Source organism: Pyrgilauda ruficollis, unplaced genomic scaffold (genome assembly GCF_017590135.1).
Source record: "Pyrgilauda ruficollis isolate IOZ18807 unplaced genomic scaffold, ASM1759013v1 scaffold12, whole genome shotgun sequence".
NCBI lineage: Eukaryota > Metazoa > Chordata > Aves > Passeriformes > Passeridae > Pyrgilauda > Pyrgilauda ruficollis.
In genome coordinates, this window is record NW_024510321.1 from 17,942,668 (window position 1) to 18,005,783 (window position 63,116).

The following is a 63,116-nucleotide window of genomic DNA, read 5'->3' on the forward strand; positions in this document are numbered from 1 at the left end:
AATACTGCCTCATTTTGCATCCCACTAGCCTGTGAAAGTTTGCACCCCATAAAGTGTGCACCCTACAGGCATTCTGGCAAAATTCTGATGTTTACTTTGATAAAACTTTCTCCATGGTAGTTTAAAGAGGTCAAAAATCTTAGAGCACAGGGACAAGAAAAGGAACTCTGGTGGAAGTTTTTCATCAGTTTTTGCATATGGACTTTGAAAATTTTCATTTCCCATACCTCCAGGAGAGGCTGGTGTGGCATACCTTCCCCAGTATTACATCTGCAGCAAAATTGCTGCTGTTACAGGTAGTGAAAACCCTGGACACCCACATGAAGTTGTGGGATTTTGCTTCTATTACTCTGACTCAAATGTAGATGAACGACTGGGTCTGAAAATGTATGCAGGGAACTGGAGTAGAACAAAGCCACAACAGTGAGGGAGAACGGTGGAACCCCAAGGCCAGCAGACACAGCTAGAGCAAAGCCACGCAAAGAAGGGAGCCTGAAAAGGATACTGAGACTTGAGCAAAGTGGAAGAAATGAGGGCTGCTCCACTAAGCAGCAGAATCCAATTACTCACTAAGCTATGATCTATATGTAAGGATGGCTGCAGTCAAGCATTCTGGTACTCCCCAATACCGGAATGTTTGAACATGCAGCCTCAATTTTCCAACTTTCCTTCCTTCCTTGTTCAGGAGCAAGACAAATATATCTTGTGGTTCTGCTGTATAAAACATCTCAGAATATACAAATCTACCAGAGTGTAACAAGGACAATTACAACAGAGAAAAGGAAACTGGTTCTGTTCTGAAGAAAGACCAGTGGTTGGTGAGGGACTGGTACTGATAATCTGTTGAGAGAGGCTGAACAAGAGTAAAACATACTGAAGTCAGCTTTACCTCAGTGTTTGTGTGTTTGAGCAGATTGCATCACAGCCCATAAAGCGGGAAAGCAAACCAGAGGACTGGGAAGATGTGCTCCAGGATCTGCCATTTGGCAAGGCACAGCCTGACATTTTAAAAGTGGCGAGGAACAAAAGCTGCTGGGGTTTGTGTTGAGTCAGCATTGTTCCTCTGGCAGTCTCTGCTCCCAGGCAGGAAGTTACACTCACAGTGTGCAGATTCACCACCTTTCTTCTAAAGTCCAAACTTTTTCAGAGAAAAGGGGAAATGAGAATTAAACACAAGTGTATCAAGAAACACAGCAATGTGAAGAGACAAAACCTCACACACTATTGAATATTGCCATCAAGTCATTCCTCAGGTGCTCACAGAAATGGATGGGTGAGGCCATCTGGATTCAACTGGATGCTTCCCTATATTCATTTTTAAAAACCTACTTATATTAAAATATGAAAGTAATTTTGTGATCATTTAGCCTGTTATAACTTGATATAAGATTTCAATCCAGAATCCCCGCACAGAGGACAATCACAGTTTCCAAGCTATAAATATTTATTTCTTTCAAAAAAAACCCACTCTAAACTTCAGTAGGAACATTCTAACCCAAAAGAAAAAAAGGGAACAACCTTTCTATTTTTCTATTTTCATGCTACATAATGAAAGATTTTTTCCTTTCATTTTTCTAAACCTCCTGATCTAATGTAAGAAATCTTGGCAGCATCAGAGGATTATAGATATAAACTATTAAGGATATATAAAATCATTTATTTGCTCTTCTATTCATATTCTCTTGTTCATACTATTCATCATCTTGTTTTTCAAGACATTATGTTCCTTGTTTTTACAGCAAGTATATTTCAGAAAAGCAAGAACCCAATCCCTCTGTGAATATATATATATATATATGCAAAATACATCCTAAGACCTCCCCTAAGTAGTATCATTTACTTGGGAGATAAAGTAAGAGATCACAAGAGCAACAGTTTGATTCTAAGGCACCTGACCAGCCCCAATATGAACAGCAGTCAGTAGGAGAAAAAGGTTGAAAGATTTGGTGAAGGATCAGAATACATAAAATATAAAATTAGAGTGTGCCCATATGAACATGACTCATTTTCAGTAAGACATATTTCTTTTTTCCAGTCAAATAGAGAAGTATATTTTATTTATCTCTGTTCCTAGGTAAAAGCTTTCCATTTGATCTTATATTAATTAGATATTGTTTAAGGTGTTCAAGTTTGTTTGTTATTCTACCTTTTATTCAAAAATTTCTGTTATGGTTTGTATATAAAGTATCAGTGCTCATCTTCTGCTTATAACATGGAACTGTAATGATTTCCTGTGCTGTAAATGCTAGTGTTTCTATATCCATCCTTTTAATGGGAAATTTTCTTCAATTCCATTGTCTTGAAATAGGAAATACTGTAAGCCATGCAGCTTAAATTTCCCCCTCTTCTGAAAATCTTTCAAGTCTTTTAAACTTACACTCTTTCTAAAATGAGCAGGTTAAGCAGCTCCATCTTCAGAGTAGGGATTCCTTTTTGAAACCTTCTCTATTTCTTCTATACCTGTTTGGACAGGAGAGCAGAACTGACACAGAAGCACCTACATCTACTACCAGCTATTAATGAGCATGGCATTTTTGATTCTCCTCAACTCAGAGAAGATGCTGGATTTCAGGAAAAATAAATGGAATAATGAGCTCAGAACTATCCAGGTTCCAGTAGCTGGATTCCCTCCTTGATGCTTTTCAGTGATGTACTTTATAAGCATGGCAAAGAACCAGAAATGAAATATCCCCTCTATTTTTGTCTTCTTTGCAACCTTTGCATATGTGCATGGGAATTAAGGTGATCTGAAAGAATGACTCAGTGTACAGATACCACTTTAAGATTGTGCAGGGCCCAGAAGAGGACTGAGCTTCTTTTAGGTGAGACTGCACATGTTTGTTGCTTGCTCAACAGCCAACACAGTGAGGCTGGGATTCCAGTCTTTCATTGTCTGTTTCACATAAATTTCTACCTGGCACCACTCCTCCATATAACTGCAACAACATGACCCTTAATATCATTAATCACTCAGGAGCCATATCAGATGGCATAAAAAACCATTAGAGGTACCAACCCTTGAAAAAACATGCTTAATCAACTGTGCATTAAAAATGGAAACACCAGTAGGAACAGAGCAAGGAAAATAGCAGGAGAAAGAGAGCAGAGCCAAAGAAAAGGAGTTCCCAGACATTTTCCCATCTTACCTACATATGTATGTAATTTAAGACTTTTACTAAATCCCTCAACTCACATTTTTGTTCGGTCTTTAAGCAGATTATCCTGGGACAGATTCAGGAAAATATGGTTAATACAATACTTGATCACAACTTTTGCTGGAATGTCTCCCCTGTGGTATCATCTCCTTTTTCACTTTATCATGTTACAGTGTCTTATATAGATGAGACTATAAAATGCAAACCTATTTTAAAAATCAAAGGTAGTTGGTTTTTGGTTTTGTTTTTTTTTTGTTTTTTTTTTTTTTTTATTTCACAGAGCAAAATCTGACACCTCCAAATCAATTCTTGCAAATCTCTGTAAGCAAGTGAGGAATCACACACGATTTACATTTTAGAGGATCTACAAAAATTAAGAATATAAACTCTTTGGGGAATAAAAGATGTCCATAAATAGTAGCTGATTTAACCATTTTAGAAAGCAAATAAAATTAGTAGTAACTACTATATTGGTAAAGCTAAATTGTTCTTTACTTGCATCACACATTCCACAAACCTATGCTACTTATTGAGAAGCTGTAGAGAGCAGTACCAACACGTGATCACCATAACAGCAGTGCAGAAACCTTCTGCTCCCAGAAACCTTCAGAACATGCACAGGCAATCTTCCTCCCTCTCCTCAGTAACTGCTCCCTGACAAGAAGGAAGTTTTGCCATGACCTTCATCACCTCTCACCACCAAACCCACTTGTGGCCAGCCAAAACTGGCAGCTAATATCAACCACACTCTTCCACTCCAGAGGTCTGTCTCCAGATTTCACCTGATTAAATCCTAGAATACATAAACTGCAAGTACTACATTCTTGGTTTTCTGTGTTGTATGAAGTTGTGAGAACTGAAATATTATAAAGGTCTTTTTGCCCACATGGCTCAAAGGGGAAATGTGCCCAAATACTGATTTATTCTCTAGTGACTATGCCTGTACTTAAGTCCACGGGAATACCTGAAAGACGGTATAATTAGAAGATGTTTACTGAATAGCTTTGAGTATCTGCTCAATAGCATGGTTTCAAATAAATCTGATGCAGAAACATCAAATCTTGCATGTGTTCTTCAAGGGGCTCTTAGATTTTACTTTATTTTATCCATTTCTACTGTTCCATTTAATAATTAGTCAACATTATCACTTTTCTTAAGACCCACATTCACCAATGTGATCAGAAAATCCTGACACCTGAAATATTTTACTTTATATAATGGCTACAAAATAAAATAACTGCAGTGTATGACATTATACACACACAGAAACAGGCTGGTACAGTAATTGCACATGAGAAAATACCTTTGGCTTCATTCTAATTGCATAATTTTAATAAAACAAGGCACATTTTATTTTATTACATTACATTTTATATTACATATTACATTACATTTCCTTTTGTTACATTACAGTGCTGCATGTTCATTCTGCTCTATGTTGGTCACAAGATCCTTTGTGTCACTAATTCCAGGAACTGCATCACCATTAAAATACAAATTATTCTCAAAGCTGTCATTTGTTGGCAAGCAATTCTTTCTTCTTTTGTAGAAGAGATATCCTGCAAGGCCACTTCCAACTAGGATGATGATACCAACAATAACTATAACTCCTGTTTTGCTGTGGTTTAGGGTAGAAGTCTTCTCATCTTTTGTCATTGCTGAAAACAAACAGGAAGAAATCAAGAGAATGCTACAGAAGTCTTCATCTGATTACTGGAAGCAAGTTCTTTAGAATGCATGATCTTTTAAGAAAAAGGGGTTCATTTGTTTCAATGTAATGAGAAGGAGAGGTAGCAACATAAAATAACTTGATTTTAAATCACTAATATTTCATGCCATATCACAAATTATTATTTTTTTTAAATCTGCATTTGAAGATGCACCCAAATAGACTACTAGGAAACAGTGTCATCCTAGGAAACAGGTACAGTACTTGGGTGTAACAGAAAATTTAAGAGACATAACACAAAATAGAATATTTCTGGTTTATGATCTTATGCAGGACTATTTTATTTCTACTTGAAAGACAATATTCTTACCCATTGTAGGGATTTCAGCTGGTGCCATTTCAGATGCTAGTGGCATTTCAGTTGCTGGAACTTGAAAACATTTTAAAAAATTATATTTTTGTACTATTATTTATTTCTACATTATTTATTTTTATATTTTGGAACATAGTGAAGATCATGCTCAGACAAATATATGGTAATACAAACCACTAAATACTGAAAACACCTGGGTTTAGTTCATACAAAATTTTATACACCAAAGGCATAGCACAATGGTCTAGTGTATTCTGGTCTCATATGCAGCTATTTACATAAACTAGCAAAAATAGAATATCAAAAAGCTCCATGAAGACTGATCCGTATATCAGAGTGAAACCAAAAGAAAATCTACATAGTATCTTGAGCACAGACATGGTCAAACATAATCCTCAATATAATTAAAAATTCTTCCAGTACTTGTCATACAAACATAGAAACTGTAATAAATTTTGTTTCCCAATAGACATTGATGTCTTACCTGCATAGACACTTGAAATCACTCAGGAACTTCACAGTGCCCTAGCAGGTATCACATCTGAACTAAAGGGTTTGTAACTCACTTGAATTTTAACATCAGGGCCATTAAATCTGGCTTGCTGGGTAAATGGGCAATCATTTAAGATGAAGGTCTTTATTTTGCCATGTGGATATAAAATCAGTTTATTATTAAATCTTGAACCAATATATCGTGTTTCATTGTGAAAAAGGTAAACTCAGGAATTTAAATTATTTTTACCACTCCCCACTTACATCTTTTTCATAGTGCTGCCCAGTGACAGAAGAGAGGGTGTGGGCACCACGGTGCAACACAAGGATGTTCCCTCTGAATATTAGGAAACACTTTTTCATTGTGAGCGTGACTGAGCACTGCCACAGGCTGCCCAGGGAGGTTGTGAATTTCAATCCTTGGATTGTCAGTAGCCCTTATAAGAAGTCCCTCTCCAGATGTCTCATGAGCCCCCTTTAGGTGCTGTAAGGCCTCCCTAGAGTCTTGTCTTTGCCAGACTGAGCATCTCCTCACTTGTGAAATAAAGTTAGATACATTGTGGAATAGACCTGATACAGAACTCTCAAATTACTATGGTAAAAATTAGCTCAACAATTGAAACAGAAAACAACATCTATTCTATGGAAAGACCTCCATCAGGTTATTTTGTTTCAGTCTCTTCAGAAAACAGCAAACATAGACAGCAATAGCCAGTGCAACACAGTAAAGCCATGCTTCTAATTCTCCATTTATTGGTCTGTAGCTATAACAGTTTGTTTAAATTCTGCACATGGAGCATTGTCACAGTTCTGAAAAACTATGCCAAGAAAAGCTGCATTTCTATGACAATGTAGGACTAGATTGTGTCCTGATTTGGACACAATCCAGTGTCTGATTTGTGACTATATAATCCTTGCATTGAAACTGGAATTAGGTTGAATATTTGGCACTCCAGTTTAGTAGACTAGACTGGCTAAAGCTAATCCGAGAAAAAAAGTAACTAGCTTTCAGCTCTTTGGTCAGTATCAAAACAGGTGAATGCCAGTAGCAGCACAAATAATTGAACTGAATGGTCAAAAAGGAGCAGTGATTATTTATTTTAACACTTGGTACCCACATCTATGAATTTTTCTCAATGACAATACGAAAAGATTGATAAATGGACCCTGAAAGGGTGGATATACTGAGATGTTGCAGTACTTCCTGTAAAAGACACAGTCATCATTACAAACATTTGAGTAAGTAAGAATAATTTTGCATGAGAACAAATTTACAGAAAGGATAGTAGAATTTCTCTCGTTTCCAGTATTGCAGAGGAAGTTAGTATATTGCAGCTACACATTTCAACCTTCTTAGGAAGCATAAGTAAGAGATTTTGATATTGCAATATATGCTGAAAGAAATTTTTATGATGACTTTTAGGAATACATATGCACTAGATGTCCCTACTTCAAATGTGCACATTCAGTTATTTTAGGACACCTTCAGTTTAGCACATTCAAACTATGCTATTTGCTTTGCTTTTCATTCATTCATTCATTCATCTTTTCACAACAGGAGGCCACAGAGACAAAAGATCCCAGTCTGTTAAATAATTCATGCTTTATAAATACTCAATTCATAGAAACACCACCTCACACTCAGAAAACACGCGCACATGAGACTGGCAGAGGGAAATAAACAATGGCTACTCTACAAGCAGATCAGAGGGGATACCCTGAGGAATATGTTTGCGTATAGATGAGACAGATTTGTGTGTATAAGGCATGGTCCTCACATTGTGATTTCTAAAAAATTTTTGATAGAAAACACGCAAACTTGTCAAGTGTATATGCTAGGTACAGCTATGATATGAACACAGTCTTTTAAATGCAGCTCTTAAGGGATTTTATTATTGTCCAGAACTACATTCTGAAAAGAGAAATATTCCATCATTCTATCTTTTTTTGGCATGGAAATGTGCATCCTTTTTCATTTATAAAACCTCAGAACATCCAGCTGAAATGCATTGTGTGTAACAACCATCTACTAATACTATCCTACAGAGAACATAATCCATACATAAAACAAATTCATAAATGCAGCACTTACTTTTTGGCTTTTTGCAAATATATCCTTTGTAGGAAGAGCAATAGAAATTATTCCAATACCCAGAGTCTGCATACATTTCAACGCAGTGCTCATTTTGCTGAGGAGAAGGTTCTCCTACATTCCAGTTGACAAAATTCACTGCACTGCCGTCTAGCCACAACCATAGTCCTAATTGAAAAACATTGAATAAGGAAAAAAAAAAGATAGTCTTAATTTTCAGACTTTCACGTGCTCCATATTTATTGCCTTCCTGAGAAACTTACTTGCCATCACTTTTGGAGACAGACCACTAAACAATTTACTTCTGACAAAACAAGTTGCTCCTAAGTTTTATGCAAATGATATAATATCAGTTTTTGGAAAATGGCAGACAAATCTGGTTTAAGGTGTTGCAAAGGCAAGAGAGTTCCAAGAAGAATCTCCCACAAGTGACAGCAATGGTGCAATGTCAATTATTTATTCAATTTATAGAAATAAGTGATGTTAAAATATAACTTCACCAGAATGCTCTTTATTTCAGCAATTTGTAGGAAGGTTTTGTGTTACTCTTTTCAAATCCCCCACTGAAGACTTTCTAGGTCCAATTTTGTTTAATTTGTTTTTGAGTTTCTACTCATTTCCACAAGCTTTACACAGACAATTTTCCTTTTTATAGATCTCCTTCCAGAATCTTGTGATCACTGTTGCTCAGCTATGCTTGGGACTTTCTACTTCTTCCTTCCGGTTCCTTTTTTTTTTCTTTCTTTTAATAGTGCTATTTATTTAGAATAAATGTACTCCTTGTGACTGTAAGTTGTACTCAAGCAAATTCTTAGACTCAGCATGAAAACTATTTTGATTTTTATAAGAATCTACATATTTTGCATTTGTTTGGGGTTTTTATTTATAATTGCTGACGCCCTTTGTGTGAGGACATGGCAAATGAATACAATCTGGATACACACATAAAGGTATGACATTTAGCTATGCAGTTATGCTGAAATTGCTATAATCACTATCTAGAATGATAATGAAGAGCTGAAGAACTCTGAAGATCACTGTGACAAGTGTGCTGTTCCACACTGCTCTAGAACCACTTTTAAGAAACATTTTTTGTGTCAGCTGACCACATGAGTAAACCCCAGCTTTCCTCTATGTGTCATGCATATAAATGACTTCCCTTGAATTCTTTCCTTTACCAAAAATTTTCACTATTTCTGGTCAAGATTCAAGCCATATAATTGAAAAGTTGTCTTTTCCCTAAGAAGTTTGTCATTCAAGTGCTTGGGTAGGTAGTTGTAAAAATAATCTTCCAAAACTCAAGGAAACCCCACCTCAAGTCACCTGAACTATTTTGCAACCCTGCCACTGACAGTTATACTGGTAATTTTTACCTGAACAGTACAAGACTGTACTTTAAAGTCTATGATAAGGACAGAAATATCTAATTTAATATTAATTGCATTAATGCAAAAGCAATAATCATCAAATATCGGATTTAATTAAAGTAGCCTCTTGCCTATTCTGTCTTGCTTTAACTTCTTTGTTACAGAATTGTTATGTGAAATTTTCAACACTCATGTCAAAAAGCTTGCAGTCATTATTCACTAAAAAAAAGACATTAAAAGTAGAGAAAGTACCATCCACATTTCTGTACATTCCTGTCCAAAATGTTGATGTCTTGCCTTCAAGTGGTTCAAGGCTGTAGGTCAGAAAGCTGGCTTCAGCTGAGTCTTCAACTGAGACCAAAGAGGCACCTGGAAAACACAGGGAAAGGAAAATCTCTCAGAGATGTTTCACAGTGGAAAACATTTGCGTTGTCCTGTCAACAAACTGCTTCAACAAAATGCTTCAACCTGAGTATCAGAAAAGAGAGGGGGAAATCTTCTCACCCAGTACCAGGTGCCTACATTTGCCATGGGTTTCACTGGTAGGTTCTTATTGACCGCATGACAATATACACTTCCAATGAAGATAAAGCTATAATAAATTCTGCTGGAGAGTGAATGAGATCTCTGCATAATCTGATGGGAGACCAGACACCTATGCCACATCACCACCAATGCCATAAACAACAGTGCTATGGACATATGAAGTTCAGCATAATCAATCTTCATCCCTTTCCCAAAGAAGGAAGTTGAGAGAATGGAACTGCACAACAGCCCTAGTTTACTCATATAATATCCAGACTAAACAGCTTTCACTCCAGTGGTATAAAACTGCAATAATCAAGGGAGAAATTAGATCAAGAATACAAAACATACAAATTCCATTAAACTTTAGTGACTGCAGAGGATGAAGCTGTTTATCTCCTATTAGGGTCAAAGTACAAGATTTCCATTTTCATCATCTTCACTCCAGGCCACACAGCTCCTCTCACGCCTGGTCCCACATGCATGAGACAGCGTGGGCCATAGGTTTTCCATTACCTCTCAAACTAAGGCAATAATTGGATAAAACTGTCTCGTCCAACACTTGGACCATCCTTGAAATCACAAAAACACATAACACATGTTCAGCTTTCCACAGTTAGGAAAACAAGTAGGTTTTGTTACTTGATACTTTTGATACTTGTTTTAGGAAAAGTAGGATACTCACCTAGTCGAAGGCATTCTAAAGATGCCTGGGCCCAGTTTCTTGAAGAAGAAGATTCAATGTAGTAGCAATGACCTCGGAAAGGGATCCAAGATCTGTGTCCTTCTGACTCAGGACACTTTCCTGGTAGCTGAGGGGGCTCAGTGGGAGCTTGAACTGATTAAAAATAGTTAAAAAAACCCCATGTGACTACTTTCTTACATTCACTGCCTTTTGATTTTTGCAGTTTTTGACAAGTTTATTCAATAGGAGAATAAATAGCAGAGTAGCGTGAGTCTTAGCTTCCCAAAATTTGTCTAACATAATTGATGTAAAGTGATAGCTGTTCACAGTCACACTAGCTCTTTCTTACTATGTGTTTACCCTAACTTTAAAGTAGCCCAATTCAACCTAAGTAAATTCTAATGATTTTGTCTATTTAGCTCTGGAAATAAACCCCAGCATCTCTAATGAGATATTTATTAAATTGAAATGGTCAGATTTCAGGTTCTTACCATCAGACTTTTTGCAAACAGAGAAGTAGCTTTCATTGCAGAATCCTGTCTTCCAGACTCCAGTAATGTCAAGATAGACACAGCCTAGTTTTTGCTTTGGCTCCCCTTCAGCCCATTTTGTGTACTTCATTCTCCAGTTATCAATCCATTCATAACGCCCATTGGTCTAAGGAAAAAAAACATCAGCTGGAATGATTAAACTCTAGAAATCTACTCTGTCTACACAGTACTTTGTGCTAAAAGGATTGGGGCTTTTCTTAGAAACCAATAAAAAATACAAATGGATTAAACTTTGAAATTTTTGTTGTAACAGATATTTATTGAGAAATACAGCAGTGCAACAAGTACTTTTCAGCAAAAGGAATGCAAAGTGACATTGAGATAATGTTAAACTTAATAATACCTTTAATTTGGGACTAATAACAATTTTATTTAAAATAAATTGAAATTTATTGGGAGTGAAATTCTGATGACTAATTTTTGCACTAGTTCATTCCCCAGAAGTTTCAAGACATGTAGAATATTTTAACTTGAAATACATTTTAATCCATAATAATTTCCCACCAAAGCTGGTTAACTCAGTGATTTATCCTGCTGATTAATTTTAGAATCATCTTTTGATTTTTGGGAAGTGGCATGCTATGTTCTTGTATTTGGGGATTTTTTCATTTGCTCAGCCAAACAGAGTGTGTGGGACAAGTATCTGTGCCAAGAAGAAAATTACATTGTACTTAAATATGCAGAAAGTATTAAAATACCAAACTGAGCTGAGAAGCGGGAGACAAATAAAATTAAACCAGGTAAACTAATTAATTATTTTGCTAACTAGCCTCAAAAATGTTAAAATATTCATAGTAATATCACCTTTTTATACTTCTCAAAATTAGGTATCATTATTAAAGTAGATGTTTTCTTCTGTAAATTCTAAAATATTAGGATTTTATATCACTTATATATCACACTTATACCTGAAATATATAAAGACATATTCCAAGATGCTAGACTAAAATGCCTTATTTGGAAGTGCACAGAGAGGAATATCATGGAAAAAGTGTGAAAAGCACATGCAATATATACAATTTAATCAGTGTAACAGAAGAGGAGGGATTCCTCTGACAACACAAAGTATTTAGGTCCAAGATGTAAGCAAATAAGCTAAAATAAAGAGAGATTATAAGACTTTTCAGTTCTTGTCCATAAGAAAAGGAACATCATATTCAATTAGTTTAATGGCACAAAGTATTTAGGTCCGAGATGTAAGCAAATAAGCTAAAGTAAAGACAGATGACAGTTCTTGTCCATAAGAAAAGGAACATCATATTCAATTAGTTTAATGTTCTTACCATATTACTGTTAAGACCAATCCACACAGGCACCCCATACTTTAATATCTTCAGCCACAGGAACGAATGACTGTAGGTGTCTAAGACACTGGAAAGGTCAAATTGATTTTGTTTGCAGTTTTTCTGTGCTTCCTCCCACGTCATTTTGGTGTGGATGAACAAGTAACTACTATTCCCATAACGGATAGCGTTGGATGGGGATGAAGTTGTAGAAGGCAGAAATTCAGCCTCTGTAAAATAAACAATGAAAAAAGACCCATATACTTGTTCAAATGGGAGCATGATTTCACTGTGGTTGCAAATAGAACTAAAAGAAAGTCTTCTTTCTTTATTTCATATTCCCTGGTTTATAATCAGCATGGGTAAGATGCACTATGCTTTAAGCCAGCAACAGCAGTAAAATTCAATTACAAAGCTGTAGAAAGGAAAAAAAGCTGCTTAGAGCAACTTCTGATAAAGAGTAAAGGAGCATTCTATACAATCATCAAGAGTAGTATTACTGAAATTACTTAGGATTAGGTCATAATTTTTTTCATAAAATCTTTTTTCATCAAATGAAATGGTTTGCAGCAACTGTTTGGTTTCCCAAAGATTTTTTTTTTCCAAGAAACAAAATGGTCACAACAGACCAGTCCTTAAAAATTACTCAGATACTTAAACAGATGATAGATTTAAACATTTTAAATCTGTTTTTGGAGGCAATTTTTGTCAAGTTCAGTGCAGATGGCTTACAGTCTCATTACAGACAGTTTATGCTACATGTACATGCTAGTATTTTCCATTAAATGTTTTGAAAGCCAATGTACTCAGAAAATTAAAAAAACTATGGAACAAATGTCATATCAAGGGTCATACTAGACACAAAGATGCAGATACAAATGCCAGCTCAGGAAAACAGCAACACAGCATTTGCTGGGAAGGGTCAGATGAGAGCAGTGACTAACTGGACTTCTGACACATTTGACTATTTGACTCTTCCTGCCTGAAAAATAATTTGTGTATTTATTAAAATGTTTGGTTTTAACTAAAAAGAGAAGTACCTGCATTAATTTGGCATATATATCCTCTGTTGTTATCACAACTCTGATCAGCCCACTTTCCTGCTTCCTTAACAGATTTGTTTTTCATGGCAACACAATCAGCCTCGAGGCAAAGAGATACAACATCAGTTAAAAATAGCTCCAGTAAGTAAATATGAAACTTTTGACCCCCATTTGCATCTTCAGACACAAGTAAGACTGTAATTTTAGTCTCCTATCACACAAGCGATGTGGAAGTTCTGTTCCTCTCACACTTCACAAGTTTCTTTGTTACTTTCTATTGCACCACTTGAGGTAAGAGGACCAGAGAAATTTCAGTGTCCTCAATCCCCAGGCATACAGCATGGAGGGGAGTCACAGACAATTTAAAGAGAAATTAGATCAATTATTGTAGAAAAGGCTGGAAAACTTTGCCCCAGAAATAAAACAGAACCCTTAAAAGTGCAATGCAACAATTTATTGTTTCAGGCTGTAATAGTACACACAGCAAAGTTAGAACAGCTCCTGCCCAAAGGCAGCCACTGCTCTGTCAGTACCAGCCTTAGTATGACATTTCAACTTCTCTGACATGGACACAATAACCAGAAATTAGATTAGCACATATTAAATAAACAGGGATTTGTGCAAAAGCCGGTAGGGTTACAAGTGGCTTTGTGCAATGAAACATCCATATTTATTTTATTGTTTACTTGTTTGGGTTTCTTTTTGTTCATAAGAAGAACTTCAGATAATTACTTAATTTTTTGGGTGAAAACAATTTGGATTTAAATCTTTCAAACTGAACAGTTTGTACTAATTTTTACTAACTATGAAAATGTTTTTTGCTAAGATCAAGTAAACTTAAAAATATATAAAATTTAAGTAAAAGGGACTTTAGAAGTTGTCACATAAGCCTTCATAAAGTCCTATTACTTCGCATAAAAAGAGACAAACTTTTCTTTTTTTGAGAAGTAGCATTTTTTAAGTATTTTCCTTTAGAACTCCCAATTCTACCTAATTTTCTTCCTCCTTTAGAGACAAGAAGCTCACAGATGCTACTTTCAAAGACACAGAAAAGGATATTGTACATAAAAATAAAATTTCTACATTAAAAATGTTATTCAAGAGAAGTAGAGTTAGCACTATGAAGTGCTGTAGTTCCAGAGTACACACACATGACCAGAGAGAAAGGAACTCTGTCACCTATCAGATCAGTTTGTTTCACAGAGAAATAAAGCGATTTTCTAGTGGTTCGGGGTTTTTTCCATGTAAAAATTGAATGGCTGTCTTTTTATAGACTCATGTCCTCTCTGTAACTGTGACTGGCAGAATTTACTTGTCTTCTTACATGTAAGACACCTGCTTCAGGGGAATGTTTGTAAATGCCCTCTTGCAAACTGCATGCCAACTGGGAAACTTGCCAAGTTCCGGCACAGCTGTCACCAGAGGACCAGGAGGATGTTCTCATTGTTGTGCTTTTGGGAAAGTGCCATGGGGCAGGAGAACCACTGCCCCCTTTACACAGCCCATGAGAGGGTTGCACACAAAAGTTGTGTAGTCCTCACAAACTGAAAACTGAAACAAGGCTTTGTATGAGCACTCCACGGATCCTGTCACCGGCTGATACAGCAACGGCACAAGGGCTCAAAAGCATTCACTCCACCTGCATTTATATCAAAGTAGTAACTCAAGCAGTGACATACCTAAAATCACCACAAATGCATGAATTCAATCTTAGGCAAGGTGGGTATTGATCTTTTTCCCTAGTATAACAAGTGACAGGACAAGAGGAAATGGCCCAAAGCTGACACAAGAAGATTGGATATTAGGAAAAATTTCATCATGAAAAGAGCTTTCAGGTGTTGGAATAGGCTGCCCAGGGGAAAGTGTTTAAGTCACTATCCCTGGAGGTATTTATAAGATACGTAGATAACAGCACTTAGGGTTATGGTTTAGTGCTGGCCTTGGCAGTTCTGTATTAACAGTTGAACTGAACAATCTCAGAAGACTTTTCCAACCTAAATGATCATATGTGTCATGGTTTGACCCGGAAGTGAGGTTTTGGGAATTCTATAAAATCAAATTTCAGTGAACAATTTGTGATTGCTATTTACCTTGCCACTATATGCATACAAACCCAAATGTCCTGATGGGAAACCTTTGGCCCAGTTTGTAAAGTAAACCCCTGTTCCATCTGTCCAGAGGAACCTCATTTCATGATTTATATCATTTAATCCAATCCATGTCTCAGTGGCAAAATCTTTTAAATGGAAGGTGAGGAAAGCTAGAATAAAAAAATGCAAAGAAAAAGATAAATAATTTTAATATAGGGCAGTTGAAACACTTGGCCTCACTGAGACTGGTGATATTAAATCCTTTTTCTGAAATACAGAACACTCCATTGCTGATAACACAAGCAGGTGAGATGAAAAGGGGATGAATGTTGAGTTTGATGAATGGGTAGCTTCGGGCAAAACACTTTATCTATGTATCTAAGCTGGTACTGGAATGAACCCCAAGACCATAACAGAAACTGTTTTTATAATGTCCCAAGACATTTTTCAATCCTAGTTCAAGACATTAACAGCTGTGGGGATCACACACATTTTTGATTATCCCACAGCAGTGGTTGCCCCCCAGTGACACAACAGCACCACCAAGCTCCTGCTATTTGTGTATCTGCATAAGCAGTGCTGCTCCAGAACCATGAGAGTGTTTCTTCCCTCCCTGGACAGCTGAGCAACAGCCTGCACTGCCTTGGCAGGGAGCAAAATGCACAAGAAACATGCTTCAAATGAGACTTAACAGAACTATTAAACACAAGCAAATCAATTATCACTGCTTTGCACAGTCCAGGTGAGCGCTGATGTACCTTAGCTAAAGGTGGCTAGCTCACAAATAGAGCAGGCTAGGTCGGCTGATATTCATCCATTATGAATTATATTCAATCTACTAATCCGTGATACATCGAATGTGGTGATAAAATGAATATGCCATGACTTTTGCCAAGTGCTGCTGTCATGGTTATGAAAGTTTTTTCCTCTGAAAAGAATAGACTAATTTCTGCCTGCTCTTTTAATCATTCACCTTCCTTCAGCATTTTTAAATGTATGCAGCTTACTCCTCCAGAAATGAAACCTGTAGATTTTTTTTGCCAAACATTAGCATTGTTGTCCTGCCAAAAACTGTAACAGGAACTTGAGCCTTTATGTCTGCACTTCCTGCAAAGATAACAGTTTTGTGCTAATAGCTCCATTCCTCGTTTCTCTTTTACCTAGAATTCAAGTCCTGTGCATGAAATAACCATTGCAGAAATTATGTAGAATAAGAATATAACTGTTTGAAAAATGAAAGTTTGATTCTTCAGCTCTTCACAAGTGGAAAACATAATTAATACTAAGTTTAAATTAAAACTATTTAATTGCTCAGACTTCAATGCATTGCTTTACAATGGTTGAGTTTTCAATGTGCTCTCTTGAGTTCACAGACAGTAAATTTTTGCAGCATTTGTTTTTCATCATGTTCACATGTAGAATAAAACAATATGCCTAAAAAAAGGGTCTATCTATCAAAGTCAATCTAACATCTATCAAGGTCTTCCCCTGTTTTTAGTTTGGTCGTGTGCCTTGTTTTTCCAAGCATGGGGCAGCTTTCCCCCTCTCATCTCCCTGAGGCATGGATGCAGCTCTTGGGTTCATTGCAATAAGCTCCTCTAGTGAAAAGAGTGGCACTTCTGTGTGGAGAGCTCTGGCTATGTGTGTGAGCACTCAAGCCTGTTTCAAGTTGTCCACAGGCAGGTTCTCATCCTAAAGGTGTTATACTTGATTTAAAAGGAAAGCCATGCAGCAAGTTAATGCCACCTAATGAAACCACATTGTTTGGAATGGAAATTGCAGGGTCCAGCTGGCATCATGTGCACGCAAAAAAACACTACTTTGGCTGCCAGGACAATATATGCATATATATATATCTCTGAGCCAACACTAAAATTTGGTAAATTCAAGACTTCATTGTAGATTTCTAAAAATTATATGTTTTAGAACAAAAATCAACTATGCAATCATTATTCAAATCTGTTTGTATTCAGACAAAAACCAAAAACCCCAGCCAGCCCTTAAGGATTAAATTCATCTCATCTAGTTGCTACAAAATTGTGCACAGTACCTTGCACTTGTTCATTAGGGATCGAGGCCAGGTTTCCTCCTAAATTCATGCAAGCTGTTCGTGCAGCATGCCAAGTAACACGTTCCTCTTCTGTAGATCCAAATATTTTGTAACACTAAAATATGAAAAAATTCTCTATATGTTATCTTCACTCCAATATCCCTGAATTGATAATCACTGTTTTGAACAAAGCAGGATGGGAAAAAGGCAGTAAAATAATGCATTTATCTGAAAAAATGCATTCAACTTTCAATGAGCTTTTGTGTTTGTTCTAGTTCTATAAAAAATTAGAAGTCTCACTAAAGTGTTTTACTCAACAACTAGATTTGATCTGAAATCCCTAGAAAATTAGCAAATCCTGACTTTTCTATAAACAGCTAACAGTGCTAAGTTATGTATGACTGATCTTAGTCTGCCTGATTATTAATTTTATTCTACAACACATACCATGTTAGTAAAGTTAAGGAAGACAAAATGTAGTCAGTAAAAAGGATTATGGTTTGCTTACAAAACACCAAGATCAAGGCATCAATACTTTAGGAATTCTGACTAAATATGTATCAAAACATTTGAGAAGCTGACTACAGAATTGTCTTTCATCAACTGTGACTGAATTTGCTTCATTAGAAGCATCAGAAAAGCACATTTCCTGCAAAACAATGGATGGGCAAACAAAGAAAAGCATGAATGTATCATAGCTCTCTGCATAAAAATAACAACATTCTATTTTAATAAGAAACAGCATGAATTAAAAATTCCCTTGTTTTCTATTTAATGCTTTGCCAAACATCCAGCAAAGACCACATTTGTTATGGTACCTTGTTACGAAAAGAAAGCCAAGCTGGACGACATCCTCTTGGACTTGAAAATGTTGTTGGAGGAACAGTTGTATTAACGGAACTGTTGTGCCTTTCACATATGTAGGGATTTGGATAGCCACAGTTTATATCATTCCAAAATCCTGGGTGTAAGATAAATGGGGAACTGTATGACACCACATCTCAAGTTTGTTAATGGAAATCCGTTTCAGTCATTCTCACATACAGTTCTTTTAGTTGAAAGATAAGATCAAAGCTGTCTCTCAGTTTATTATCATTCAATATCAGTGTCTAGGAAAAATATGTCACTTTATACATACCATAATTACAGAATGTTAACAGCTTTGTAGAACCAGGTGCTAGAAATTTCATACTGACACATTAGGTCAATTTTAATAAAAAATATAAACAAGCAATTACAACCATAGACCTCTGGCCACAGATCTCTATCAGATCTTCCCCATGTTAGGCTTCAGATAAGCACAAGAGTACAAAACTAGTAAGTCCTGTAAGTAATATTATGGTCTACTTCGATTACTTTTTATAAAAGAGAAAAAAGAAGAAACAGGAGGAAGAGGTGCTTCTCAGAATAAAAAAAAATGTTGTGATGTAAACACACAAATAATGAAATTCATGAAATAATATACAAAACTCACCTAAATTTTTATACATAACAACACAGTTTTCATCATTATTTGCAAAGTTAGGTTCATGTGGTGCCCATGCCAAATAATTCACTGGAGTGCCATCCATCCAGCTTAAGAAAAACAATCCAACAAAATGCTTCTTTAACATAAAATAGAACTTCTTCTATGTTAAAAAAATAACTTTTCAATAAGCTTAATGTAGCTGCTCATAGTAAAATGCACAAGGTTTTTTGACCAAATTGTCTCTTTACTAGTTACACTAAGCTTACTCTCTGCTCAAAGACATAGAAGGTAAAATACAAGCATTGAATAAGCTGAACATCCATGTAGATTAGGCAATGAAGAACAAAATTGTAACCAGGAAAATTATTAGGAAGCATCTTTCTAGTGGTCTGCAAGTGACAGAGGTGCCCAGGCTCATCCTTCAGACACATGCATAAGGTACATAAAAGTATATTCATCTTAGGGTCCCTACAAAACCAGCAAGGCAGAAACACCTCGTTTTTAGAGGCTCACTTAACATCCTAATTATCCTCTGGATGTCCCTCACTATTACTGTGGACTATAAGGAGAACTGAGAACTACTAGGCATCTATCCAGGCACTTCAAACACAGACTGAACTGAATCCAGGCCTAAATAAACATAACCTGTCAAAATCAATATGGTGCTGCATACTGACATTCAGAAAGGCCTGCAGAAAACCTGCTTGACCTCACAGTGCAACAGCTATCATTGTTCTAGAAAAAGAAAATAGGTTTCATTTGTTCTTTTATTGGAGTCTGTTCTCAACAGTTAAGTATGGGGTAGAAGAACATTTTTACCTACAAAAAGTCTTATATATTTACAGTTAGAACATCTACTTATATTTTCAGTATAAATCACATAATAAAGGAAACTAGAATTCCTGAATAAAAATTCAAAATACATTAGCTGCAGTGTAATTTTTTGTCTAGCTTTGAGCAAATTCTATTTGGGAAACATGCAGTATTTCTTCTGGATTATCTAAAGCTAAATTAAGATGTAATTAAACCACTAGGGAATACAATAATTTTTTAATTATGACTCAAAACTGGGTATGACCTACCTCGTACGTTGGTCAATACTCAGTTGTAAACCAATGAAATATGCATCCTCTTTGCCATTTTTCAATATCTACAATGCAAAAATTAAAATTGTACAAATGCCCTCTATTGTCACATAAACCTATTATGTTACTGATGAGTAATATACCTCTAACTGACAGAGGATATGAACTGGATATATTCTCTAGCTGAGACATTTAAGGTAAAGCAGCTCACAGCTGACAGCCCACAGTCAAACTTCATCATTGGCCAAAAAACGTGGTCACTGTATCAACACTTCCCACATTTTATTTGAGAGCCACTGAAATCAGCACCTATTGCACAGTCTCTGCAATGGACTTTGTCTGATGGATTTCTTGCAAAGACAAGCCCCTTACTACATTTTGGATATAAATTGATACATGTCCTTGTGTCCTCTCACTGTCACTCTTCAGCTAGCTCAGGAAATGTTCTGTGTAGTTCAAATATAACTTTTAAGCACATCCCTGATTAAAAATAAGTTGACCTCAGCCAGCTTAAAATTAAACAATTCCAATTATATAGGAAATAGGATTTCAAAGGTCTTTTTCCTGGCATAATCCATGTCCCAGTTTCTTCTCTCTCCATAATTATATTCTCACAAGAAGGAGGCAAAGAAGCAAATTTGAGGACCAAAAAGAGTATGCTAGGTAGACTATAGCCCAGATAAACATGGAAGATCTAAATCCAATGTTCTGAGTGTTGCATGTAAGTCAATCGCTGCTTTGATCCACCACTTAAGATATCCTACACAATCATAACTCATCAGTGCAATACTTTTTGCTAAAATGAAGTCACAGATCCCCTAAAAGTCAACATTAGATTATTCTTTATACTAATCTGGTTTAGTGTAACAGCAACTACACTATTAAAACTTAAAGGGAGAACACCATGGTGAAAAGGATCTGTGCCCATGCTCACTTGTTTTGGATGGTTTATTCCATAGTATTAATGATTTTTCTTACATATCGCCAGAGGAACTTTCTTTCACTTTCGCTCTCAATGACAGAAAGGTCTCCAAAGTTCTTTTTGCAGAATTCACGACCCTTTTCCATAGGAACAGCCTCCGTGCTGAAATAGTACTGTTTGTCTTCATGTATAATCCATCCATCCTCAGTAGTCCTGTATTCTGTAAGATAATTGCCAAGCTGACTATTCTGCTCCTGAGATACAAGAGTCCTCCTTAATAAAATTTTAATGCTTTTGACCACAAACACACACAAAGAACAATAGCAGTAACACCTACCGGGTGTAGGAGATTCTGTTGGTTCAGGCTTCACAGTTGCCCCTGTGAGAAAAAAAAAAATACTTATTTTGATTGTGTGCTTTCTGTCTGAAGAGAATATATTTTCTGTGACTGACAGGCATGTTTTAGTACTGACATTGACTTTCACGGTTAGCAATGGATTTAACATCAAAATGTAGAAGGAACTAAATAACCTAAATCTCCTAATTTTGGTATAATATTCAATTTTAAATATGTAGTCTTGTTCCCTGAGGCTATTCCTTACATGCAAAGTGTTCTAAATACCTGTAACTCTACCTGAATCAAGTAAATTTTTTACTCATTGAAAGCAGTAAACCTTATGTCCCAAAGCATTAGCTCTGTTAAGACAGTTGTCCTGGGTCTCCATCTCTCTCTCTTCCCCTGGCCACAAATACTTGAACTCTGACTTAAGCCAGAGGCAGCAGGAATGCAGGCTGGGTTATCATCTGATGGGGTGCCCTAACTACTACAGGGTGAGGTTCTTTCCATCGTCCTCTGGTTGAGAGTAACTTCTATCCTGATCTTACTAATTTCCCTAGATAAAATCTCACTGGAAAAGGTCTCAAGAAATTAAGTGGTCCTTAATGAAAAGAAAAACTTTAGGTTAAAGAATTCCCATTTGTTTTTGCAATGGCATCATGGAGATGGGGTCTTGGATGCCATAATTAGTATCTCAGGAAAGGAATTTTTATTATACAGAAAAACTCTGTCAGTTTAGGCTTACCAATTAGTTTCGTACTAAAATGTAATCTTACTAGTAATGACATTTATTAAGAAATCTATGCCTAAGAAATTATCTTACCAGTAAAAGGCAGAGCTGATATTTATTGTCAATAATCTAATGCAAGATCTTTATTTTGCTTCTCTCCGTCCTGCTATAAGAATGCAGTAAAACACTTAAATGTGCTGCACTTTCTAAAAAGCTCAAATTTAGATAGATGCACTGCCAGTGAAACTTAAGTGTTCCCTAAATTATAAATATTGTCTTGATATTTTCAGTAAATAAAAAGCATCCAAACATATATTTCATGGGAATTTAGCAAGTAATCAACATGTGAATATAGAAATAAAGTATCTTGAATCCAAGCTCCATCCTCAAACTACACATTCTTATCAAACAAAACAGCACCTGAGGCAAATGAAGGATGGAAAAATTCTTATAAAGAGATTTTCAAATTTTTTATTTCTTAAAATGAAGGTAAAAGTCAGCCAAGGATATCTTCTTATTACACTAATACACAGGAGTGAGGAATACCTTTTCTTATTTGGCAAATCCATCCATACATATAATCACAGTGCCTGTCATTCCAAAGCATGCTGGAATCACCACTGATCTCTGTACAAAGTTCAACTCCTTGATAATTGTTTGGTTCTCCAAAGCCCCAGTTTTCATACCTCACCTATGACAGAAGAAGTTTTGGGAAGATTCTGTTATATGGAAATAAATTAAGGGAGAGGGGGAGGAGACAGCATCAAAGCACAGACCTACAAATTGTTCCTATTATCAGGTTAAAAACTTAGGAGGAAACGAGAATCCTCCCTTGCAAATGCTGACATTTCAAACTTTTCTCAGATTGCAAATGGATGGCAGTTTAGGTAACAGTTGTTTTTGTACACACTTGGAAGAATATAAACATTTTTGATGGGACCTAAATTCTTTAAAATACATTTAATTACAATGCTGGAGCATGCTACATCTTTATATAAAAGTCATTAAGTATACAATATGAGTAGAATAGGATTTTATTTAGATGCAATAAAAATGTTGGCATTTGCCTCAAAAGCATTACTGCTATTCCAATTTTCCTATATAAAATCCAGTTTCAGGTTTCTGTACTGTAAATCCCCATCAATATATCTTGACCAACCTTGCATCAAGCAGACCTACACCTCCAAAATAATTTTCATTTCTACAGTTTTATACCTTAGTTTAAAGTGCAGTAAGTCCAACTGGCACTAAAAATTGTCTTCATTCCATGGAATGTAAGCCATTGCAGATAACGTGCAAAGAAAAGAACAACTACAGTAGGACCATTTTCCACAAAAAATCCTCACATTCATCAGAATATCCTTTTAGTCTGCATGTATTTAGTTTCCTTATTGATTCAATGTGTATCTTCTTATCAAAATTCAGCATGTTTTAGCCAAAAATATCAAGCCATGAAGTTGCTATTCATTAACTTGTCTAAAGAGTGCACAATACTAAGGGTTATGATTAAGCATAAAAACACACAGAAACACACACACTACACATAAATAAGAAGCATAGGCAATGCAAAATGACAGTTGTGGAAAATTAAATTACTCACTGGAGATCCATCACTCCAAGCAAAGCCATCATCAGGATTCAAGTAGTATAATCCCATCCAGAAATTCTGGTGGTAATAGCCATTGTTTCTAAAAAAAAAAAAAAAAATGTACCAATACTAATAATGGCATTACAATATTTTTAACAATCTATCATTTACTACAGTTAAGAGTTCTCTAATGATAACTTAATGCTGTTAAAAACAATAAAAACCAAGGTGGAAATAAATTTAAAAGCAGCTGCTTCTAGTTATTGTCTTTATGCATTAACTCAGACTGAAATACAGATCAAGAAAATTACCAGATACAACTCCTGTACATAAAGTGGCTTAATACCTTCATATAATGGTTCACTGGCTACTGTTGCTCCATTTCTCAACTCCTCATTTTCTCTGTAAAGGCACTTACAGCTTTCAAAGAGAGAGTTATTTTCTGCATTTGAATCACATTTTAAAAACATCAACCAATCCTTGTCTGCAAGCAGACAGACTTTACTGATTAATCTGAATATATTCGGTTGATTTGTGGCAATGAGGCATCTGAGACTTCTTCCTTACTGTAAATACACAACTGGGATTCTAGTATGGTCATAGCATTTTGCAGGGCCATGATGTTTCAGTCTTGCTTCTTGGTTAGCCAGGGATGTACAAGATCCTCGAGCCTGGTTTGTTCTGGTCATATTGCAAGTGTTAGCTTTTCATCTTATTTAGAAATCTCATACCTGTTTTTTGCTGTTCAGGGACTTACTAAACCTTCCTTATGTAAGAAAAAAAATAATCTGAAGTTGCCTCTTTTTTATTAGTTCATAAAAGTGACAAAAAATCAATTATCAAGATTTATTAAACTGTTACCATTTTTGTACACTTACATGAAAATGGCTGGCATCTGTAGTAATTTTATAATATCAACAACTCCACAGTAAATAGCTTTACTTCAGATGATAAATGTTGCCCTAACTAGATATCTTGCCAACGCCATTTCAGCACTAGCTTTTGAGGTGATTGCTGCTAGTCATACAACCACTTCATCAGCTCTACGCTTTTGCTGTGTGTTTGACACAGACACACAATGCAGACTGGCTTATACAGAAGCGAACACACAAACAGCCAAGAAGAAACACTTCAGGAAGCTCTGGAGGTGACGGAAGGAGCCCGCTGGCCCCGCGGACACTCACGCGATGGAGCGCCATATCGCGTACTGCTCCTCTTTGCCGTTAATGGAGGCCAGGTCTCCTCCTAGGGACCGGCAGAACTCCTGCGACTCCAGCCACGTCTTCTTGTGCTCTACTCTGGAAAAAGGCTGAAGAAAGCATCTTGGCATCAGAAACAGACCATACAGAGCACAAGATCAAGAAATATTAGCTGCCCCAAAGCAATTGATTTACAATTATATTCTGTGGGGATTACAGAAACTGAGTACAGGGCTTAGGAGTGTTCTCTGTGAAACACAGGCTTGGAATTATCTCTTTAAGTCAAGTTAGCACACTGCATTGCTGATAGGAGGTTCTACTGCAACCACACCACAAACCAGAACTGGAATTTAGGAACAAAAGGTCAAACCTGAAGATTAGTTTTTAACAGAATAAACAAAACCATGAGCATTTCAGTAGAAAGGAAGAAGACTTCTACAGATTATCTGGAAAATGATTATGAAACAATAGGACACACATATGCCAATTTTTATTTGGATTACAGAATATTCTGAGTTGTAAGAGACCCACAGGAATCAAGTCCAACTCTTAAGTGAATGGCCCATAATGGGATCAAACCTGCAACCTTGGCATTATAAGCACTATGCTCTAGCAAACTGAGCTAATCACATGTATGTGAAGCAAATAAAAACTACCTAATGCAGAAATAACCAACCTACTTACTTTGAAACAGAAGCTAATACGATTGCTTGACTCCCAGCCTTCTGGACACCGGGGAACAGGAGTTGTTGTGGGAACAGGTGGAAGTGTCACTCCTTCTGCCCACACTTTGCATATGAACTTTGCTTTTTCTTCACATTTTATTACATCCCATAATCCACCTGCTATTCCAGTCCTCATGGCAACACAGCCTGGCTTTCTTCCTGATTGTAAACAGGAAAGCACAAAAATGCCATTTAGGGTGTTTTAAGTTAGAAAATTTTATATTCTCTCCTGGCAGAAATAAAGTTGCTGTCCAGAGTCAAAAATGTTCCTAATGTTAGAGCAGCTCCCTGGGAGGACCACAAAATGATCAGAAGGCTGGATCATCTCTCCTACAAAGAGAGGCTTGGGGAGTGGGGTGGTTCAGCCTGGAGAACAGAGGACTCCAGGGAAATGTTATCTTGACTGCTCAATATCTAAAGAGTGCTTATAAGGTGAAGAAAGACTTTTTACCAGAGCTTATAGTGACAGAATAAGAGACAATAATTTTAAAGTGAAAGAAGGTAGATTCAAATTGGGCATAAGGAATGATTTTTTTTTTTTTTTTTTTTTAACGAATGTAGTGAGTAAGTGGAACAGGTTGCCTGGAGAAGTTGTACCATTCATGAAAGGTATCAAGGTCAGGTTGTCAGGTCGGACTTGAATTTGAGCAACCTGGTCTAGTGAAAGCTGTCCATGGCAGCTGGTGGAGACTAGGTGATCTTGAAATGTTTCTTCAACACAAACCATTCTGTGATTCTATGATTCTAATTCATGAAGAAAAAAAAAAGGTGAAAAAATCTGTAGTTCATCCACTCTGAAATACTGAATTAGGCCTCACACCAAATCACCTGCAGTGGCTGACGCTAACTAAATCATAACCTTAGATCCAAGAAATTCTCCCCTAAAACTGAATGTGGTTAGAGATAGTTTTTCAATTTTTTTCTAATTTGACTTAAAATTTTCAAGCACTAACTAGGTATATATAAGCCTACATAGCCTTACCACTTCACCTGACACATTCAAATCAGCAATTAGGTACTGGAATCAAACAGAATCAGAGGACCTCCTGAAAGGCATATGCAACATACCAGAACTTTGAACACCAATAACCACCCACTTTCCGATGTGATCGTGTCAGATTAAATGACCACCCATTGTTACATTTTGGCCCTTTTGTCCGACCTTACAATCCTATTTTCTCTAGGACTCAGAGATGCTTCATGCATGCTGATATCCCACACACTCAGAACATGCAGTGAACAAGTGTGCTGTGAGATGTGGCTGAGCAGGCAGGACTTGCAAGGAGGGTCACTAGTCCTGCAGAGGTTGCTCCTCCAGAGCAGTACAGGTGCACACTTTCCCAGAACAGCTGTAAATCAGAAACTTGATCTCAATGAAAAGCTTCTTCCCAAACTCATACTAAAAACACATTTCAGCACTGGGCAGGAACTTACCAGCCTCACTGGGTTCCTGGGGAAAGCAGCCTGATGTATTTGAAAGTCATTGGCCATTATGTCATCAAGAGATCGCTAAGGAAAAATCTTCAAGCAGTGAGCAACTTATTTTGGGCCTTGCAGCCATTAAACAGCACAGAGTCACACTTACCAGGCATTTCAGAATTCCAGTGTGTAAATAAGACAGATTCACCATTAGACCACTTGAATGTTCCCTTTTCTTCTACATCTGAAAGTCCAATCCAAAAGTATCTTTCTTTTTTCAGCCCAACCAGGCTGGTCAGATAGGCTTGTTCATATCTGTTAAAAAGAAATCAGTCAATAAATTAATACTGTTAAATTTATTTTTTAAAGTAGCAAAAGGCTTGTTATTTTCTCAGAATTACAGCTGCACCTTCTTGAAAGCCCAGCTTGAATGGATCTTCTTTAGCAAATATAACAAAACCATTAAATAATAGATATTTTGTAAGCTTCAATGTCAGAGTATTTTGCTTTTTCTCAGATGCCCAGTGAATAAGATGGCCTAATCTTGGACTGATAGGAAATTGATGGTAAAGAAGAAACCTGACAGTCCTTATGTTTTATACCACTTATTTTGTGAGTTTCTAGTACTCTTGTATTTCATTACTTCTTGCTTCAGACAAATCCAAAACTGAAAAAGGAATCTCAGCATTACTGAAGTTAAAAAAGTAGAGGCTAAAGTAGTATGGTACTAAATTATAAAACTAAGAAACACTGTAAATTAGATCCAATGGTTGGGCAAGTCAAGTTATATCTAGTAAACAAACCTATGTAGACGTAAAGCCTGTCATAGCTCACTATGGTGTTTAAACAAACATCTCTTAAGAAATCAGAGCAAATAAAAAAAGTCACCTCCTAACAAGGTGTAGTCAGAAGGCCACATTAATGTTAAAACATTTTTATGGCAGCTGTAGTGCTATGTTTATAGAGCCACCATTTGTGACAGTTGGAGCTCTCACAGTAGAACATACCAATTTTGATTATATAGAAACAAATAAGAGATTGTGTAAAGCATCATGTCATCTTCAAGTTTTTTGTTTCTTAAACTTTTTATTTTTCCTGTATTTCACATAGAGTAATGTGCACCACTTCTCCAGAAATTTTGCATATGCTGAACCCGGACTGTGACAGATTTTCAGGTACCAAGCGCTTTACATAATTTCATTTCTCACTTAATCTTTTAAAAGTACCTCAATTCAAAGACCAGATAGTGGAAAACTATATCATCTTGCTCATTTGTACTACTTTTTGAGAGGAATTCAGAGCCATATCTCTTCATTTAATAATCAAAATTGGATTCCATATTCCTTTCTCAAGTTAGCCACCACAATTAAGAAGTAGAAGATATAGTTCTGCTTTTATTTGACAAAACCATCTATATCAATACTGATTTCACAGCCATGACCTACTTTCAGTATTAAACAGATTCCGGGATTTGAATTTACATCTAAAAACTGTGAGAAGTTCTGTATTGACAGATAGCTGTCCTCTGAAGCTAGATTTTTGCCCAGTCAGAGTCTTTATTCTGATATGTGTAGGTGATGCTAGAAGTCCAATCCTCATGTGACCCCTTCAGACAAGTAGATGTTTACATACCTGTCTTCAACTGTTGCTAAAAAAGCCTGATGCCTTCCACAGGTTTGATTTGCTTGAGAAAATGTTACAAATGTATTTCCAATGAAGTAACAATAAAAACCATGTCTTTTCCAGCCCTGTCAAAATACATGTGAAGAGATCACAAAGGGAAAGGGAAAAGGAAAGGGAGCCAACAAAACAGAAAACTGGTTTATACCACCATTACCTAACCACTAGTCAAAGGAAAAATGTAACTGAAAAATTCAGAGTGGAAAAAGGCAGGATCAAAGCTTTATAGAATTTTGTTTCATAAAACAATTTTTCATATCTAATTAATTTTCAATCAATGTGTTCCATTCACAAAGGGATGAGAGGTTTTGTTGTGCACTTTTTGTGCTCAGAACAGGATTATAACCAGCACATAGGCATCATGAAATCATGAGGACAGTCTTGAAAAGCAAACTTCAGCTTGAATTTTCAGAAAGGGAATGACACCTCAAACAAGTTTGTTTATTCTTAGCTAACATTAAAACTCACTCCCAAAGTTTTGTCATTCAAATATTGTTTACTCAGGAACATACTCTCAGAGAACATTGCTGTGATCAGCTGCAGTTCACAAAAAATTTCTTCTGATGATTTTTAATTTCTCACTTTTGAAAGACTTTTTTTCTACAAGCAAGCGCTTAGTTCTGTAGGCAATGTAAGTATGAGGAACCCTTTATTTCCTCCAACACTTGCAAGCATTCCAGGCAATCTTTACAAATACTGGGAATAATCATCAGAGACTTTTTCTGAAGTTGTGTAAAGCAGACTTGGAAGAAAAGGCAGTTTCTTCAAGGAAAACAAATACTCAATAAGATTTCCTATGGCATAATAAATTTCAGTGGGTTTTAGTAATTACTGGGTGTTATGTCATTAGAAAGCAAGCAAGTAAAAAATAGATCTGCTGACAATTCAGAAGAAGCACAATAGATTAATTTTATTTGGCCAGTGGTAATAAGTTATTCAAAGTAGAAAGCACTGCCAGAGACCACAGCAAAGCCCTGAGAACAGTATTTAGACAGGGACACCCTTCCTGCTATGAACAATTTTTTAGAAAACTGTAGCCAGAGCTGAAGTGCAGCTGAAGGTACGGGAAACTCTTTAGGGAAGCTTGAATGCTAATCAAGGATAAATGGTCTGCTGCAGGGATAACAGGTTTGAGATTTGGTTTAAGTTCTGGAAAAAGAAAGTGAATATCAAGTGCCAAATGAGAGTCATAGATTAGATTTAGTCATATTTAGTCATTCTGCCATAGAAATGAGAAGGCAAACTCTTCTGATTATGACGAAACAGAACTTATTTTTCATGTTTTTTTCCTGCCACCTAGGTGGCAGTTTATCTTTTTTATCATTCTTAGCAGCCTATTTAGATCAGACAGCTTTTTCTTCACTTACTCTCTGACAGCCCATGTCAATAGTTTCCTCTTCTGTAGGAGCATCTGACATAGGTTTCCTTTTACAGATGTAGCCAATTTTCTTTTCACAAGAATGGTCTGCCCAAAATCCATCCTGAACATACAAACAGAACCTCAGTCAACTGGGCTTTAATCTCAAAAAAAAAAAAAAAAAGCTGGTTTATATTTCCAAGTATTTAATAATTTTTTGCTAGCTTTCAATAGAGAAAATCCTTCTTCTAAGTTCAATACTTAATTCCAACATCATTCCTATCTCACTTCTTCTGGAGCTGATTTACCATTGACTTACACTTTCTTTGATTATTTACTCTTCTGAAAAGCAATCGCTTGTTAGTGACTGCAATATACCATCTTTACAAACACTGTTGATTTAATAATCATGTTGAAGGAAGGGGAGATATCAGCTATCCCCAGAGAAATACAGCTCTAACAGCAAAAAAACAACACCAGAGGACTGCATTCCTTAGTTAATACTGACACAAAACTTTGAAGATGTGAAAAGTTCTTTGTCAAAGTTAGAATTAATATTCTTATTCCTCATACTGCAGGTTCTCAGAAGAAACAATGACATTCAGTGGGAGATGTACTGAAAGTAAGGAACATCACACCATGTTCCCAAAATATTTTACATACATTTCGACTGAACAGATGAACTAAGATATTAGGAGACAAAGGGAAACTTGTGCACCATTCACCTGTGCCTTGCTACACCTTTACAACTGTAATTTCACAGCAGTTGATGGCAATATCTTTTTTTTTTTTCCATTTGTTTTATTCTTTAAATCTCCCCTCCCTGCCAAAAATGTAAAATAATCATCATGTTAATACACAGACACTTGTGTATTAACATGATGATTATTTTACATTTTTGGCAGAGAAGGGGGTTTTAAAGAATAAAACTTGAATATTCCAATTTCTCAGGACACTCAACAAACTCTGCTTCCAGCAAAAACTCTCCCAAAGCTCAACACTTCTGCCTACAACAAAGCCATGGATGTTCACCTGGTGCTTGTGTCTGTCCTGTGCTTACTGCAAGGAAAGTCCATTGGTTGCTGTCACATCATTCCCTACCATGTCTTTCTCATATGGTTGGCAGACCCTTCAAATAATCACCCAAATCTCTGACCTTCTCAGACTGGGAGAAACCAGCTTTGCAAAACCTTCGGACTTCTTCAACGCAGGAAAACCTACTCTGAAGCTGTGGGTCTCTGTAGGCACAGCTCTGTAGGGTTTGTGGTGATTGGGAGGTGAGCTCCAGTAGAGCCTCATCCCCAGTGGGCACAGCTGTGAGCAGCAGGTGAGCAGCACTGACAGCAATGAGCCTGGAGTGCCCAGGGCACTGACCAACCACCAAAGGGAACAGAGGGCACACAGGGGCAATGCAGAAATATGAGGGGTATAAAAGGTTGGGCTAAAGAACAAGAAGGGTAGATGTTTGAAGCCTTCTGATGTGATAGGATGTTATTCTCTGTGGGCAGATACCTGGAGCCTTCTGATGAGGTGTGGTGCTAGTCTGCATGGGTTGAAGCATTCTGTTATTGTATGTGATGCTCTGCATATTGTGGCCATCTCGACTGTGACCGATGTTGTCACAGGTCTCTGGTTGCAGGAAGAACATTTCCTGCCTTTCTGTAACTATGTCTTCAGTGGGAAGTTCATGCAGTAATTTCTAGATACTCCTTATCGTGTCTTATGAGCTGCCTTTTGCAAATATATCTCTGTTCTCTTATTTTCTCGTTAACTAAACCCAAATGCTTCCTTGAAAAAGGTGGTGGTACAGATAGGGCCAGGCTTTGTTCCATAAAACTAAGTGATAGATTCAGATGGATTCCACCAAGGACTGATTAACCCAAAAATGGATTAATCAACAGTGTTTCCGTTGTTACCAACAATGGAAACATAAATGTACTTAAGCAGGTAAGCATCAACAAACTGAGAAGGTCAGCTTGTAGTTGTGCGTTGTTAACTTTGCAAAGTAAGAAAATACCTTTGGTATGGCACATGCTTTTTTTCCTCCTGATAAAATAGGCAAACTCTAAAGGAGGTGGTTTGATACTTTTAACTCTCACAAAAAGAGATGCCTGTGTACATCAACACAGACTGACTTTTTATGCCCAGTGTTAGCTCTGTTCCTGTAATACTCCTAGGTCACTGATCGTTGCCAGATTCCAGATTCCAGAAGCCCTTTCAAAGCAGCCTTTACACTGTAGGTATAAAGTCACTCAGGAAAGGCTTTCACTAATGCCACTGCTACTTTACTACTTTTCTCACAGCTCTTCATGTGCAGTGTAGATACACTCATAGCAATTAAACCACCCAGATCCAAGATTTATAACTGTGCCTGGAAAAATAAAATTAAGATTTCTATTTTCTTCTAAAGAGAGTACTTCTCTCTAGCATCAATAAAAATTGCTAGTGCAATTTTTCACAGTGAATCCCATACTCAGTCAAAACAAAAGCCAAACATATCCAAAATGTCCTTTTAGCTTCCTGAAGAAACACATTTACATGTTTGTCTGCTTCCTGGTGTAATTATAAGATTCTTTTAAAACTCCACATGTACAAATTCAAATCCAGAAGTATGGATCTTGGGGGCAGTTGCCACTACTTGTCTGCTTCTCAGTGAAGACACTGAAATTTTCTGGAAACCTCAAACAGAGATCCTTCCTCAAAAAATTAATTCCTGACTCCAAAATAGGCTGCTTCAAGCAGTAATATCCACATTTTCAAAATTAATTTTTATTTGCTCTTGCATAGAAAAAGCTCAAAATATAAAGGGAATCATAAGACAATTTAGTCAATAGCTATGGGACTTTACCTTTCCCTTCATAACAACACAGTCCTCTTGTCTGTTGTTTGCATGAGTGGGTTCTCCACGAAGCCACTTAGTGTAGGTGACAGGGGTTCCATCACTCCATTCAAAATACATCTGAACCTTGAGGTCATTCAACCCAATCCACAGCTCATCAGATGGCTCTAAAACATACAATTAGCAATCCTGTCACATAATGTGAAATTTCTTCTTTGTAGAAAAGAAAATCTTGATTCTCAGGAAGTTGACAAGGCAGCCAGGAAATTAGGGTTCTCAGCCTCGTAGAGGTCAGACTGATTCTCATATACCCACTCCAGTCATCAGGAAAGGCCACTCATCAAAGTGGCAATAAAATAAGGGTGTTCAACTTCATAGAAACAGCCAAAATACTCCCTTTTCTGAGTTATATTGCAACACAACTAGGTTCATGTTCTTTTCTGAATCAAAACTCTTTTAACAAGATATGAATAAACACCTAAATAAAACATTACCTCCCCTTTTCCTCCTACTTTTAGTATAGTGAAGAAAGAAATGTCCTATTTTCTAATGCTAAGACACCCAGTGATGTCTTTTAGAGCTGAAAACCAGAATACTTGCAAGTTTTTCCATTATGTGTTCCTATATTTTATTTCAGAGTAAAGTGAAATTAATGTGATTGTTGGATTCACTTTACAGTTAAAGGAGTTAGCTGTTGGCTTTTGGCTTGTAGGAAATGGCAGAGCCGGTCAAGAAATTTGCTTCACACTATCTGTTTCTGAGAGGTTTTCCGTTCCGGCCGACTGACACTGCAAATGTCACCCTTGCAGCCGGTCACTTGAATGACAGAGAGAGTCAGTTCTCCGTCCTTTCTCCTTCCCTCCCTTGACTCTCTTGCCTGTATTACACCCAAGTGTGATCAGCCCTCATAGCTCATCCATAATTTCTTACCATCTCTCTACCCCTAAGCCCTCAAATTCTCAGGCTCCATTTTCAAACACACACCTTTACCCTTTCTTGCAGACTGCATTTCATGCTCAGAAGTCTCCTAAAATTACATTTCAGAGCCCTTGTTTAAATTGTCTTCTGGTAACACATTGAAAGCTGATCCAATTCTACTGCCCATCATGCTCTCATTCCCTCCTTGTCCACTGCCATCCATGCTCTTTAATTTATTTTTTGTTCAGTTACCTCTTAAAATCTTCCTGTCTGTGTTTACTGAGCATTTAGCACAGAAGAGGCATTGTCCATGCTCAGATCTCCTACAGTGGTGGGCTCACACCATGGTAATATAAACAATAAACAACATTCTTCAACAAAATAACTACATCAAAGCCATCTAAATAAGCCATGTAAAAAAAAGCCAGGAGTCCCTTCCTACATAACATTTTTTCTCTCACTAGAAGAACTGCTGCTTTTTTGCAATCATCTCTACAGCTGTATGACTAAATACCAAGAGAAGTTTTTTTCCAGCAATTTGTAAAGCTGCTTCCCATTCTCAGTCATGCACTGGGCCACATTTGTGCCATGTCACATGCTGGACTTCCGTGTAAACATCCAGAATGCACTTCTTTATTCTTCATGTTCCTCTCTAAAGTTCTCCTTTGTGGGTGATGCCAACAAAAGCTCAGCTACCATGACAATATTCACCTCACTGTACCCCTTCTTCCTTTGTTTTATCATGGGACTGTGAATTGTTTGGCACAAAGATAGACTTTTGTTCTTTCTGTACAGCAGTGGTCTGAGGCAGACAAGATTTTTCTAGTCACTGCAATACATGGCATTCTGCTCTCAGTGGTGAACAAGGGTCATCTGACACAGTCATAAATTGTCGTAAAAGGCTTCTTTAGTTATTGCAATTTTACTCCTCTGAAAAGAATGCTTTCAAAATAGTCTGTTGCATCTAGTGTGTCATTTGTGAGAAGCCTGGTTTCCTTCAGGATTATTTGCCTTTCATAAACACTCAATTTTACAAAAACAGAACAGCACTTAGTTCAGGAAAGGTCTTTGGAGGAGGTACCAAACTATGAAATAAGCTACTTTGCATATGTAAGGTGAAAATACAACTATTTCCTTTAGAACCTAACTTCTATCAAATGTCCTAATGTCTCATCAAGAGGTCCCATCTTTCCTAAGGATATCTTTTGAAAGAGTAAAAGTTTCGTGAGAGAACAAGTCACCCTTTCAGGAATGTGAAGATAAGCACAAGTTGCTGTGGAGGTAGCTAGGATACAAAAGTAAAGCATATCAGCTGTTTTATGATTTCCACTCCAGGACTGCTGCTATGCTGCAGCTCAAAGCACACAGCTACACTTTAAGTGAAGGATAAATGAACTCATCTTTACCTGGCACTGAAAGCACACATAGGATCAGTCACTGCCAAGAAGCACGTGTAGGTGTGAACCTGCTTCTTCCATCGAAAAGCAGTTAAGTGTTCCTTCATGCAAGGGCAGGCTCACGTAAAGCAATAGCAACCACGAAATTGCCCCAGAGTCAGCATGGCTGCGTTCTCCTAATGAACACATCTTGCACCTGCAGATTAACTTGCCTTGCAACAGCTCAAATATGTGCTCAGAAACCAATACATAAATACTGTATTTGATATGGGGCACACCTGAATCCATATACTGGGACAGATGGATTCTTTTTGCAGGAGAAACACAACCACCATGACTTGAGACATAAGGGCATGGCAGTGTTAATAATATGACACAGATCTTCCCAAACTGTCTTGGACCAGCAGACCTCACTTCCCCCCATTTATTTTTGAACGGCAATTGTAAAATCCTTTTATGTTATGAAAAAGTTTTAAATTGCTTTAACCTATATAAAAGAAGAAAGGAAGGAGAAGCAGACCCTAAGAAATAAGAGTTTGGCGATAATGCAATTTGCATCACTGACAACAGCTTTTTAGTGGCCATAAAACCTGTTTGGGTTTTGTGCTTGTATTCTATGTTCTTGTTTTCTCTGATTTTTTAGTTTCAAACTAAAGTCCTTTTGTGCTCTGTGATCTGGACAATTATAAGATATTATTATATACTCTTCTGTGTTTTATCTTCCTCTGATTTTTTTTAAATTTAAAATGTAGCTCCTTCACACCCTGTGATCAGGACAATTAGTGTTTTTAAACAGTCTCCTCATTTTATTAGCAGGTAAGACACGTTCAAAACACCTTCTTTACTTAGTACATATAGATACATGTTATTGTGAAAAAATACTCACGGTACCCAAGTTGGGAAATAACAAAGCTGTATTCTTCAACATTATGGATGCTTGCCAGGTCTCCATCCTCTTTCCTGCAAGATGTTAAGGCATCTTTCCATATTTTGGGGTCCCTATGAATTATGTAACAGTGACCGGCATATGACATCCATTGGTCAGGACACCTAATAGGCACATTAGTCTCTGAAAAGAAAAATTGCCATGAAGCGTTTCAGAATTCTGTTCTTAACTAAAGACTAAACATCACATCAGAAAATATTTAACAAAAAATTTAATCATAGATTTTCTTCACAAAGAACAACAGAGGTTAAAAATATGCACAGTAATAAAAATCTGCATGAATGATTAAAAGCTGAAGCTTCCACACTGTTTTTAAAGAACACTACAATTGCAAACAAGTGCTTGCAACTTGAGAAAAGACAATTAAAACACAGTTTTGTCTTTTACAGGCATGCATATATACATACTAAAATGTAAGGTCTGCAGAATGGTGCTTTATAATTTTTCTACACTGATGTCAGCACCTCTCTTTAACCCCCATGCTATATGTTAAGAACCTGACTTTACAATACATATTTATGAGAGTAATTATTTTTCAAAAAAACCTAGGCACATTATGGATTAGCCCATCTGCTAGACTACTGAAAGAAATACCTGATTATGCATAATCCTAAAAGAACCCAAATAAAACTATGGCATTTAGGAATCCTTTTCAGAAGCTTAACTGAGAAAATTATGTTGTCAAAGTAAAAAAATTATGCTTAAAATTTGCTTTCAGAAGCTCAGTAAAAGAGCACCAGGGTATTGCCAACAAACACATTACTGATCAGCAAACAATTCAACCTTGGGAGGAGTGCCATCCGAACATATAACAAACAGGATATTTCTGTTGTAGAAACAAATTATAATTATTGCAGCTCTTTATTTATAATCAGCAGATGGGTTTAGCAAACACCAATATATACAGTAGAACGATGACAGCAGGTTTTCAGAAATTCTGCTGGCAAAAAACTTGTGTCTATCAGAAGAAGGAGCAAGGTGTTTGTTTAACAGTGTGATGTATCCCATAGAAATGTTTAAACAGGCACCCAAACTCACGACCAGTCGGGCCCTTGTTGCAGGCACACACTCTGTTTCCACTGGATGATACTGATGATTAATAGATACTTAGTGTCATAACACACATTGCTATTATTAACAGTACCTACTCTTTCAGACCTGCAACTAAAAAGTGCCGGCACATTCTCACAAATTTTGAGTAAAACTAAACTTTTTTCCCCAGGACAAGGGGCTCAATGACTGGTCAAAGACTTCTCAGCTCTGCCAAAGGAGAGGAAAAGGTGAAATAGAGGGTGGGGGAACCCCAGGAAAACAAACTGAATGTATGTGGTGATGTTGGGAGAAACAAGAGAGCGCAGAGGTGACAAACACTGCAGTAGAAGTTAGTCCGATGCTTCGGTCAGCCGCCTACTCCGCCTTACACCTGGTCTCAGCTCTGAGCATATGCATTTTACAGTGCTTTGCCACAAATCAGAGAATACTCAGCATATCCTTCTGCAAACTACGAACACTGCACAGAACAGAAATCAGCAGTTCCGACAATAGCCACACAGAGAGTCACAAAGGTACTTATGTCTCAGTGAGTCCTTGAGCAGCTCTTTTTCAATTGGATGCAGACTGTGACAATATTACTTGCTAAACACTAAAGCAACTCTGGCAGGAGAGCAAAACTTTTTCTTGTAGACCCAGTAACAAGAGGGAACTTATTGCAGGCCACGAAAAAAAAAAAAAAAAAGGCTGTTGATGGTCTAGTTTCTTTGGTGTAAATCTTATTGAATTACATTGCTGGGGATTTCTTAGTACTAGAAACTCTTCAGTTCTTCATTTCAGCTACTCAGCAAAAATTAACTCTGTGCTTCCCCATTCTACTTTTAAAGAGACTAGTAGACAACTCAAAGCAATCCAGTGTACTTTTTTATCCTAATGGAAACAAGTACTACTCCCTGGACATCATTTCACTTAAACAAAAGAAGCAATGCAAAATATCACAAATGAAAGGTAAAAGATAACATTACATTAGCATTCAAACAATATTATTCCAAATGTCAAGCTGATAAATTTATTGGCCTGTAACTGTAGAATAGTTATTCCTCAAATGTAGAGCAAGTACTCTTGTGAAGCTGACTTTCTTGTAAGTTTGACTTTCTGAAGTCTGAAAACTCTCACAGTGCTTGACTTGTGTCTTTAAAAGGGTGAAAGCACTAGCTGAAGTCAGTCTCATGATTCTAAAATTCAAATAACTCTCTTAGACCCCTCCTATGTGGTCTGATAAGACACAGATGCACAGCATCTCAGCAATAACAGTAAGAGCATTTACTCCTTCTAACTGAATATTTAAAGCAAAAAGTACTTTAATATTAAATATTAAAGTAAACAGTACTTTAGGATCACCACACTTTTTTGGCTTGGGATGAATCTGCGTTGGCAGTCACTTGGTGGAGGTAGATAGATAGACAGCCTTTCAGCATTTTGAATTTTAAATTAACACATTTCTGTTAATACACTTTGCTGGGTTACAGAACAAACGCTCTGTAGCCCGAAGATAGTTTGATGTACAACATGATGTGGCCCCCTGCTGGAAAAAGATAGCTTGTTACAAGAAGCAAAAAACAAAAACAAAACAATCCTGCAGGTGTTTGCTTTGTGAAAATCCATCTGTAATGAAAACAAATTCTGTAAAGATTTTTCCCAACTTTGTTTTGAATGCAAGTATGATTACATTCTGTTGTAAAACGTTCCTCTGTCCCACATACTGCCCTGCTAGACACAATTTCAAAGGCTTTTCTTTGTGTTTAATGTCAAGTGAACAATGTATGAAGTGCATGTATGAATTTGCAATTAATTTATTTCTTAACTCAGGAAAACATATTCAGCCATGAGTTCCTTTACACCTTTAGAAGCTGAGGGCACCTAACACCTTGCATGATTCCATGCTTATTCCTTTTATTACTTCCCCCCATGGGACATTTTGGAAAATATTTTATTACTTGAACTACTGCCAGTCTCTGGTTTAGCTGTCACAGTGTTTACTCAGCAAATTCTGTTTAATTGAAAACTTTTTTTCTCTTCCTTTAAATTGCTGGTAAACTTGGAGGGTGGAGGTGGGGGTTAGGAACAAAAGCTGAATGCAAAAGAGAGTAATGACCATTAGACACACACCTCCCTCCAAAAAAAAAAACCTGAATTTAAATATAAATAATATAGCAGCCAGTCTTAAACTGATGTTATATTTATAGGTACCAGTGTTTCAGAACTGATGTATGAAACTGAAAAGCTGAGTGGTAGCCAGCAAAACAACCTAAAACAACCTATATAAATGAAACTATTTGGGTATCACCTGTATACAAATACTAACAAAACTTTACATATTAAATTAAGAAATCATTTTAGCACACATTGAAATCTTTCTCAGCTAAGGCAATGAATATACTTGATTTCAATATCAAATCATCAATTTATTAATATGTATTTCAATGTCTAATTAATGAGACACCAGCTAATTCTTGTTTTTTCTCTTTGCAAAAAAGCAAAAAAAATGAGGCAGAATTCTCTGTCCTAATTGTTTTTAACAGAACTGATTCTGTATTGGTAAAAGCAGAAAAAATATTAAAAAACATCAACTGTTTTTTAAGCCAAATATCAAACACTGATTTTCCGAAACATCTGCTTTGGAAGTAGGGATACATATTAATAAATGAACTGGAAATCTAGTTCCAGTTTAGCCTTCTGCTTCTAAAGCCTATACAAAATAATATCAGAGGACTTAAGAGACACAGGTATGACCTGGAAAAAGAAAGGAACTCAGAACAGAAAGAAGGAGTGATGAAACAAAGGAGGAAGTTACAAGATGTTTATAGTACACAGAGAGATAATAAGGAAAGCCTATCCCTCTTCTGTCTTTTTTTAAGTACATGAGGCAGGTTCCAGAGTTATATTTCTTCTAAAAAGTGTATATACATATATAATTTAAATAATTTCATAAAGAATTGTATAAGTTTTTCTATGTATACAAATAATGAGTTTTATATTTCTATGTAAATATTTCTATATTTATAAACACATAGATACATTAAAAATATCTAATTGAAAAGAATTTAAAAACATTCTTCTGCTCCACTACTGACTTGCTGCAATTCATAAGTAGTAAAAATTACAGGAAGAAGTGGATTGGTTTCATTGTGTACATGGGGCTTTAGACAATTACATCATATAAAAAACATTAAATTCATTTTTTATTATTTTATAATCAGAATCTCACAGTTCTGCTTGGCTTTGGAAAAGAGTTCTAAATTGCAAAATTGTGGAGTTCTCAAGACGATTGAAGATTATTACACAGGAGATAGGGAGGCCAGAGCAAAAAGTACACACTGTTTACTTTTAGAGGGAATCTTGGTCAAACCACAGTCTACAGAGTCCTTTGCTTCATTTTACCACATGCAAGAACACCTATTCCAGTTACAGGTAAAAACACTGGTCACTAAGGATTTATTGAGGGTTTATTACCAAACCTACCTCTAGGAATAATGAAAGAGTCTAAAGTAGCATTTCCTCGCTTACAAATATAGCCAAGTTTCTTATCACATTCCCAGTTCTCCCACTTAGCACCTTTGCCAGGATTCAATGCACCACAGATTTTTCCAGGTTCTGGAGAAGGATGGCCTTAAAAAGAGAAAGAAAAAACCAAACAAACCAAAAAACTACCACCACAAATCTCAACAGCAACATAGTATAAGCACAACACGCTCATCCTCCCGACTCTCACATTCCCTTTTGGTCCACGCTTCAACCATAAAATGCATTAACACACAGACAGCTGTGGTACTCGACGGTCCTTTAGCCTGAAAGGGGAAGTTCATTCCTTTAAGAGAAAATTTTTCCACAGCAACCACAAGTTGCAAGTTCATAATTTAACATCCTCTTTACATGTTCAAAGTCCTGGTAGAAGGTATTACAGTGTACATGTCTATTTTTTTGGAGATTTTTTTCCTTTACCAAATGGAGAACATGTAAGCTCCAGAGGACAGTTTTTAGATTAAAAAACTGTTCCATAAGCTAGTCAAATTCTGTACTCGGTATAAGAAAAATAATAAGTGATTATTTTGCTGATGTGAACTTCCTGCTAATTTGTCTAAACAACATGACAATATCAAGATATTTGTATATTTTGTGTTAGAGTTGGTTATCTTCTTTCCATAGGAGAAATAGATATGCTTCAAAAATACAATTTTAAATTGTTTTATTGCACAAATAATTTCAGCTATTAGCAGCTAGATCACCAAAATGTCTAAGAAAAATCCATTTTGTTTAAACAGTTCCATTTTTTTTTTTTAATTTATTTAGCGCTAGTGAGATGGAAGAATATCAAGTTTCCAGAAATTCCCTTAAAATATGTTAATGGAAAAACAGCCAGTTCTTAAGCAACCAGTGTAATGGGGATGAGACAGAGAATGGCTGAGCCAATGTAAAGTCATGAAGGAGAAAGCACAAATATAAAATATCTTATATGGACCTAAGAGTAGAGTATTACCTCTTAATGAAATTAAGGACTGTAAGGACTTAAGGATAAATGGAGTGCATTTTTGTTACACCAAAACCCATCTTAGCTATTTAGGTTTTTGCAGTACAACTGAGAGTTGTCTGCAGTTTTAATAATCATGAGCAGCTCCTCTTGCTGCTCTGGCTCCATCTCACAGCTGTGTTTCCCCCACTCCTCTTTGCATGCAGATTCTCATCAGTGCACTCAGACTACAGACCTCTAAATACCTCCCCAGCAACGTGTAGTTCATCTGTTTTCCTGTGTACTCTCTCCACTGGAGAGTTATTTATAAAGTAGTTCAATTCACTCTTCAAAGCTTGCCTGCTCACAAAGTTTGTCCACCCAAAATGTGCTTTTGACCTTATCTACACAAGGAAGGCCCTGGGTGATACACCAGAGCATGCACTTATAGTTACTGGTGATTAAATGCTCAGTGAAGATAAAGAGCACACTGCAGAACTTCAGACACCTACTTTAAATTAGTCTCCAGAAGCTCCCTGAATAGCCAGTGCAAAGGTACAAGGCAAGGGTCCTGCAAAAAACCACTATTACATGGGCACCCTGAATGGTCAACCAGAGATGCAGCCCTTCACCACGTGCACAGAGGGCACAGAAACGTTTTAATGATGGCACCAGAGTTCAACATTGCTGCCACAGCTGTGGAGTAGCTGGGCTTCCACCAAAGAAGTCTAGCCTCAAATTTTCAGTTTGATATATGTTACTGTTGAGGGTAGATTAATCCGAAATGAAAATGAAAAGTTATGCTTGAAGCAAATAAAAAAATTAACAAAAACAAATTGGAAAGGAATTTGAAGAAAAGGAGCAAACAAACAAAAAAACCCCCACCACTGATCACTCTAATCTCACAAATGAAGACTTCTACAACACTTGATTTCTTCTGTATTCAGAAATAAAATAAATTAGGAAGCTTTGCAAATGAAGTGTCAACAGATGACTTAAAACTTGCCTATGGATTTTGAGCCTACCATTTCCCTTATGAATAATAAATTAAGCCTGGGCCATATCCCCTAGCATAAGGGCCATTACTCACAGCACTTATAATCACAATCAGAATCATTCAGCACCAAAACAAGCTCAAAAATTGCAGGAGAATAAAGTGCTAGAAAAGATATTTGTTACACAATGACCAAATTTTTGCCTTTTGAACTGAGTAGCAATGCATTTAACCTTACCTGGAACCCAGTTTAAGTACCGAAAGGGAGCACCACCAGCCCATTGCCATCCACTGTTGAAATTCAAACTGTTGAGACCAAACCAGAGAGCTGAACTCAGTGTGCGAGTCAGACCTGGGTAACAGAGACAGAGGGAGACATTGCAAGACCACAGCAAGAGAAAACACTCCTCAAAACTTGAGAGCTGAATTCTTGTTAAGCCTTCTTCTTTTTCCTAGTACAAGTTTAAACAATTTTTAACATTCTGGTTAAGGTGGTTATGCGAAACCTCATAAACCAGTCATCTTACATTGGTCAGTTTAGTTTTAGACTTTTGACATATCTAGGTTTGGAGAATTTCATTACAACAGAAAACAAAATTATTCTGTTACCATTGATAACAAGCATGAAACTTGTTTTTTTTCACAACTATAAAATATTAAATGAATAAAGTTGCAGAAAAGGTCACAAACCCAAAAATCAGTTTTCTAAAATAAAAGATATAGTTTCCCAGGTTGTATTTTCTCTTCCATAAAATTAACAAGTGTGAATTTCACAGTGTAAAAAACCTGCTCTCATTTACCAAAATACATTAAAATGCAATAATTGCAAACATATTTTTAACAGCATATCTTTTGCATTTTTCAGACTGATCTGATTTGAGTTCTTTAGCCAATGTTAAATCAGGCTTCAAAAAAAAAAACCAGTTCAAATGTATTCCTCCAGCTCTGAAAAGCACTTGGAAATATCATGCTTATGTATGGCCCTGCTAAACATTATTCATAGTCAGTACTAATCAGTCTATCTCTGCCCTCAGTATAAAGCTTGGAAGAGCAGCTGGATGCCTGCTGGTTTTTTTAATTTAAGTGTGTTTCTGCATAGTTCACAGAAAATCATTTTGCAATATGTATCATTTGTTTCTGCTTCTATTGATGGCATTGTGCCAAGATGTTGCAATTTGTAGTTGTCTTTGATACCACAATGATGGTCAGCACTTGAAGCATGGCCAACTTAAAAGGAGAGGTAGCTGACTGGAAAGAACTGGAATCTCAGACCTGGTTTTGCACCAACACATTAACATGCTCTATTACTTCTCCTGGACAAACAATTTGTGGTTAGGAGAACTGAGAAGTGAGCATGACAGGAAACCCTACTGTCATAGGGTTAGGTTATGATGCTTGTATCCCCAGTCGTGTGTTCTGTTGGTGCTGGATGTTATGTACTGTGTCTTCATGACTGGCTCTGAAGAGCAAGGTTTGTTTTGGTTTGTTATCAGCCTGCTCCCCCACGGCTGGCTATTCCTGGGTCATGGAAATTCACAATATCAATATGGACTAGGGGATGAATGGATTGAGAGCAGCACTGCAGAGAAGGACTTCAGGGTGCTCGTGGATGAAAAGCTGCACATGACCTGGCCATGACCACAGCCCAGAAAGCCAAACATGTCCTGGGCTGCCTCCAAAGCAGCGTGGCCAGCAGGGCAAGGGAAGGGATTCTGACCCTCAACCCTTCTCTGGGGAGCCACACTTGGAGTGCTGCATTCAGCTGTGGAGTCCCCAGTACAAGAAAGGCATGGAGCAAGTCCAGAGGAGGCAAGAAAATTCATCAGAGGGCTGGAGCATCCCTCCTGTGAAGAATGGCTGAGAGAGCTGGGGTTGTTCAGCCTGGAGAGGAGGAGGCTCTGGGGAGAACTTATCATGGCTTTTCAATAAATTGAGAGGACTTCTAATAAATTTGGAGGAAGACTTTTTACCAGAGCTTGTAGTGACATGACAAGGGATAATAGTTTTAAAATGAAAAAGAGTAGATTTAGATTGGATATAATGAAGGCATTTTTTACAATGTTGGTGGAGAAGATTGCACTGAGAAATTGTTGATCCTCATAATTGAAAGTGTTCAAGATAAGATTAGATGGGACTTTGAGCAATCTAATCAAATCCATGATGGCCCATACCATGGCAGAGATGTTGGACTAGTTGATCTTTAAACGTTCCTTCCTACCCAAACCATTCTCTAATCCTCTTATTCTACAAATTTAGAGAGTACAACATATAAGTTATGGTATAGAATATTTTATCTTTCAACTGATGTAACATATTCAAAATATTTTCTAATCTATTTAATAGATGAATGAGTGAACTATTTCATGTTTTTACACAGGCTGAGAAGGTATAATGAGGACTTCCTCAATGTAGAATGTATTACATTCAAGTAAAATTTAAGAATTTTCTCATAGGAGAAGTGTGAAAACTCTTTCCAAAAACATTGAAGGAGATTGAAACTAAAAGAGAATATTTATGAGTCCTTTTGCTTATTAGTTCTTTTTCTTTTCATATTTTAGGATATACTGAAGATGCAGTGGCTTTAGTGAAATAGGCAAAACTACTGACTAATACACATTACAAGAAGAGTGCAAAAAAGGTGAAATCTTGGTATCTGCATCCTCAGTTTACAAACTGCTTTGCATTTCTCTGCATTCCAACATTCATTTTTTATTGCCTACATCACTTAATTGTTGTATTTTTTATGTCACTATTAGTTTATGGCAATATTCAATCATGATAAAATAAATATTATCTGTCCTATATCTCCAGATGAATCATTCAATATAACCACTTCAATTTACTATTTACCAGAATTGAACAAATACAATCTTCAAGATGGAACATGTCATATTAGTGACACTGTTGCATTAATACACTTTATTAAGGAAAAGATGGATAATATTAACCTACCTGTCAGATATGTTTGCTCGTGTAACTCTGTGATGCTTAATAGCTCTGCCTTCTGCTGCTGACAACTTTTTCTTGCCTGATGCCATTTCAGAGCTGTCTCAGAGTTTATCTGGTACTGGACATTTGTTAAAGGGTCTGTGTTCCACAAATCACTGCTAGTAACTATAGGGAGAAACGAAAACGCTGTAACTCATCACAAAGACAGAGCCAGATAAAATATACAAAAAAAAAATTGCATAGCAAAAGACAAAAAATTCCTGAACACTTCTATAGACAAGTGGTTTGAAAGGAATCCTGAGGTTCTCTAATGTAATAGTAGATCCAGGACAGTAGACAGGGTATGAAACAAGGTCACTGTTTTCTCTGGTACAAAAGAATCTGCTGTTTAAGGTAAAAAATAAGTGGCTAAAAACATGCTAAAAAGTTGATTTGTGAATGTGGAGAAAAAGACAAAAGACTTTCAGGCTGATGCTAGCTAAGGTGTATATCAAGCTGGCCTTTTTTCTGAGATAAACCCCAATTTATTTGTACTAGTTTGGGTCACTATGTAAAGTTGCTATGGATTTTCTTACTGTGATTGTGGTAATCAGACCCAAGTGCTGAATGCAAAGCTGACATCATCAGCATCAATCTCACATTTCCCTGCAATTCCTGATTTCTTAAGCGAGTCTGACATGGCAGGACTTTCTCCTCTGCCACAGAGCCTGACTGAACTCCTTGAATACCCGAATTGGCACTTTCAAGCAATGCCAGTGAAAGCATCATCCAAAAGGACCCAAGAGTAGAAGCTGCCTCAGAAGGTAACACACTCTTTGCTGCAGTCTTTCCTGGCTCATCTTAATTGTTTTTCCACAAACAAGCAACAGAAAACAGTGTGATCTCGTTCTGCCAAAAATGGAACCTACGTGAGGTCCCAGCACTGAGCTAAACATCACATAAAGGGAATAAAGTTGCATGACTAAAGCAGAACACAGCAGAGATCACTGCATGTCTGCCAAAAAGGAGAAAAAAAATGAATTCCTGAAGCCTTTATCAGCTTCTCAAAATGCAATCTGAAAAAATTGAGAGAAAGAGGTCTTATCTAAATTCAGAGTGCTCAGAATACTTCAGCCTGCAAATAGAGGGAAACAGTACAATAAACAAAACTCAAAACAAAGCATGATACATGTTAAATACCAGGAGGTTGCTTACCAGTTCCACTTTTTCCTGTATTAAATCTGATTATCTATAGGCAATATAAAGTGCTTCTTTTCACATTATCTTTATTTTAAAAAGAAATAAAATATAACCTACTGTAATAATGGCATTTCAGTAAAAATGGTAACTTTCATGTGATTGTCATTATCCACAAATCAACTTCTGTCCAAAATATTTTATAACTATCAGAATCAAAACTTTGCTACACTATGTTCTAGAAGACCATAAATCCCTGTGCACAAGTCTGGGATAAAATTAATATTGCAAAAATAGTAAAATCTATAATTCAATAAAGAAAACTGGCTCTGACCTGATAGTAAGGGGTTTATAAATCTTGTGTAATTATTACAGAGAAGAGGTAAACAAGTCTTGGGCATTCATCCAACCTTCCACCTCAGTTCCCTTGTCTCATAATTTATAGCTGACTTCCATATGGTGCTCTCTTGTAGAATTTTGGCCTTTCATAAAAATCAACCTCATTTCTAGGTCTTGGAAAATTTGCTTTTAAGTTGCTTGAGTTTTAAGAGTTCAAGTGCCTTCGCAGAGCAGGATTTTGGAAAATCTGTCGCTATTGTTTAAAACTTAGTTCCCCAGAGAAACAAAAAGATGAAACATTTCCCTGGAATAATATATTTTAGCACCTAAGATAAATTAAAGTTAAATCACACCTGTCCTCAGTACACAAGTAGAAAATTAATAAAAATCTGAACTCTATCCCTACACAGATGAATTCAGCATGCATTTATTTTCTGCAGGTTTTGTTTCTGCATTTTTATGCATTGCTTAATGCATAAAAAACCCTTCAGCATGGTTTCTGAATCTTTCATCCATCAAGAGAAGCCTCAACGGACTTTCCCCCACTGGAATAGAGCTATAGGTACACACTGAGTGACTCTCCTGACAGTCTTGCACTGTACAACTTGTTTTCTTCCCCAGCACCTTCTCTGAAGTGCAGCATACAGTTCATGGTGTAACCCATAAAGAAGCAGCATTTCCTAGTCTACTAAAAATTGTTTGCTGTAGCAACACTGCTCAATTCCTTTCCTTAGGGTTTAAGCTTCTGCTGTTACTGCCTCAGCATCTCTCTCTAAATCACCAAATGAAGGGTCATAATCACAATTGTGTCACCTCCACTGATAAAATTTCTCCACCTCTATTGATTACAATAACAGTTGCAGGTACAGCCTCACACCCTCTTCATTTTGGAGAACATCTGAGGTGGTTTTGGTCACAATGAGAAGTGACTGGGTCAGCCACAGACATTTCATTGAAGGTCCTGCCCCAGTATGAGCAGCTGCAAGAGACTGCATCACATATTTTTGTGCTTGCATCCTTGGTCCGTTTGAGAAGACAGTTTAGGAAACAACACTTTATTCTTAGTAAATAAACTTTAACAGAGACTTAAACATTCTATTTTTAAAGGTGTTGTTGAAGTTTATTAACTTATCACACTCTTATATCTCATTCATTTCTCTTTCATAGGGATGACTAAAACTTCTGCTTCCATGGCCTGTCTGTCACTAAAATATATGACCCAAACTAGAATATTTTATAGCTAGTACTGAAGAATCAGGAAGGAAACATGCAGGCAGTCAGCATAAAGCAGCTTTTTCCAAAAACAATCACTGCCATCTGAATGGATTTCCTTGAATTATGCCAAAGAATTAAACAAAATTTTAATGATGCCTCCTATTTGTTGTACTCAAATAACACTAAGCAGGGAGTATTCTTAAGTCAGATTTGCATGTGCTTTATTAGTGGGATTGATATTCCCAGCATGTTTTTATTGTCCTGAAAATGATACTGGCATAGAAGAAAAAAAAGGTGCAGTTTTTATTTTCTGAAATACTGAATGCAACATTCATGGAAATCAGGCAAGGACACCAGTATTTTGTCATCAAACCAGTTAAGATCAACCCAAACAGTTTTCTTCACATTAAAGGAAAGGCATTTTTTTCTCCTTGGCTCTGCTTGCAGTCAGCTGGAACTTCACAGCAAAACACAATAATAAAGAAGAAAGGAGGAAAAAGTGCTACCCTTCTCAGCATGACAGAAAAAGCAGCTTGCAGACAAAATGTTTAGTACATATTTTACAGAGGTCCAGAGAAAATTCATTCAAATTTAAAAGACAGAAATAAAACATAGTACACAGATTTGGGAAACACTGGGATGTACTAAAGAGTTCATGAAACTTCTTTCATGTCTAAAAGGCAACTCATTCTCCAAAGTAATTTTGATTCTCAATTAAACTGTATTCTAGCTTTCATTTCCACTTCATCGACTTCTACTTTTTGACCTTGTATATATACTTATGCTAATGTAAGCATTTAATTTACTTTCTATTTAAGTAAATGGTGTATATAGGGATTCCAGAAAACAATTAAAATACTTTCACCCAAAAATAATTGGGCAATGCTTTTTATGCTGGGTCCTATCATTGGATATTTATGTTGCTCTTAAAAGGAAAACAGGCTAAACAGAGACATTTCAAACTATAAAGAACAGGTTATGGACATATTCCCAGGCAGCTGAGTAACAGAACAGTGGAACTGTGAATGTAAAAAGCTTACATTTCATTGGGCAAAATCCATACTTCCTGTCAACATCATAGTCCGAAGTGGTTCCACACCAGAACCAGCCATCTGATCTGCCAGCATTTGTGCAGTCAGCATACCATTTACCACCAAACTTAAAAGGAAATACACAAGGGGCTCCATTGTCATTTCCTTTCACTGTGTAGGTATCTAAGGAGACAAAACAATTCAAAAACGCATAAAAATTAATAAGCATGAGATATATAGGAGTTCATCTATATGATCCTGTTACAAAATATTATTGCAAGGAAAGCTTGCTAGCTTAGTATACAACTGTACTGGAACTGGAACATCAATCATTTTACTCTAGGTTTAAGCTGATACCCACGTTCACAGTGAGACAAATTTTTGTTGCTAAGGGAGACAACAGACCACAACTGACTGAGCTAAGACAAGTATGTTCCCATCTAAGTATGCTAAATTTCCCATGGATAACAATCAAAAGTGTAAAACACACACACTTATGCCGTTTTTTAAAGCACAAAAGACTGTTGAGTGTTCTGTCAACAACCCAGTCAACTGCTGATCATTTGGGACATGGAAGAGCTTGTCCATGTAAACTTGAAAGATATACCATAGAGTGACTCCAGTATATTAAGGCCAAATAAATTTTGTATTCACATGTAAAGATACATTTTGTTTTATCAGAAACCTGACTCAATAGAACTGATGAAAGTAACTAAAGCAGCTTTCTGTGTGCACACATTCAATATACATTCATTGATGGAAGGACATACAGGGGAACTGGACTTGACAAGGATTTTTGGAGAGGTGACATACCAGGGTCACTGCCTCACAGAGCTGCTAGAAAACAGAGGAGGAAGGAATAGCAGGACATTATTACCTCTCCCCCCTGCCTTCTTTCACATTATTTGTTTTGCTAGGGTTCTTCTAGTCTGGTTTCTGGCCAAGGACTAATACTGTAATCAGCCATAGTGTAAACCACAGAAACTGTACCCATACCTCCCTCTGTGACCATTTTGTTTATCAAGGAATACTAAATGGGAAGTCAAATATATTTCCAGATACTTATCATGAATATATATAGAGATGAATGAATATATACAGAGAAGTATTATACATAACTTTTTAAATTTATTTAAAATATCTTATTTCTTTGTCTAACATTTTAGCACCAATTCTGAGACTCCCTTCAAACACTAGGAAAACCTCTGCAATACACCTGAATTCACACTCACTAATCATTAAAGATTAAGGAAATTATTCTACACATATAAAATATTTTAATTATCTACACATAAAAACGAGTTTGAAATACAGAAATTAATTTACAGAACTTTACCTTCATAGCCTCGAGAACACAGATCGTCTGTGGTTCCGTAGACTTTCCACCTACTCCATAAACCAGATCCCTTGTACAGCATAATATTCCTTTCCTGTTTGTTTCCATAGTTGAAAAACAAATCTTCCCCTTGGATTGCAAAGAGAGTCTCATTTCTGCATTCCCATCGCTGAAGTTCACTAGCCTTGTCACAGGGATACAGAGTGATGGGAACCCAGTCTTTCTTCGAAGGCACTCCCAAGCACAATTTGAATGCTATGCTCATAAGCTGGTGATCTGAGACCCACCTGAATTTTTGTGACTCATTTTCTTGAACACAAGGAGCAGTGGTCACTGAATTAGAACTTTGAGCCAGTACACAGCGCTTATGATCTTCATTATATATTAAGAAGATGCTAGTATCTGTAAGAAAAAAAAAAAAAACCTGGAATGATTTGGTTTGAAGTAACCTTACCTGCTATCTAAATGAAATATGAATCTGGACACTCCTCTTGGTGTGAAAATCTCATCATCTCATCATTCAGCAAAAGAAGGTGTGGACTACATCTGTTAAAGTGGCTGCAGGATGCAACCAGCTTAGGTGTGAGGACATTTCAACTGTTTTGTGTCAGTGAAAGTATCTACACACAAAAGTAAAAGGCAGCAGAGGTGTAGACCTAGTGTCTCCTGTAGGTTTAAAGCATGGGTAAACTGAAGAGAGAAAACACACTCATGGCGTTAATCCAAGCTTTGCCATCACCAGTTATGCCTCTTCATGACTTATGGAAATATACAAAGCTCTTCATAAGAGAAAACACACTCATGGTGTTAATCCAAGCTGCACCCATGGGAATTACTGAAATGAGGGAGCATGGACACTGTAGAGAGCAGATCCTGACACTGAACCCTCCAGCAGCACTGCTCCCAGGCAGGGGGATGACAACAGCCACTAAGTTCTTCAGGCTCCATTTCCTCACAGTGGGGAGCTCTGTTCTCAAAGCCCTGCTAAAATCTTTAAGGTATTAACTGAGGAGAAGAATATGTTTTTAAGCTTTATACTTAAGCTTCTTGTAGAACATATTTATTTTTCAATTCAGTCATCAGTGACTTCTTTCTTTCATCTCTCCATTATGAATGAAATACCAACAGCAGTGGGATTTGCCATCACCAGTTATGCCTCTTCATGACTTATGGAAATATACAAAGCTCTTCATTGCTTCCCAGGTTATTTGTCCCTCTTAGCAAACAGTGCTTCACAGCATGCATTTTCATATTAGAGGTTGGTTTCAAAACTGTAGCCACTTGAAATGTTTTAGCATCTTTTGCACTTGGATGTGCTATGAGTGTAACATTTCTTAGCCAGTCTTGCTGAAAGACTGAAAATTTCTCCTCTCTGATCCACCTGAGATACCTTTTGGCACAGTAACTCCATCATGCTCTTTCACATAAGATAACAGGATGCACAACATTTTAAAACTGTATTTTAAGTGGGCTATGAGATAGGAAGTATAAATATTAATTTATGTGACTCTGGGGATGGAAGCTGATTAAAATACTATTTATTTTAGTGCATGATTACCAAACTAAATAAATTCTATAATGGAGAAATAGTTAAGGGGAAAACAGGTTAACCACAGAAAGTCTTCCCTTCTCTACTGTGGCTCTAATGTGGAAATGATCATATATTTCTGCAGAAGAACAATCTGGGAACAAATAACCTCTCTCTCAGAGAAAGAGCTGACCTAGACGTATCTCATCTATAGTTCAGCTTCCTTCTCTTGTCCTTTGGCTTCCAACTCACTAGGAAGTAATGTAAAAGTGATGAGCACTGGAGGCAGAAATTGTTGTCTTTTGCCAATCTGTTTTACTCACAGACAATACAAGGAAATGTATAATTATCACTGCTGGTGACAACTTCTTTTTATTCTGCTTTTCTACTAGCATTTAGCACAATGTTATTGTAAACTGATATATGCAGTGCTTGCAACTCTCCTTTTCCTGAAATAATGTTTAAAGTTTCTGGATAAAAGAGATGTCAAACAATTTCACATGTGTAGAAAACACTACCTGATTTTTCAAACTGCTAAAATTGTATCTGTGGCCTAAAATAACAGTCCTTATTTTCTGGTTCTTGTGGTGTTAAAGAGAAGATGCTATTTCACATGAAAAAAAGTATCACTAAGTCAAAAGCCTGGATTACTGCATCCAAGCATGAGAGGGTGCAGAGTTTTGGCTTCAAAAATGTAGTTAAAGAGCTGAACAAAGCGGTCTGGCCAGTGGGGATGGAGAAGGGGACAAAACAGGCTCTCTACTATTCTGATGGTGCCTTTACAAAGCATTAGAAGTGTGTAAACCCAACACACCTGCTTACACAAGGGCATATTCCCAATGCAGGGATAGTACATATGCAAGCAGCGAAAAGGCCAACTCAGCCAAGGAGGCACTGAAAACAAGCTGACACCAAAACAGGAGAATAGAACAGGAGGGAGCAGGATGCTGGAACAACTGTGGCTGAGGCTGTAATTGCAGGATTTCCTTTCCCTCAGTGCTGCTCCTCTCTAATCCATGGCCATCAAGCAGACTCGTAACTTAGTGCTGTATTGCTCAAGTTTACAGCTTTATTTCTGTTTATTCTGCCATCTTGCTCACCGAAGGCAATCCCCACATAGCAGTATCTGTGTGAGTAATTAGATAGTCTAGAAGAAAAAAGCCAGGTATTTGTGCAGCACTTCCTCTGCCCTGCCAAGTCCTCTCTGTAAACACTTGATACCACTCTTGCCAACATGATGAGCTGTATCTGTAAAATGGGTTGAGCAGAATCAGACATAGCACCATTAGCTGTGTTTCACTGTTCTGCAGCATCACTTGTTATAGAACTCTGTAACAGGTGCTGTTCTTCACTACAGATGAACCGTGGGTGGAACACTTTCATGTCCACCACAGTGTGCTCATGAGTACCACAATGTTAGTAGTTTGAATTAAACTTATTTCTAACAGTAATTCATAATTAACAGTAATTTAAAACTTACTCCTGGAAGGAAGATCTTTAAAATGCATAAGAACGTGCCAGCCTTGGGAAACAACTTCACCACTACCAGTGCACAAGCAGCCATTCAAGGAGATCTAACATCTTTTCCCTCAAATGTCCCCAGTAGATCCCAAAAGAATTTTTTCTCACAGGCTTTCATTTTTCTTTACTCACCACACTGTGGCTATTTGCCTATCTATCTCTGGCCCCAAGTTGTATTTAAGAATTGTGCCAAGTACTGCAGAATCTCACCGGACAGTATCATCTCCATAGCAGAGATTTCCAGAATGCCAAACTGACTTCACACTCTGCAGCTTTTCCAAACCATCACAGATTATGTGAGCGTAAATAAGGAAGTAATTTTTGCAGCCAGTGAAGTGCTACCAGTATTAAACTCTAATGAGGAGCACCAGAAAAACAGACCCAAAGCCAGAAGGAAAAGAGGAGGGAGATGCAGATAGGACGACTGTCTTCCCTACACAGGCTCTTGCCTACCAGACGGCCTAAACTGATTGTTGCTAGTTACACAAAAAGGAAGAAAGGTTACAAAGCAGTGCTACAAAGATTTGCATTGCTAGATCTCAATCTAGAGAGCAGAGATGCTGAAAGGTTTTCAGGAAGGGCAGGTGCAAAACTTTCACTGAAAAGTAGCTGTGAGCCGGAAATCACGGCAATCTCAGAGTTGAGTGGGTACAAACTCCAGGTATCACCAAGAAACACAACCCTGTTCTCACCCCTCTGTCCATCCCAGCACCTCAGCTACGCTAATATTCCCCGTGAAAGCAATCTGTAAAAGCAGGGCCCATCCAGAAGGGCTGGAGGATGGGCAGAGCCCCAGTACAGGGCACTTCTGCAAACCTCTGCGGTGAGCAGCTCTGTGAGGGGTGATGGTGTTAAATCAACCAGGGACTGACTGGAGCGCTGGGGGAAACTGAGGCAGCGCCGGTGACAGCGCTGCTCGGCGTCCACAGCGCCGCGGGCACCCAAAAGGCAGCCCTGCCAGGCAGCTCTGCCCGCCGGGCACCTCTGGGTGCGGGCGAGGACGGGGTCCCGAGGGGAGGCCGCCTCCATCAGCCGCCCGCCCGCCCGCCGCAGAGAGGCCTTGAATAAATGGTCGTGGGCTTCACCTGCGCCTCATCTGCACCTCCCTCCTAGCCCCCCGTGGGCCCCAGAGCAGGTTCGGCTCTGTGCCCGCCGTGACCCCTCGTTGTTCGGCTCGCCTGGCCCGCACAGCCCCTGCGGGCACTTACCCAGCAGCGGAAAAGCCCGGGGGAGAGTTGCGAGGAGCAGCAGGAGCAGCGCGGGAGCCATTCCCGCGGCTGAGCAGAGGGCGTCCCGCGGGCAGGTCCGCCGCGCTTGGGAAGGGCTGGTGGATCAGGGGAAAACTCTGGGCTCCAAATGATAAGGAAATATCCTGTCACATGGGGCGTTTTGAAATAACAGGAATTCGCTGTTCAAACTTTGCTTTCCTAAGCTGATTTTTTTCCCTTAGCGGAGGAAAGAGCGTTCTTCCAGGCATGTGCAGGTGATAACGCGGTGATAGCTGAGAGGAGCGCTGCTTTTTTTTGTTGTTGCCGTTGTGCGTGGCGTTTGTTTTTTTTTTTTTTTCTTTTATCCCGTTTGCGACTCTGACAGCGCTGCATCTGGGTCAGTGGTTTGTCTTCCAAGAAAATTACCCAACCCCGCTCGGAGGGAGGAGGATATCCCTCTCCTTTTCTTCTGGGGTAAGGAAAGGAGAAGGATAATGGGTAAGAAACTCAAGTCTCAAAGAAAACCCCTACTCAAACACCCGGGTTGCTCCTCAGAGCGAGGACTGCAGCACGAGCAGAGACCTACTTTTGGGAGCCCGGGCTCTGGCTGCGCCCCGTCCCCATCACTCCTCCGCCGGGCGCCGGCTGGTCGCTCCGCCGGGAGCGGGGAGCGGCCGGGGCTCGGGGCTGCCGACCAGGCGGCGAGGGGGTGTAAGGACACTAAGAGGCATTATCTGCAGTCCAATAAATGAACTTCAGCCGATTTTTTTGTTTTTTTGTTTATCCTACCGACAGTGATGGCACTATCTGCTGTTAACAGGACTCAAATCTTGCTCGTGAATCAGTGCAGGAAAGAAAAAACCTTGCTTTTACAGCTCCCTGAAAGAAGGGCTTAGTGAGGTGGGGGTTGGTCTCTTCTCCCAGGTGACAAGTGACAGGACAAGAGGAAATGGCCTGAAGTTGCACCAGGGGAGGTTTAGACTGGATATTAGGAAAAATTCTTTGCTAAAAGAGTGGTCAAGCATCAAGGCTGCCCAGGGAAATGGTGGAATAACCATCCCTGGAAGTGTTTAAAAGTGTGGAGATGTGGTGCTTAGAGGCATGATTTATGGATTAGCTTGGAAGAGCTGGATTAATTATTAGAGGTCTTTTCCAACCTTAAAAAGTCTATGATTCTGTGAACCTGTAAGGCATCAAACCTACCATGTGTATAAAGCCTGTTGTGCAGCAGGCTCTACCCCTGTGTTGTCATGCACTTGGAAATCTCTGGTAAGTATTAAAAAAATCATCAAAATCCTCCTTGGTGGAAGTTCTGGGTGGGAAAATACAGCACATCCAGGGAAACACCAACATGAGATTAGTGTGGAAATAGGCAGAGCAGAGTTAGAAGGTACTCTGACATTATTATAAGGGAAGAACTAAAAATGGAGATGAAAAACAAGCTCATTTGAAGTCAATGAAACTCCTGTTAGCATTGGAAAGGATTCCAGCCAGGCACTTCAGCTGTGGTGGGTCCTCTTGGGGGCTACATGAGGGGAGTAAAGAGGAAATGCTTCATAATTTCTCTCAACATCTGTAGAACCACAAAAAGGTCAGGAACAGCCTGGCCCAGGGACAGGAGGTGGGAAGTTTTTCAGCCATAATCAGCAATGTTCTGTATTGTTGTGTTGATGAATTGTCTTGTGGGAAACTTAATTTCTTGCTGTAGTGTATGGGAGATATTTATTTTTCCCTAATTATTTGCAAAACCTGAAAGCCCAGGAAAACATCTAGTGTTAAAAGGAGCAAGTCAGAACACTCATAAAAGTGCTGCTGCCCTAATACAACACTGCTATTTCTAAGACAATCACTGAAAGTTTGCGTATTTGTGGTATTCTTTTGGCTCAAGATGAACAGAGGAGGGAGATGCTGTGTGAAGTTCAGTCCCAATATAAAAAAATAAAACTGCCACCAAAGTCATTACAGGGTTATGTAAGACCGATTATATGATGATTATGTGCAACAAAGGCTGCATGTAACTTAAATTAATATATGTGTTGCACAAATAGGCAGACAAAGGGAATTAAGTAGATGAGTAGTGATACCTTTTTGGCTGTCAGTGGCTGTATGAGGAATGAGCTATTCCTCGAAGTGACAGAAGAAACTGTTTTACGCTGTTCTTGGAGTTTCTCAAAACTGAACTAGACAAGATACCAAGTAATCTGACCCAAGTCAGCCCTTCTTTAGAGAGGAAGTCATGCTAGCTGACCTCCCAAGGTCTCTTCCAACCAAAATGAGACTTCAGAAGAGCTACCTCCCAGTGAAGTATTGCAGCCTCCCCTCCTGATCTGAAAACTGCCTTTTTCTCATTGTCCCTTACTCTCACTGGATGTATACACTGGAGATATTACCAACCATTTTGACACAGACATGTGTGATACACACTTATATGTCTATGTGTGTACACACAGCCCCTGTCTAGAGCAGCACAGGTCTTGATGAACTTATTCACATATTCTCTGTGTCTCATCTGCAGCACACTCATCAGTAATTATATCTGGATCTGGCTCCCTCTTTCATCATGAATCGTGTATTCTGATCTAATGTAGTCAAAGGGAAAGATTTTCTCTCTCCTGAGACAAAAGTATTCAGCAAAGTCTCAGGCTGTAGTAATTTGAAGGCAAAAAGTTACCAAAAACTCAATCTGCTAAATAACTAATGAGAGTGTACATGTCCTAGATAGACATATGTTTTCATCTTTCCCGTGGGTAGGAAGCCAGCTGACATTTACACAGAACAGAAAAGCTTGAATTCCTCTGAGACAGGTCAGACCCTCTCTTCTTGTGGCACATCCAGTTCTTGCAACTGGTCATTCTTCCTGGCAAAATATGTTGAAATCCTGAAGCCCCTTGATTTTTATAACAGACTGGAAAATGGAAAGTTCAGTCCTAAATGAAATCATATCCAGACTTAAAACATAATATGTGTGGAATAATTGTATGTGTGGAAGGAAAACATGGATAGAAATCCAATCATGGATTACTGTCCATGTTTGTACATTTGCATCCAAGATGTTTTTTGATGTCTCCTGTGGGAACCTGTATCTCTCAGAGAGTATTCAATAGTTATCTACACGTTACTAATATTTGCATGGGTGCTGCAGTGGGTTACCTGCAATGGAAGCCTAAAACCATTTTTGTATTTCATTAGTCATCTTAGAGTATTTAAACAACATTCTCACACTACTGACTGATTTGGGAGAGAGAGCTTTCTACTCTAAAATTTTACTGCTGTAAGAAGATAATTAAAACTAGACACTATACTGGTTTTGACTGGGATGGACTTAATTTTCTTTGTAGCAGCTCAGATAGTGTTATGTTTTGGGTTTATGACCAAAACAGTGCTGATAACACAGGGATGTTTTAGTTATTAATGAACAGTTATGCACAGCCTGAAGGCATTTTCTGCTTCTCATGCTACCCCAATTTGTAAGTAGGCTAGGGTGGGGAGAAGCTGGGAGAGGACACAGCCAGGACAGTTGATCCCAATGGACAAAGAGATATTCCACACTCTATGATGTCATGCTCAGCCATAAAAGCTGGAGGAATGAGAACGGAGTGGGGACGTTCAGAGTTATGGTGTCTGTCTTCCCAAGGCCCTGATTTCCTTGGGAAGTAGCTGGACACCTGTCTGCCACTGGAGTATAGTGGAAAAAATATTTTTTTTCTTTTTTTGTTTTGTTCATGTAGCCTTTTGCTTTCCCTATTAAAATATCTTTATCTCAACCCATGAGTTTTCTCACTTTCACCCTTCTGTTCTCTCCCCCACCCTGCTGCTGGAGAGTGAGAAAGCAGCTGTGTGGGGTTGAGCTGCCAGCTGGGGTAAAACTACAACAGACATAGATTAAAACAGTATTTATTAAGATGGTTTCAATAACTTTACTGTTCTATACATTCCAATTAGTATTTAGGAGTGATAGATTTGTTTTCATTTAAACCAGAATACTTCAGGATCAAAAGCTAAAAGGAAAATCACAGAAAATGGACAGAAATCTTGAATTTTCAATGACAGTCTAACCAAATGTGTCTATCAAGCTGAGGCAAATTTTTTTAGCTCATACAGTGTTGTGTATAAACTAACAGAGCCAGGACACAAACCTGTGAACGCTGGGTGTGGATCAACAGCCACCACAGTTGATTCCAAGTGTAGCTAAAGCTGAATCAGACACATTTCCTCTATACAGGAGCCAGTAGAAAGAAGAGTTATGAATACTTTGAGAACTTTTCCATCTAATTTTTTCCTTTGCAAGGCTTAAGCTCATCTTGTTAACTTCTGCAAGCACACAACACAGCTAATAGGAGCAACGCACAAAACAACATATCAGTAGGATCCTGTCCAGCACTGGTTTTACAATACCATTATCTTAACAAATTGTGACCGCTGGTGAGAAAAGGAAAAAAAGAAAAATAATGCAGTAATACACTAAGAAATTAAATTCATTTCTCTGTAATCACTTCAAATTCCACCAAAAGAAAAACCAAAAGAAAATACACAAATATATTCAACTCCTACATGTCCTAAAACTGCAGTAGAGTCATCCTCACCTCCCTTTGCTGTCAGTGGATGAGGCAAAGGAGGAGCAACAGAGGACCAATGTAGATGTCATACTCTTATGCTTGCTCTTACCTAACTTGAGCCTGAGCCTGCCTTCCTGAACAGGATAGATACATCATTGTACTAAGCAGTACAAAAGAATAAATATTAAATTAGAATGACTTTTTATTTTTTTTTCCTCGAGACAACACCCCAAGCTTTTATTGTGAAACCCTACATGTCTTCCTTTTTAAAAAATACCTTTTTTAAATTACATGAAATCCATACTACAAATCCCCTGCAGCCAGAAAGAATTCTAGAAGCATTTGTTGATCTTCATAGCCTATTCCACTTTCTTTCTCATTCTGTAGTAATAAGTCACTCCTAACTATCACTGTCGGATTTTTTCTTTAATTACAGTGTTCTACATGTTAAAGAACTGTACATACCCAGAGCAGTGGGACCCATGGCTGTTATCTACACAAGAGACAAATACTGGACTGCACTGTCTTTTTTGTCTGGGTACAATAAGCCTCCTGATAAGACTACTTCTCTAAACAAAATAAAAACATATCTTTAATCCTGGTCCTAACTTTGTGAGTGCACCAGTGGTCTATAAGGTTTCTCCAAGCATAATAATCACAGAGAACCATCAAGTTTGGAAGAAACCCTAGAGATTATCAAGTCAAACCATCAAAGTAACACCACTACAATCTCCCCTAAACCAAATCTCCAAATCCAGACATCTCTTGAATTCTTCCAGAGACAGTGGAAGAGCCCGTCACATCCTTGGCCAATTATACCAATGCCTAACCACTCTTTCAGTGGGAAAAAAATCTAATATCTAAAATTTGGAACTCAGTGGGAGTAGAGCAGAACACACTTGAAATTAAAATAATGCCATAACCTAATAATGAGCCTTTTCACTTTTTCCTCCATCTACTCCTCTGTAACTGAACTTCAGGGCAGTGTGGCTCCAAGCAATAGAGAGTTTAGCACTTCTTCTTGATGTAGTGTCTCCTGCACAAGGCTTAGTTGGACAAGATAAAGAGAAAACAGAAGTTTAAGTTGCTCTCTTCCTCTTATGAAGTTTTGGTAACATAGAAGGGGTGAGCCTAAGTCTGTAGATAATAACTTCTGTGAAATTCAGCAGTCTTGCCTTGAATTTTTTTAGCTCCAAAGTTAATAAAAAACATAGTAATATGTTAAATACAGGTAAGCACTACACAACCCTGTAAAACCTGCCACCTGCAAAGCGCTGGGTGAGCCAGTACTGAAATGACTCAGGCCAGAAGCGCCTGAGTAAGGGATCAGATTCCATTTTTCTGCATGTTCATGGTACGTGGCAGTCACCATGTGCCTCGTTTCTCCAGTTTAAGACATGCTGATGTAGTGTCCTGTGAAGTCTATCAATACTTGCAGGATGATGGCAACTCCTGGGTACGATGGCTCCATCATGAAAAAACTTGTTTGTAGATGGAGCAATTAAGTACAATCATGAAAGCTTCCCTTGGAAGAGCAGAGAGCCAGGTGGGTCTGAAAACCACATCAAAGACCAAAACACAAGGCAGCAGCACCTGGGTCCTACTTGAAAAATGTCCTGTCCAATAAAACTATTCAGGATACAATACTCCCACAGTATTTTCTGTGATTATTGTAGCCCTTTTTGCACCAGCAGTGGAGACCAGCCCTCACACATGGGGATACTGACAGCACTACAGGGCTAAGGGGCCTCATACCATCTCCCCGTCTCTCCTACAAAATAGTCCTGTACCTCCTCCTTGACCAAACAGCAGCAGCTCTGTTACCAGGAGAGCTTCATCTCCTGTTGCCATACAGATACAGGTTGTCTATGGGTGGGCTAGACTCTAATTTCTGTTGGTATTTCCACAGAAAGAATCCCAGACCAGATAGACTTTGGATTTGGTATCTGCCTTTCCTTGTGACTTGGCTAATAGCAAGAGATCAGACACAGTTGTGGTGAATTTATTTTGATGCTTCATTTCAGTGGGAGTTAGGTATAATAACTTTGAAAATATGAAACCTAGATGTTAGTTTAATTCTGAATGTGAAGTTGCAAGACTGATTAAATGGCAGTTAAAAAAGAAAAAAAATCAAATTAAAATAATTACTCTGGTAGGTTAAGAATAGTTTCCTGATAGGATAGGTATTTGCTTTTCTGAGACTTATTTTGCCAATATCTTTTCTACAATTTTCCATCTCCACTATTTCATATAAGAAACTTTTAAATATTTCAAATTACTTCTGCTATTTCAAACACCGTGATAGCGCCTAAATAAAACAAACCAGTTTTTCACTGACTAGTAGCCAGCTATGCTATCTGCATTTAAACCCAGGCTAGGTTACCTCCACCAGAAATTAGATATCTGCAGCATTCAGTCCAGTACCAGAGGATCTCAGAGTCTGTTTCTGAAGGTACAGCAGCAACTGTGCCATTTGCTGTGTCCCCCAATAGTGTGTAGCTACTCAGGCTGCTCACTGTGGCAGCCTGCCAAGCAGCCCAGACAGCAACGAGACAACAGCTTCATCCTCTCTGTGTTTCATTCTGACATTGTCACCTTATCTAAGCTTTTTGTAGAGTAATGGGGTTGAAATCACGAACAACTCAAAATATCTGTATTTTCTGAGAACAGCTTCCTTCTGCAGTATCAAAACATGACATTTGCTTTTTCTTCCTAAAATAAAAATACTCACTTCAGCTCTGTTCTGCATGCAGGATTTTAATGGACTATTCTTCTTAGGAGTCCTGGCAGCTCTTCCTGCCTGTTATCTATGACCAGAAGTGAGCTGATCCATCAGTTTTCACAGGAAACCAAATCAGCAAATGTCACACAGGCAGCAAAGCAGGATATAGTAAACCATGCTCCACATATACATCCTGAGCTTCCTTTACACGTTTAAAGCTGAGACCCAAGTAGCAAACAGAAAACATAAATATAAGGGGGGAAGAAAGTTGAAGAGCTTCATAAATCTTAAAATCTGATTCTCCTTACAAACCACTCAGTGCAAATATAAACAACTGAATGTGAACATTAAGTGCTCAAGACATCACATGCCACTGGAGTCAAAACATGGTCCAAAAATTCTTGCCCTAAACGTCCTTAAATTTTGTTTGTTTTAATAATTCTTCTGGGTGAGATGTTTAACTAATGCACCCAAAGCAGAAAACTTCTGTAAATCTCTTGAAATTACAGAACATGCCACTCAGAGCTCTGATTTCACTCAGAGGCCTGATTTACTTTTGACACAGACTTAAAATACTGCTTAGTTTACAAAAATTAAAGGGTTTCTATGGATTAATCCTCTCTAGACAAAGCATATGTGTCCTCCTAGAAACCAAGCTTTATTACTAAAGACTCATTTATTTGCACAAAGTCTTCTTCCTTCTTTGTCTCTCCTAATTGCATCATTCACCTCAAGTTCTCTCTTGCTTTTTTTCTTTCAACCTCTCCACCTTTCTTGGTTCCTAGATACCCTGCCCCACGTGTCATGCTCAATCAAAGTGAAGCCACATTGGCAGTAAAGCACTAAGAATAGGGACTAAAAACATTTCATTATGGTCTCTTGCTTATCATTATTCCAAAGTAGAATATTACCCAAAAATATTGACTACTACATTTCATGTTTTGCCAGATATACCTTCAACAGCTGCCTCTTCTGTTCTTTTCTGCAAGACAAAAAATATTACAAAAAAAAAAAAAAAAAAAAAAAAAAAAAAAAAAAAACCAGAACCAAACTATGAAA

At 37.7% G+C, this 63,116-nt stretch overlaps 1 protein-coding gene across 1 annotated transcript; it reads right to left on the minus strand.

The window, feature by feature from the left end:
• Positions 1–3,449: 3,449 nt before the first annotated feature.
• On the minus strand, positions 3,450–54,887 carry LOC121364552 (macrophage mannose receptor 1-like). Its single transcript, XM_041487939.1, has 30 exons — positions 54,780–54,887; positions 50,523–50,924; positions 49,196–49,369; positions 45,429–45,590; positions 42,715–42,828; positions 40,498–40,644; positions 35,926–36,108; positions 32,734–32,891; positions 29,896–30,009; positions 28,481–28,596; positions 27,015–27,163; positions 25,389–25,588; positions 24,690–24,814; positions 23,518–23,605; positions 22,464–22,608; positions 21,188–21,229; positions 20,907–21,070; positions 19,926–19,993; positions 18,850–18,950; positions 18,194–18,336; positions 17,376–17,490; positions 15,326–15,495; positions 13,233–13,335; positions 12,193–12,422; positions 10,850–11,015; positions 10,359–10,511; positions 9,401–9,517; positions 7,782–7,949; positions 5,195–5,254; positions 3,450–4,813 (listed from the first exon to the last, which is right to left on the minus strand). Exons 1-30 carry the CDS (start codon positions 54,838–54,840, stop codon positions 4,563–4,565), a joined length of 4,389 nt encoding a protein of 1,462 aa, XP_041343873.1. The 5' UTR covers positions 54,841–54,887; the 3' UTR covers positions 3,450–4,562.
• Between the last annotated feature and the right edge of the window lie 8,229 nt (positions 54,888–63,116).

Excerpts from the sequence above, each read along its gene's own strand:
- LOC121364552 (XM_041487939.1), bottom strand. The coding sequence starts at position 54,840 with ATGGCTCCCGCGCTGCTCCTGCTGCTCCTCGCAACTCTCCCCCGGGCT. Across the intron at positions 32,892-35,925 it reads TATTTCCCAACTTGGGTACC|AGCCATCTGATGAGCTGTGG; the intron begins GTGAGTATTTTT and ends TGTATGTTTTAG. Across the intron at positions 4,814-5,194 it reads AGCTGAAATCCCTACAATGG|CAATGACAAAAGATGAGAAG; the intron begins GTAAGAATATTG and ends GTTTGTTTTCAG.